The sequence below is a fragment of the Phaseolus vulgaris genome, chromosome 1 (assembly GCF_051622355.1).
Source record: "Phaseolus vulgaris cultivar YP4 chromosome 1, ASM5162235v1, whole genome shotgun sequence".
NCBI classification, from domain to species: Eukaryota; Viridiplantae; Streptophyta; class Magnoliopsida; order Fabales; family Fabaceae; genus Phaseolus; species Phaseolus vulgaris.
The window spans coordinates 12,772,450-12,844,538 of record NC_143498.1 but is presented as its reverse complement, the minus strand read 5'-3'; the positions used below and the strand labels follow the sequence as shown (position 1 = coordinate 12,844,538).

At 31.8% G+C, this 72,089-nt stretch overlaps 2 protein-coding genes and 1 non-coding gene across 4 annotated transcripts; 2 read left to right on the top strand and 1 right to left on the bottom strand.

The window, feature by feature from the left end:
- Window positions 1-11,982: 11,982 nt before the first annotated feature.
- On the bottom strand, window positions 11,983-13,441 carry LOC137815448 (transmembrane protein, putative (DUF677)). Of its 2 annotated transcripts, none has more exons than XM_068618576.2 (3): window positions 13,321-13,441; window positions 13,127-13,193; window positions 11,983-13,031 (listed from the first exon to the last, which is right to left on the bottom strand). In XM_068618576.2, exons 2-3 carry the CDS (start codon window positions 13,173-13,175, stop codon window positions 11,995-11,997), a joined length of 1,086 nt encoding a protein of 361 aa, XP_068474677.1. In that variant the 5' UTR covers window positions 13,176-13,193; window positions 13,321-13,441; the 3' UTR covers window positions 11,983-11,994. The 2 variants fall into 2 exon arrangements, with proteins under 2 accessions (XP_068474677.1, XP_068474678.1); XM_068618577.2 differs by having other exon boundaries at window positions 11,983-13,028; window positions 13,321-13,430.
- A 7,485-nt stretch (window positions 13,442-20,926) lies between these two features.
- Window positions 20,927-21,052, top strand: LOC137816759 (small nucleolar RNA snoR77). Its single transcript, XR_011081873.1, has one exon. It is a non-coding gene; the product is annotated as a small nucleolar RNA snoR77 (small nucleolar RNA).
- Window positions 21,053-46,326: 25,274 nt separating this feature from the next.
- LOC137815447 (protein SMALL AUXIN UP-REGULATED RNA 51) lies at window positions 46,327-47,046 on the top strand. Its single transcript, XM_068618575.2, has one exon. The coding sequence runs from the start codon at window positions 46,385-46,387 to the stop codon at window positions 46,904-46,906; it is 522 nt and encodes a 173-aa protein (XP_068474676.1). The 5' UTR covers window positions 46,327-46,384; the 3' UTR covers window positions 46,907-47,046.
- The last annotated feature ends 25,043 nt before the right edge of the window (window positions 47,047-72,089 follow it).

Below are 72,089 nucleotides of genomic sequence, written 5' to 3'. Positions count from 1 at the left end.
TATTTATTCACAGAAAAAACAAGTTTTTTTCACTAAGAAACAAAAGGTTTACATATCCAGATTATAACATTATTTTATGTTTAAAGCTATGCTATTAATAAGAATTATTTAGCAAAATATATTATTTAAATAATTTAATTTATTAGTACTGTACCTAAATTTGATATCTAATGAGATTTGAACTTTAGATAATATTACTATAGAATAAAAATTGTTGTTATTTGCATCATCAATGCAATCATTTATTAAAAGAGTTTAATTCTAAATAGTTAGGATATGGCAAAAAATAAGATGATGATGATATCGAAGAGATTTGGATTTGGATAGGATAGAGATGCGTGTGAAAAGTGAGTCCTTTGCGTCCAGAATTTGTTGAAATCATGAACCCATTGTTTGTTTGGTTTTATTCATAATTGTTTGTTTGGTTAGTTGGGAATAGTAGAAGAATGGGGATATAACTATTCTTTTATGCGAACGTGTGCTCACTATTGTGAATAAGACTATTCTGGTGGGGAAGTACATTAGGTAAAGGATCTGTACTCTTATGGATAAATCAATAAAAAAAGTTGTTCTGAAAAGGATTCGAAAGGTTTCTCAGACAGATTAAAGCCACCAAAGTTTTCTTTTTATGTTATAACACTCTTCTTTTACAGTTTTTTCTAAAAGGAATTGATCAATTCTTCCTCCACCTTACCAAATTGACATGAACTGATTACTTTTAAAATTTTTAAAATCACTTTTTATTTTAAATTTGTAAAATTTAGAATTCAAAAATTATATTTTCAAAGAACAAATATAAAGCAGATTATTGTGTTTTAAAAAGAAAATCTATAGTTAAATTTAAAAATATTTTGAAAAACAATTCAGAATAAAAAAATACGGAAAAATTCTAAAAAAAAAATTGAAAATATATTTAAAAAGTTCTGAAATTTAAAATATATTTCAAAAATTTAAATCCAAAAATGTGTTTCAGAAAGTAATTTTTTAAATTATTTTTCATTTATATTTCTTCTTTATTCAAGAATATTTTTATTATTTGACATGTAAATCGGAATTGAGATTCAAATTTAATCAACTATATATTTGATGTGCCTCCCAACCTTCCATTAGGCTTTGTTGAAAGAAAAGTCCAAAATTGTCGTTCTTAAGAGATAAAAGAAGTGATAGTATATTCGTGTTCCGGATTACAAAATGTAAAATAATTTTTTAATAAACCCTAAGATTTTTGGAATAGTGATGGCATTACGTGTTATATTTCGAAACGGAAATTTGGAATGCTGAACTGTTTAATATGTACTTTCTAAGGTAAAGTGCATTAGGGATATTGTTTATGGAATCTTGAGATATTGAAAGGACTTGACTGATAGCTTCACACTACATACAGTAAATACATCATGTTAACAAACAAATAAATTAATATTTTAACTATTTTAATCAAATTAAATAGTGGTCCACATTACTGTTTTGTGTTAGTGAAAATATGTGTTACTAATTTGTGGTCCAGATTGATTGTTCTGTAACATAAAGAGAATTAATTGATTTTATTTATAATTAGGATAATTAGTGGTGATTCTCAACCAAAAAGTATGGGTACGGGTGAGGCCAATTTTCTTTATATGGTGGAGTGCAATTGGGGCATCCAATGACATTAAAATGATAATGTCAAAAAAAAACTCACAAGAAAAAAAAAAACACAATGATATCTAATTATACATCTAATAGTTTTATTTTGCTTAAAAATTAAGGTATTTTTTCTTTTAACTTATTGAGACGTTTTTTAAAAAATAAAATCGTGATGGAACTCGAACTTCAAAGCAGACAATATCTCAGATGTGGTACTTGATCATAGTAATGTCATCTCAACAGACTTTAGGTTAAAACGTTGGTGTCTTTTATAAGAATCGAAAACTCGTTCTTTTAGCCCTCGACTAGGGGGCTTGTCTAGTACGCCCAAAATATTCTCATATCGTTTAGGAATCGAGGTCAATAATAATTTATATACATTTTTCTCTTTAACCCTCTAAGACGCATTTTAAGAACAAAATCATGACAAAGTTAATACCTCGGATCTCATGATTGATCTCAGTGATGTCACGTACTACCAAGTCCTATATTTAAGGAACAATTTTTACCCACTAACAAAGTTGATAAAAACCACCTGCAGTATGTAAATATAAGCATCCACTATGACTACAAAGGTCAGTACTGATTGAAAAATCGAAAACGGTTATTTATACTTAAAAAACTTACAAGTCTATAAATACAATAATCAGGGAGTACTTCTGACTCACTCAATACTTGATATTCATTTATTCCTCAGAGATTATTATGCTCTTACTAACTTGAGCATCGGAGAGTCTTCTGTGGGTGAAGTTCCACTCAGCATTTGGTGATAAAGCTCGACAATCCTCCAAGGAGAAGCTCGGTGATGAAGCCTAGAGAGATAGAGAACCCACTGAGCTAGTCCAACCTTCCAGAAGGATGACTAGGAGCATGACACAAGACACAGGGCTAGGTCAGGATCACTCCATAGCCATACCTCATAACCTATCAATCCTCAGGAGCATAGCCCACATGATGATGGGAGCTTAGCACCAGCTAATCTCTTTATTTTTAATTTCAGTAGATTAAGGTGTATATAACATAATATGGGGTGTACTTAGCATAAATTGGGCTCACTTTGGGGGTTCCAAATAGAAGAATAAACTATAGTAGGGTGTACTTAGTAAATTGGGTTTGTGTCAAGCCCACCTTTTATGACATGTGCACCTAGGTTTAGGATTTATTTGACCTACCTTCTAGAAGGTTTCTCACAAATGACACCTTACCCATCTCACTCTTGTTCCCCAAGTCACTCTCTCCTATATAAAGGGTGTTTTGCCTCATGTATTTACACATTGAAATTGAATAGAAAATAAACTTTGCTTGAGTGTTTAGTGAGCTTTGTTCTCCTAGAGTTCTTGGGTCTTATCTTGAGTGCACAACACCTCAAGTGGCGGTTCTTCACCACTTAACTTTCTCTTATCTCTTCATCTTTTCTTTTCTTCACCATGCACCATTTCCCTTCCTTTTTTATGATCATATGTTCTTCTTTTTCCCTTTTTGGTTTGTATATTGTTTGTCTTTCCATTTATGCTCTTTAATTTTCGCACCTCGTCATCATCGTCACTTTATATTGTGTTTTTCTTTTTACTCTCTAAAAGTGAACATTTACACTTACTTAACCACTTGGTTAAGTTCATGTCTAGTGGGAATCTTCTTTGGGTTTCTCACTATATTCTGCTTAAAATAAAAACTTATAAACAAAGTGTCACCATAAAACGTGCAATCCTAAAATCAACTCACACCACTCGTTCTTCACCAATGACTCGGATTCCACATCTCGAAAGGCCTAAAGTCAAATTTGGTAAGAACATTTGGCGTCCACCATGGGGCCTTGGTAAAAGTTTTCAGGACCACTCTTTCGCATGGCATTCACCAAAAGTAAAACAACAGCTAACACATCTTACTCCACAATGGACCTTCAATCCTAGAAGCACTCAAAGCTCACATTGATTCAGCCATGTAGAAGAATGAAGACACGGTATAGAAGGTCATCGATTTTACAACTCAAAAGAATGTAAATCCGGTTCCAGATGTTATCATTGAAATATGAAAAGAGATGGAGACAATGCAAGCCTTGCTTCAAACTAAGCTTTGGAATATCCAAGAACAACAGCTCGAGGAGATTCACATTATTTGGCACGAGATACAAACTCGGATTGTTCAAAGGTCCGAGCATTAACCAACCCCCGAGCTTGAGGGCTAGTCTCAACCAACTTAGCAGAATGAGCAGCAGCGGGGTTCACACACGCCTAGTCGCAGTCAATGATAGTCTTCTATAGCCACACATAGAGCTCGAACACCCTTCCAGGTTACTCTTCTGTGCCAACAAATTCCCTTTAAAGCTCTCCTTCCTCCACAAGGGTTTGTGAGTATACAAGCCTTAAACTCGTTTCTCTCGTTCACCGAGGAGATCATGCAAGTTTAACTCTCAGACTCCCTAAGGTGGCCAACCTTGGAGAAGTTTGATGACACCACTGATCTGAATGCTCACGTAAAAAGGCCTACTTCGCACAGGCCAACCTCCTCACCGATGATCAAAGAATACAATGCAGATTGTTTCCACATCCCTAAAATGAGCAACTTTGGAGTAGTATTACTCATTACCAATTAACTCCATTGACTCATTTGACACCTTTTATGACATGCTCACAACTTGATTTGTTGATAGACAATGCACACTATAAAAAGAGATATCTGAGTTAAAAGAAATGTTTTCCCAATTTTTACAAACCCAGGACAGTAAATATAGAAGATCTAGGAGTAGACAAGGTGAGAGGTCTAACCAAAGAAAGAGTCATTATTCTTACCATCCTTCTGATAAGTGTCATATTTCAGTAGTATTTCGTATTAAAAGATAGGAAATTACAAATTTTTAATGATAAAATAGCTAAAATTTAACCTCTAATTTATTAATTTAATTTTTTTTTACATATTTTGTGATTATAATATGAATAAGAACGAATTCTTCCAAAATTTGTGTTAATTTCATGATTCTATGGGAAAATGGAGATAAAAGAACTAAAAGAAAATAGACAAGATGAAAAGGGAAAGTTGGAACATTGGAAACTCGCTCAAAACTTTCTCAAACTATCCTGAGCAAGATCACTCCAGAGGAACTCGTCCAAAGCTCGCCTAGGCAAGTTCACTCCAGTGAAGTCGGGTTTTTTCTCGTCAAACTCGCCCAAGCAAGTAATAACTCGCTTAGGCTAGATGTCATTTAGCCCAAACCCAACTAGGTTAAATAGGAGGTGTGAGAAAAAAAACCCTAGACATCATTAGGAGAAAAAAAAAAAACCCTGATGCAGGTTTGACTGCAAGACGTTGGTATTGGAGGACGTCGGGAATCTCTAAACACATCTCATTTGCGTAGGGGTGTCTTGTAAAGGAAGGAAGCAAGATGGCATGAGCTCTATCTGTAATAGGGGAGGACTAATTCAGATGTTGTGGTGATGTTTTTTGAAAGGAACTCCGAAAGGAAAAGCCGAAGGAGTTGTAACAAAATGGCCCTCATGTAATCTGTTACAAGGCCTGGATCATAACTCAAAAGGGTTGTTAGGAAGTGTGAGGCAAGTCTTAAGTAATTGTAGGTTGGTTTCTTGTTTTGATGTAGATGCAGGGTTGCTGGTTTTTCTTTTTCTGTGAAGGTTTTCCCATCTTACAAGTTTTACATATCTAGGAAGCAACCTCTTTGTCATGAATATTATGTCTTAAGCTTCTCTATATAATTTATTCTTATCCAGTAAGTACGAGGGAAGAACGATGATTTTTGTATAAGGGTTGGATACCCCTGAAGTATCCCATTAATTTAATTCATTATTTGCTGATAAAAAAAATTAAGAGAATAGAAAGAGATAGAAAACCTTAGAGGAGACAGTTGTCAAGGAGAAACATCCTAGTCTTCAAGAAATTTTCAAGTTACCTACTAATAATTACCTACATATTTGGATCTCTAGATAAATAAGGACTTTCACACAAAGTTTACCTACAATTATTATCCATACGTAAAATCGAGTTACCTACAAATTTTTTCGTATATAACAATAAAGTAGTTTGATCGCAACAATCCGTACATAAAATTCGTATGTAACTTTGGATAGTTGGGGTGTGCAAATGTTATTCATGTTATTATTAACATTATTAATAATACTATTAATATTATTATTAATATCATTTATTAATATTATTATTCTTCTTCTTCTTATTATTATTAATATTAATATTATTATCAATAATAATATTATTAATATTATTATTTGTATTATTAATAATATTAATTATTATTAACATTATTATTAATTAATATTATTTATAATATTATTAATAATACTATTATTAATAATAATATTATTATTAATATTAATATTTTTATGAATATTGTTAATATTATTATTGTTATTGATATTACTATTACTATTAATTTTATTTTTATTTTTATTTATATTATCATTAACATTAATAGTAATAATATCAATAATACTAATATTAATAATATTATGTTAAATTATTAATATTATTATTAATAACATTATTAATATTATTTAATAATAATCATTATCATAATCATGATAACAAAATAATTATTATTAAATGATAATAAAATTTGTTAAAACTTTTATGTATACTTGAGAAACCTGAATTTAATTGCATCCGATTATGAAAATCAATAATAAAATAATAAAGAAAAAATATTCATGCAATTTTGGTAGGTTTTGGTACGTAGGAAACAAACACTAACATATGTCACCTTTAATTGTGTTGTCCTATGCTTATCTCGAATTTAACGAAGTCCATGATTTGAAATATATAAAAACCTAAAACATGGTTCGGATAAAGATCGATTACGTGTGACATCAGGTTGCAAAATTTGGATGAGGAGTTCCTTAAAAAAATATCCATCCTCAAAATCTCGTCTAAAAAAGAGAAAATATAAATACACAATTTTCTTTTCTGTTTAACGGAATAATAATGGAGAAAGAGGACTCATTCAACGTGAAATTACCAGAAATTTTTTAAACAAACAAACATTTAGGCTGTTAACATGAAAAATCCAGAAACAACCTTTGAGCCAGAACAAATTCGTGGAGACGATAAACTATTCATACACCTACATTATGATTAAACAAAATTAAGGCTACAACACCATACGGAATCAAAGACCAAATGCAACAATAAAGACGGAAAATGAGACATCATTAGTCAAGTAACTCATGGAAATTATGTGAGAACTTCGACGGGATAACACAGAAACTAGAAGACAAACTGAAGAGTTCTAAGTGGCACAAGAGCATATACGGAAGGAATCCAATGCAGCACAAGAACGAATGCGCCTAGAGTTACAAAAAGAGCATGAACACCGATAAAAGGAAGCTCATGAGGAACAAATGAAACTCAAGGATGATGTAGAAATGGCCCAAAAATTAATGGAGGACGTTGTTAAGATATAAAGGGAGAACAAACCTCTGAGAAAGATAGCTCATGATCAAGCAGGTAGGCGAGGAGGTGTAAACTTGCAATCAAACTAGGAAAATCCCTAACCATTCTCCAAGCAAATAATGGATGAACCATAACCCCCACATTTCATGGTACCTAAAATCGCACATTTAAAATCAAGCCACCAAGGATGGCATATTTATTTGATATAAAGCAAGACAAGGGGGACTACTTGACAACTATCTCAATCGCTTCTGCGAGGTGTCAGTGCGTATGCAATAGCCAAATGAGAAGATGGTCGTGGATACGTTCGCAAAGGGACTACAAACCATTCCCTTCAGTGAATCAATACTTAAGAATCGAGCAGAGTCAATGGCCAAAGTTTGAAAGCGCACCTCAACATACATTGAATTCGAATTAGCATTTTGAAGAGAAAGGGAAGAGAAGAAGCGAGCACGCTCAAATTTCAATGGACAAGAAAACAAAAAAGTAGCGGACACCTAGATAGGGAGGAAACCCGAATGGTGATATTCCCATATCTTGCCAAACGGGACAAGAAAAGAAGAGGAACCCCCAATGGGCACAATGAGTGTCCCTCATAATCAACTTTTAAGAGATCCTGAGGTCCCAAACAAGGTAAATTTCTTAAGCGAATGGATCAACAATTAAGTCATTGTCGAGAAGCATGATGTGAGTTTCATCGGACATATGGCCATGACACGAAGAATTGTTACGTTTTGACGGTTCAGCTTGCCTGGTTAGCTGGCAATGACACCCTACAAAGACTACAGGAGCTAGGTGAAAGGAAGCATGTGACACCAATGGGAGGCGTGACACCAGGGAGCTCGCGAACGAAACCCCAATTCTCAGAGAATACCATAGCCTGAGGATTCTCGAGAGGAAGCATTACTTCGTCTAGTCGAAAGAGATACGCCCGATCGATATTATCATTGGAAGCCTGGAGACCACCACAAGCCCTCCTTATATGTTTCTTAGTGACCGATTTGGACGATGTTGCACCTCGTGAATATGACCCAACTGTAATATTAGTAATCGCCATGGGTTGCAACGTCCCCCGAGTTCTGGTGGATCAGGGAAGTTCAACAAATATCATGTTTTGGGAGACAATGATGCAATGGTGCGAAATTGAAGAGAATAAGGCAAAGATAACCAACAATTTAAGAGACAAACATGAAAGTATAAAAAGTTTAGAATTGCACATTTTATTGGTTGCTCTTTGTTTATGATTTTTTATTTTTAGCAGTGTAAGGTGAGAACCCAAAAAAGATCCCCATTGGACACGAACTTAACCAAGTGGTTAAGTAAGTGTGAAGGTTCACTTCTAGAAAGCAAAGAGAAAAACACAATTATATGGTGACAATGATGCAATGGTGCGGAATTGAAGAGAATAAGGCAAAGATAACCAACAATTTAAGAGACAAACATGAAAGTATAAAAAGGAATGGAATGGAGGGCACAAAGAAAGATAAAAAGAGGAAGACATAAAGAGAGCTTATGGAAGAAAGAAAGATGTCACGTCACTCTTGGAGAAAAGAGGACTCCAAGATGAGTGGTGCAAAGAGTCGCCACTTGAGATGTTACCCACCCAAGATAAGACCTAAAAATGAGAGCTCACAAGTCTCACAAAATCACTCATACAGAGTTTCTTTACTATTCAAAATTCAATGTGACAATACGTGGATGAAGACACCCTTTATATAGGAAGGAGTGACTTGGAAGGCAAAATGAGTGAAGGGTAGAAAAGAAAAGGAGAGAGGGGCGTGATGTTTTAAAAAATGTAAAACCATGAAACCGCTCAGTAAGTGACACATGTCGAGAATACACTGGTGCAGAAACATAAAACAAGTGCGGCTATTTCGAATTTATAAATGCGGCTTTATAACCGCATTTGATCAACACGCACTTGTAAATCAAGAAATATAAATGCGGCTATATAGCCGCATTTATAAATACCATTTACAAGTGCGGCTATTTGCTTTAGCCGCACTTGTATATGCCAAATCATTAAAAAAAAATTAAAAATTTTAAAACATCGTCAATCTTGTGTGAAGGCAACGTTGATGATGAGTCACGGGAGCGCCAACAACGGTGGCGACAGCAGAAGCGACGACGGACAGGGAAGCAGCAATGGAGCAAACCAAAAAACCCACAAGAACCCACGAAGACAATGAAAGTGTACTGAGCAATGCAAGAAACCAAACAATGTAAGAAAAATGAATGTCAACCAACGAAACAGTGCTTCGAGACCACCAATGCAAGGAAAAAAACATATATAAGAAAAACGAAAACATCTATGCATATATTTGTGAAGTTGAAGAGGAAGAAAGAGAGCTCAAGAAACTTACATTGCACAAATGGAATGCAGATGTAGCAGAAGGAGACGAACTCAGAGTGCGAACGCGAAACGAAGGCAAAGACGAGAAAGAAAATATGAAATTGTGTGTGGCGCGCTTCAAAATTTAGGGTAAAAAAGGATTTACGAATGCGGCTAAAGGTAAAACCGCATTCGTAAATCAAAGAGTTTTGATTTACGAATGCGGCTATACAAATAGCCGCATTCGTAAATCAAGCGCTTTGATTTACAAGTGCGGCTATACAAATAGCCGCATTCGTAAATCAAGTGTTTTGATTTACAAGTGCGGCTATTGATGAGTATATATTTATTCACACTCACTAGCCTTATTCATAGATTATTGGACTATAATAATAAATAAATCCATTGTTTTAATTAATATTCTTATAATTGGGTTTATTTGGGCCTTAACTATTATTATTGTTAATTTTGTGTTTTTAGAGTAAATTATCCAGAGGAAGCATCTACCTTTGTGAATGAGCCAAATATGCAAAAGTCCAAGTTGCTTCTTGAACCAAAACAGAAAAAATATTCTGAGGAGAAGAAAGAGAAAATAAAAGCTACAAGATTCCAGAAACAGAATTGGAAGCAAATCTTCTGCAAAATAAAAAGAATTATGGAAAGTAAAATTGTTTACAAAATCTAAACTGCAATATTTTCCCAAGATCCTTGGAGCAGAAAAGCCTATAAAAGGACACAAGCATCAAGGAGAAAAGGGAGAGCTTCATAGGGTTTTCTTAGTTTATTTTCTTCTTTATAATTCTTTTGTTTTGCCTCCGCATGGAAGGCTAAACCTTTTTGGTTGATTCTTTTGTAATTCCCCATTGAGTTCTGAGGTTTTGTTCCAATAAAAGTTTCGATTTTTAATTCTCTATAGCAGTTGTTTTTATTGTCTAATCTCCTGGAAAACTGGTTTTTGTGAGAGGTTGTACTTGAACGCATGATTGAGAGTCTTCCTTATCTTAAACTTTGGTTTCTTAGTTAGTTCGCATTGTTCTAATTAATTTCTTGGGCGCATGATTCAAGGGAGAGGAGGTAAGCATTCCCATGGAGTATACGCATGGAACAAAGTGGGTATTGATTAAACTAGTAGACGCATGCTTTACTGGTGAGTTTCAGTTGAATCAGATCGGCGCATGTTCAATCTGGTTTAGCTCTGTTGGAGGATTGAGAAAAGATTAATCTTTAGAGAACCTGTGAAGAATTCAATGGTGGAAGAACTTGGGATCAACCGCTTTTTATTTGCTATTTTAATCTCTTTTATATTTTTCTGCACAACTATCTCAAACCCCCTTTTTATCTTTATTGTTATTGCTAACTTTTATTGTTTGCAGATAAATTCTAAACCCTGATTAACTGAATCACTATGGGATTCGTTGGGAGACGACTTGGGGTCATCTGGCCACAATTATACTATCATCTCTCTAGTGTTAGACAAGTCTACGCTAGAATCATATTAATATGACAGCAAAACGACAGCTATCAGCTATATAAATAGCCGCATTCGTAAATTCCAAATAATTTCAAAAATGCCACCGCGTTTTTTACGAAAGCGGGTAGCGCAAAAGCTGCACTAAATAAAGAGTATCATTTTCTTCTTTTTGCAATAGTGATAAAATAAAACCTCCATGCTTGTAAACCTTTTTGCTTCTTCGACTTGAGGTTGGGGGCTTGGTTGTCGTGGGCCTATCCAAAATTTTAAGAAGGACCATGACTTAAAATAAGTTATCTCGAGTAAAAATCTAAAGGCATGACTCAGATAAAGACTGATTACATGTGATATCAAGTTGTGAAATTTGGACAACCAGAAGATCCTTAAAACAAAAGAAATAATGTTTGTCCTCAAATCTCGCCTAAAAAGGAGAAAATACGAATAAACGATTTTGTTTTGTATTTAACATAATAATAATGAAGAAAGAGGACCAATTCAATGTGAAATTGCTAGAAAAATTTTAAACAAACAAACGTTCAGCCTATTAACATGAAAAATAAAGATTTTTTCGAGATATTTTTTTTCTAGAAATAATCTATAAAAAAAATTGAAGAGAAGAAGGGATTCAGAAATTAATTTGGTGTTTATTCAAGGAAAAAAGTTCAACCCCTGAAACCCAAAAACAACCTTTTGAACCATAACAATATTATTCATTATATGAAAGAGTTTTTACATAATATTTATTGTATGAAAGAATTTTACTATATTTTTAAAACATTTATATTCTGCCTTTTATCTTCTAATCACACTTATATATTCTTAAGAATTTCATTTAATTTGTAGTTGGAAATTTTATATATCATATTATCTATTTATATTTATACCACAATAACAAAGCATTTCAATCACATAACAAAACTAAGTCAAGATAAATTATCTTTTAATCATTAGAATTTGTATGACAAATTGTGCATAATAATTTTGACTTCTTATCATTCACTTAAGATCCCACACTTAAAAAATGCTCATACCAACATTACTCCGTAGCAAGTTATATTCTAAAAATACATTATCCAATTTTAAAACAATTAATTAACACAAATCACTACTTTTTTACACCATCAATATGTTAAAACTAAATATAAATAATTTATCACTTAATCATTATATGAGACTTTGAAGGATTAGTAATTTGACATAGCACAAGGTCTCTAGCCCTATTAATAGTCATGAAACACAAATACAAATGTTCTTCCAACTCATCCAATTGCTCACTAAAGCTACAATGGTTCTTCTTCAACAACCGCACAACTCCACCATCGGCTTCAACTTTATCCTCCTTCCTCTCAAGCCAAAACCTCACCGTTGTTCTCATGTACTCCAGCTCATCATTCAGCCGAGCCACAAGCCGAACCGTCGTCTCCAAGTCCTTATTCACTATATAACTTCCTTTCGCAGCGGCGTTCAGCTGAGCCGTCACCGCAACCAGCTTCCTTTCCGAACCCAAATTCACTGCAGCCATTCCGGGCATAGCCACAATCAATGCAAACCCATGAGACATAACAAGAACAACAAGCGAAGCCGTTACAGCCACAAGCAGACAAGCCGAACCGCATTTTATTTTAGCGGCTAACCGGAGCTTTGCTCGCGCCCTGTCGCGGCTGGACTCAAGGCGGTTTTGCAAGTCGGAGCATTGAGCGTGGGTGGGCCGAAGCAGACCCGACGCGGCAAACGGGTTGGAAAAGTTTGAAAATTCAGTTAGATGGGTTATTAGCATTGGTGAAGGGATTTGGTTAGATGGAAGAGAGTGAAGAATGGTTTTGAGTGATGTGTACTTGACACGCAGGCGATCAATGTCTCTTAATAGGTGGCTACAGAGAAGAGAAGCGCCGGCAGTGTGTGCAAAATAGTCTGAGAGTAGAGAGTGGACCTTGGGCCTGCATTGGGCCAGGGATAGGGCCCGGGTGACGGTGGGCTGATCGGGGTCCAAGAGATGCTCCGCGAACAAACGGTAAGAGGGGAGACGCGACGAGGTGGTGGAGCCTCTTGACAAAGAAGAAGATGATTCATTGTTGGAATAGGCAAGAACACGTGTCCAAAACTCAGTGTATGATTCCGTACGAAATGCGTTGGCATATTCCTCGTGCACGTCCCAACTGGTTTTGTGATTAGGAGAAGTGCTACATTCTGCTGCATGCCATTCTCTTCAATGCATCAGGATCACTAAATGCATGCAATGATTACCTGAATACACAAAGAGAGGGAAAAGAAGAACACGTGATTACCTGAATAGGATAGCAACTCTTTGATCCGGCGAACCAATTTGTTCTTCATTCCTGAACGTGATAGACGCTGCAAATCAGAGAGAAAAAATCAGATGGCATGCAATGAACTACAGTAATTGTCAGAAGGATCAGAAAAAGAGGAAATTAGGTGTAATACATGAAATCTTTCTATGGAAATTAAATTGGATGTTAACCTTTCTGAGAACCTAAATGAATGAGGCTTTGGCACTAGATTCTTGTTGTGAATGATTGTTATAAGGTGGTACTGTTCTTTCTGAGAGATGAAATTTTGCTTTCTTTTAATGATGCAAAAAACAGCCATTTTTATGGTCTTGCTTGTAAGAAAGACTTGTGAAAATAAGGCAATGTAAGGACATCTTGTAGTGTACGTGAAGGCTGCGTACTGATATCTGGATTTGGCGTGATGGAACGAAGGGAAATCTAGAACTATTTTCTGTCACTACAAAGCTAAGTAACTGCTTCTGAATAAAGTCAGAAATATTAGTTCTTTATTTTTATTTTTTTTTAAATAAAGGAAATATGAAGAAAAATAATTCCTTCCAATTTAAAAGTAATCTCTTTCATTTTATTTTATTTTTTTGGTTTATTTAAAAAATAGGCATTTTATAAAAACTAGAAAAATAATACATAAGAATTAATACATAGGCCTTGATGTAGTTAAGTTTAGTAATTTACTGCTAAAGTAAATGGTCAATTGAATTTACCTTTTTTTTAGAGATTAAATCCAATACAATCTACTTTAATTTAATTAAGTTAGATAATACGTTAAGTGATTAAAAAATATTTTATTTTTTTAAATGTTATAAAAATAATCATAAAATATTTTACAAAACAAATGTGTGTGTATTTTTATAAATATGTGAGGAATCAATGTTTAGGAGAATTTCTTAATATTACCATGTTATTCAAAATACAAAAGAGTAAGAAGGCTCAATCCGAATGGTATTTTTTCCAATTGAACCAACAAACTCTTTAGCTTGTTTTCTTTACAATTCTTGCCATCATTATAACAAACTTTTTATTTGTTGTCAATTTTAAATTTTAAAAGTTTTTTCTTATTACTAGTAAATCCTTGTGCTAACCCTTTATTTAGTTGTCTTATATGATATTAAGAGGTCAAATTCTCAAAGATCAATTATTATTTGAATCAGAGATGGAAGGGTAGTTAAAAAAAACAGGAAGACAAAGATAAAAGAGAGACAAGGAGACACTAGAGAAGAATCCTCAATCATTTCTTCCATTCCTATTAATATTTTTCTAGAGGAAAGCAACATGAAAGAAGAGCAAACACTAAAACCCTCGAGGATTATGCCATGCAGTAGGGGCAAGGCATTTTCTAGTATTTTCTAGTATTGCAATACCTGCTAACACTTACCCTCTTTCAATTATCAATGTCTCTTTCAATATTTGAATTAAAAAATAATTTTTTTAAAAAATATTTTGCCTCGACTACTCATTTACAGTATTTAATTAATTTTTATAATTTTTTTTAATTATTATTGTCAGTTGTGATTTATGAATTGGATCCTTGATTTTGTTAGAAAATGAAATATTTCTTAGAGTATTAAATGATAAGTTGGTAAGTTACCAAAATGTCATATTTATTCACTCCCTTCCAATTATTTAGTTATGTTTCAATATTTTAATTTTAAAAATAATAAATTCATTTTGAAATTTTTTGAATCAATTATCCTTTTACATTAATTAATATTTTGATTGTATTGTATTTTTTAAATATTATTATTGTTATTATTATTTTTAGTCTTTAACGAATCATTGGTTTTATTGGACTAAAAAGTTTCATGTAGTATTAAATGATAATTGATTAAGTTAAAATTTGTTCATCCTTTTTCAATCAATGAGAAATCAATGAGATATGTTCCAATATTTAAATTTATACAACAATAAATTTGTTTTTAAATATTTTGCATCAATTACTCTTTTATAATATTTACTTTTTTAGTATCATCTTTTAAATTATTGTTATTTATAAACTGTTTTTACAATATTTACCTTTTTTATCATGTTTTAAATTATTGTTATTTATAAACTGTGTATTTGGTTTTATTAAAATCTGACAAATTTCGTTAAATGAGAATTTATTAAGTTACCAAAAATGTTAAATTTGTTCACTCTTTTTCAATTATTTGTCTATTTCAATATTTGAATTTGAAAACAATAAATTCTTTTTTAAATTTTTTGCATCAATTACTCAGTATTTAATTATTTTATTGTATAATATTTTTTAATTATAATTGTGTGTTTGATTTATTAGAAATTGAAAATTTTGATATAATATTAAATGATAATTTGTTGAGTTATCAAAATGTCATATTTATTCATTCTCTTTCCATTATTGAGGTATGTTTCAATATTTGATTTTAAAATATTTGATTTATTTTTTAATATTTTTGCATCAATTATTCATTTAAAATATTTAGTTATTTTATTGTATCATATGTTTTTAATTTATGTTATTATTATTACTCATTTACGAATTATGTGCTCGGTATATGAGAAACGAAAAACTTTCTTGCAATATTAAATGATAATTTACTAAGTTACGGATAAGGTGAATTTTGTCCACTTAAATGATAATTTGTGTTCCAATATTTAAATTTTAAAAATTGTTTTTAAATATTTTGAATCATTTATCATTTTATAATAATTAATTGTTTTATTGTATCATGTTTCTTAACTATTATTATTATTAGTATTTTTATTACTCATTTATGAAATGTTTACTTTGGTTAGAAATTGTAAATTTTCCTGTGTTAAATAATAATTTATTGAGTTTCGAAAAGGTTAAATCTATTCTCTTTATTTCCATTATCGATATTTGTTTCAATCTTTTAATTTAAAAAGAAATTAAAATATTTTATATCAATTACACATTTACATTATTTAGTTATTTTATTGTATCATATTTTTTAATTATTATTATCATTATTTATTTACGAATTGAATGTTTGGTTTTGTTAGAAATTGAAAAGTTTTTTTTATAGTATTAAATAACAATAATTTGTTGAGTTACCAAAATATCATATCTATTTACTTCCTTCCAATTATAATTATTGAGGTATGTTACATTATTTGAATTTTAAAAAATAGTAACTCCCTTCAAACACAAGCATCTTCATATTAAGGTTATGAAGTTGTAAGGTCATATTACTCTATTTATAATTATATGAGTCATAAAAATAAATCAGATTGAAGAATATGACATCAGGAACAAATATATTGATTAATAAACAAGCATTTTTTCAGACAACAAAATCATTATGATATATGTTACTTTGTTTGAAATTTTGTTCTTGTAATTATTATTCCAAAATTATGTAATAGTAAATTTTCATATATATATATATATATTATGTTATATATATATATTATATTATATATTATAATATATTGTTATCGTTTTAAATATATATATTTTAAATATTATTTGTTATCGTTTTAAATCCTTTTATTTTTTGAAATTAAAATTATATTACAAATACATTATATTTTTAAATTAAATCTTGTGCGTTGCAACATGGTTTATACGTTTGTCGTGATCTATTTTGTAGGGGTGGCAAAACGGGCTAGCTCCGCCCGTTTGGACCCAACTCGCCATTAGCCCGTCAAAAGCGGGGCAGACAGGTTGGAAATAGTAACTCGTCCAGTCATAGGGCGAGTTGGTAGACTAGCTGACCTGCCACTTTTCAATCTTTTAACTTTTTTTCTTTTTTGTTTGTTTTAAATCTATTTACTTGGTTTTAATCATTGTTATCACATTTTGGACAATAAAAAATAATAGAATTAAATCAAATTTTAATATTTTATTGAAAGAATGTTTAATACTTAACAAAATAAAGTAAATACCAACAATACTTCAATGAATCAAATGATGTATAAAGAAATTCATGTAAATAAAGTTCTATATAAAATATTGACCACCACCAATTTTTATTCTAAAAGCATGAAATTCTTCTTTAAAAGTGTTAAAAAAAATGCATGTTGGCAGGCCAACCCGCCTTGCCTCGCCAGTGCCCCACCGAGTTGGTAGGTTAAGCGAGTAAAGCCAATATGGGGTGGCGGGTTCAAAAGGTTAACCCACCCTTCCAAGCTCGACCTGTTTTGCCATCCTTATCTATCCGTGATCTTTTACATATTTGAATTCTAGTTGTATCATTTCCAATTATCATTCTTACATCTAATTTTTACTTCCTCTAACTATTTTCCTTTCTTGTTGTTAACCATAGGACTGATATTGTACTTTACAAGGACAATTATGATTTAAAACAAAAACAATTATAATTATTTTTTTATTTTATTTTATTTCTTATAATTGTAATTCAATTTTTTTTTAAATAAATTGAGTGCATTGCATGGTAAAGTACTAGTATAACAACAAAGGAGGAGCATTGAGATACTGTGTTTAGAAGAAAGAAATCCTAATTGTGAAAACTTTTGGGTTCAATAGTGTCAAAGTTCAAGAGGGGGTGAATTGACATTTTAAAAGTTTCGCGCAGAATTAGATTTTATCACACTACACAGAAAATAAATCGATTTATTTGGCAATAAACAGATTTATTTTTACACGATTTATGTTTTAAAAGCGTTTATATCAGCCAAGAAACCGAGTGCAGGGATAAGGAGAAATGAACACACAACAGTTATATTAGTTATATTGGTTCACTCAATTGAGCTACATCCAGTCTCACCTAATCCAAGGTGAAATCCACTAAACAAAACGTACCAAAGACACTTACACAACCACTGTTCTTGAACCCTACACGAAACGGCTGAAAAACACTTTTACAAGAATTTGAAATATGAAACGAATACAACTGATAGAGGATGCAGAAATCTGCCTTAGACCAGTAGAACAGATTGCTCACATAGTAGCACCACCTCTAACCAAGCCTTAGAGCCAACCAAAACAAACACACTTTTGATTTGTAAAATCTTTCAAGAACACATGCTAATTCTCTGTAAATCCTTAATTCCTTGTTGTAAAACTTGTTTTCTCAATTGTATGATTCACTTTTAAACGCAGGAACAAGTTTTCTTTTTATAGAAAAACAACTTATAACAGATTTTAAAAAAATCAGTTAAAGTTGTTATAAAAAGAACATATTGAAAATAAAATGAACAGATTTATTTTCAAAAGCAGTTAGAGAATCTGTTATGTGAAGGAGACTCAGTCAACCACTCTGGTGCAAGGACAAAACGAAAAAACCTTTTAAGATAAACATGACACCAGACTAAAAAAGAATCTATTCATTTGCAAATGAACAGATTTATTTTTCAAAACGATAACAGAAAAGACTTAACTATTGAAACACACTCGTTTTGAAAGAGTGAAGACTTAGTCAAAATACTTTATGCACAAAACCTGATTTTCGAAAGACTTAGTCAATATCAATTTAAAAAAGAATCCATTCATTTAGAAAAGAACAAAATTATTTTTATGCAGTAAGGGTGTTTTTGCAAAACATGTGAAAAACAGTTTCAGAAAAATTTGTGCTTGCTCTTATCACATGATCAGGGATTAAGAGGTGAGTTACCTAGCAAAAAGCTTACTCTAAACAACCTCTAAACTATACCTAAGACATTCTTAAAGCAAATGTAAATACAAATGAAATTTACACAAAAGGCTTCATCAAACATATGTCTTGAAGGGGCAACAACCATCTTCAACAAAAACAAGACTAGTTAGGTAAATGATTACACTTCACTAATCATATGTTTAATACTTAGTTAACTTCTAATCTACATTAGAATATGAGATGGTTCCTTGATTTTAGGAAAGACACATGGCTAGTTCCTTGTTTTGAGGAGAAACACATGGAGGTAGTTACATGAGTCATATGGATGCCCTTCAAAAAGAAGGGAAGAAACATGTGAAGTAGTTACAACCTTCACATACACTTGAAAATGACATATGGAAGTTGGTGATAATTGTCATTTAGCAGCCAAATTAAAATCATTCCAGCGTAGACCTTATAATGCTAGAAGGATGATAGTATAATGGTGGTCAGATAATCCCAAGTCATCTCCCAACGAATCAAATAGTAAAATAAGTGTTCAAAATTGATATGTAAACAAGAAAAGTTAACAATAATAATAAAGATAAAAGGGGGTTGATGTAGTTGTGCAAAAAAATAAAGTAGAGATTAAAAACAATAAAGAATGTAGGTTGACTCCTAAGTTTCTCCACCAATGAATTCCTCACAAAGTTTAAGACAAGCAAAACTATCAATCACGCATTCAAGTACAACATTTCACAACAACCAATTACCTAGGAGATAAGAAGATTAAAACAATTGTTACATAGAATGGAAAAATAAAACTTTTATTGCTCAGAACCTCAAAACCCAATGGGAAATTACAATTGAATCAACCAAAAAAGGTCTTAGCCTTCCATGCGGAGACAAAACAAGAAAAAAATAAAACTAGGTCTAGAATGTGTTAGTAGATATGAAACGCGATCCGAAAGCTCTTCTTTCTCTCTCTCTCTGAAGTCTGTGTTATAATCTTCGTTTCCTTGCAAAAAATCGAATTAAAAATATGTCTTATGATATTTTTTTTACAATTATCATATGTTTTCTTTCTTGATTCAAACTATTAAACAAATATTTTCATTCCTAAACAAGTCTCAGATTTTATTCTTGATTCTCTTCCAAATATATTGTTTCCAATCTTGTTTCAAATTTCCGCATTGGTTGTAATTGATTTCAGCCCTACTATGAGATTTTCTTGAATAATATATTTAAGTATATTTTCTCTATTTTTGAAGGGTTTAGCATAGGAGTTTTAATTTCAAGATTTGAGAGAATATCCTGCAAAAAATTTGCTTTCAATTCTTTCTTTGTAGATTTAATTCTCTAATTCTTTATCTCAAAATTCATTTCTTGTTTTGATTCAAAAGAAACGTCTTGAGTTAAAATATATGTTAGAATTCAATTACCTATAGATGTTCATTCTTAAAAAAAAAACTGAAATTGTGGAAAGTTTAGTGTTTTTAAAATTATTTAGTGTATAAGTTTTATGTAAACTATTAAAATAAATTAATTAATAATTAATACATATTTTTATCATTAATAATTCATGAATTTATGTGTGCACTTTATATATATATATATATATATATTTAATTTTTCTTAATTTGAATTTATGAGTTTTTTTTATGATTTCAATGAATAATATTTAGGGTTTAGGTTCAATGATATTTATGATTTCAATAATATTTACGTTTTTAATGATAATATTTTGGCAACTGGGCTACATTTGAAAGAGTCCAATACAATGTGGCCCAAAATCCGTAACAGTTACACTGCATTCTCAATCCCTTGATGCCTATATATACTCTCACCAATCCCTCTCTCAAACTCGTACCTAGGGTTTACGAGCGGCTCACTGTACTTCAACAGTTGCGAGAGGATAGAACTGCTACCTCTGTGTCTGTTCTCAATTCTGTTTTAAGGTTTTTCCATCTGTTGATGATTTTCTTCTATCTTAGGTTTATGTTTTTTGTCACTCGAGGGTCTGGAGTTTGGCTCTTTGGCTTTTAACCCGTGCCTTAGAGATGAATGCAGCACCCAATACTGAGTCTTTCAACCTTTTCACTAATTTCGCTACCACGTTTGTTTAATCAGTATGCGAATCTTTTCACTGAGGTTGATACATTTTTTTGTGATCATTTTTATTCAAAATTCTTGCCGTTTTTTGTTATTATTAAGGAATATGTGAAGGTTTAGATCCGAAAATGTGGCTATCGAGTAGTTATTCAGGCAGCCTTCTTGCCACGATTTCTTAATGGCATGAAAGGTGTTAAACTGCTCGTACATAAAATTCTTTTGCTCTTCAGACTTGCAGAAATTAATTTGAAGCTGGTCTAGTAAGCTCAAGTACATTCTTTATCATTATCATTAAAGGATTCTTCACCTTATTTTTGTTTTCTTTTGATTTAATGAAGTTCATATTTTTTTTGAATGGGTGAGGATTTAGGTTTTTATTCTTTAATATTTGATTTCCATTGTTGTAACATACGAAGCTCGCATTCTCATATTAAATAGCTTGTCGGTCTTATATTAAATAGCTTGTACGATATGTATCAAAATATTTATTATATGGTTTTAACATAATTTTTGTTTAAAAAATATATTCTTATTGGGATTATAAGAAATAGAAGTAAATTTGAGTATTATGAGAAATATTTTTCTGTTTAAGAAATAGAAGAGATTCAATCAACAAACAAACTGAAAATGTTCTCTAATTAGGAAAACGCGAGTTTTCTTGTACAAAAATGGTGAAGTATATAATGGTAAAATGGTTTTTTTAATAAAGAAAAAAATAGTTTTCTACTATATTCTTGAAAATAATTTTCCCAGTAACAGTTTTAAAACATGGTTTCAAATGTTATATTTTTATAAAAGTAGACCAAACATAAAACAAAATAATGTTAATTTTATACTTTAAAAAACACAGAATATTTTACCACTAAGCTTATCTGTAACGTCAGGCCCAGGCCCATTAACTAATTTTGAAGAATGCTAATAATCTTTTGGCAATTACTTCTTGCACCATATCACTGTACCCAGTTTTAAATCAAAAGACAAAAATACCCTTAAATAAATAGGGTTATACATTATGGATTTTTTTTATACCGAACGAGATTTTGAATTTTGAATTATGGATATAGTTTTTGAAATGTATTATTTTTAGTTCTGGATCTATTGTGAAGGGCATTTTTGGAAGAAGTTGCCATAATCTTTCTGTCATCTTTCATTCTTTTCGGAACGAAATTTTCATAATGTAAAAATATATTCGAAAAATTTTATTCCAAAATGAATTTTGTGAAGTTATAAAATATAAAAAGTCCATATATTTTTCGAAGTTCCAGATGAAGAATTTTTCTACTTTTGGTCACACTCTTCAATTTCTGTTCAAGTATTAATTAGACTCTATTTTTAGTTAATTTGGTCATATTAAAGATGATAATACAATTCTTTAATTTATGATTAAGAATGCGGAGAAAAAAAAAAGCTAGACAATAATTTTAGATGACAAGCTAAAAAGATAAAACAAGATGACTAAACCAAAAGAATAATAGTCTCGTGTAGATCATAAATCAATTTTTTTGAACTTTTCTTGCTTGATTTTTCTTGAATAAGGTAAGGCTTAATTTCAATTTGTCCTAGGTCTTTTAATTGTGTTTCCTTCACAAGTTGGGTAGACATTGGTCTATGGGTCCCTAATGTAAAGATTGGTTTTGCTTTTGTAATTCTTTGTCATGAATATCAATTTTTCCAAGGTCCTTGCAAGATTATCACACTTGTAAGCATAGTCTTGAGAAATCAATCATAACAACATTTGGTACATATACTAATAAAAGAATAATTAATTAGCTAAAGTAACTTGACTCCAAAGAAAGAAACTTCAAATAAACATTGGATTCAGAATGTAAGGTAGGACAACAATTAACTCGAGAAACGCTTTAATTGATTCAAGGTTAAAAAACCCAAAAACCACTAAGAGAAGATATTAGAGACCGAATAGCTATGAATATAATGTCCAATAAAGAACCAAAAACAGTAACCAAATTATGGAACAATGATGAAATTAGAGTAAGATTCTGATTAGCGACAAATTTGCAAAAATTGGTTCTTTTTGGCACCTTTGAACTTTGGAGGTAGAAAAAGCTTAAAGTGACTCTAAGCTTTTGTACCACTTCATACAAACTTTTTTTGAGAAGGTTTAAAAGGGTCCATTTTTTCCACTCAAAGCTTCACACTCAAAGGCAACGTTAGAAGAAAAGAACAACTCCTAAAGGTTAGACTTGCTTAGTTGATGTTTTTGAAGGTTGGAAGGTATAGAATTTTGAAAAGGACTAAAATTTTTGATTGAACCTTGAAGCATTCTTAAAAAGTTTCTTATAGAAAACTTAGTAGAAGTTATACAAAAGGCGATGATGGATCTTTAACTAATGCCATGACTAGAATATTGGAGGAGGAAGAACACCTTCATAAGACTATCCTTTTATTAAGAATAATGTATTGACTTCCTTGTCCAATTTTCTTAGACTTGTAAATATGTGTAGAAGTACATAAAATATAGCAGAAAAATGTATAGGATTTAAGATTTTTGTTATGTAAAAAAAATTGAACATAGAAGGTCTCACTTTGGGCTTGTATATGCCTTGACTTGGAATGTCAAAGGCCCAATTGGAAGTCAAGGTGCAACACTCTCCATTAGGGAAGTCAATGCCCTAATTGTAGAGGCCAAAAGGGAGTTAACACTCACACCAAACCACATGATCATGGCAAACATTTGAAGAGCTTAGAAGCTTATAAACTCTTCAAAAATTAAGAAACCAAGCAATGTGACTCTTCATAAGCTAGGCGTGGAAAAATGTGTTCAGCTACACCATTCCATATTTTGTCCAACATCCCCTAGAGTATTGAGTGGGTAGACCGTCTCCATCTATAAATAAGAGGCCATCTGATGGAAGAGGTCCAAGCACAAGCCCACATGCAAGCCCACCAAAGGGTAGATTTGGGCCAACCATAGAGTTATGACCAAGAGGATCCAAGAAGACGTTCTTTTACATGTTCAAATGCCATAAACTCTAGTGTAGAGTAGACTTTAATTTCTTGTCAAAATTAGCATAGGAACTTTGTTTGTAATTTTCTTAGAATTAATTTTGGCACCTAAAACACCAACCTAGGTAAACTTAGAGTTTCTAAAAAAACCTCTAAATTTACCAAGGCCGGTCTAGAAAGCCCATGGAGGGGGTGAGCATAAAAACTAGACACACCCCTCCCCATGTGCTCATTTGTGCACCCATGTGCCATGTGCACCCATGTGCTTCACATTTACATTTCATTTGGCTAGCATTAGGGTTGCATTATGGTCCTCCTTAGCCTATAAAAGGAGGATCCTAGACCTTGTATTTTCAAGTTTATTGTGAGTAAAGTTATGCTGCCATTTTGTGCCAAGCTTTGCTTCTCCCTAGAATTCTAGGCTCTAAACTTCATCTCCTTCACCTCTCCTTGGGTTGGCCGAACCTCCCTAGCTTCATACACAACATGCACCTTCAAGATCAACACCACTCTTAGGAGGATCTTGCTCACACACCTTCATAGCTTCCACACCACTTTTTCTCACATGATTCAAGAAGAGCTTCATGAAATGCCATCACCATCTCCACGCCTTTGTAATCAACTTTTGCTTTAATTGAGAATTGAACTTGCCTAGAGCATGTCTTGTTAATTTGAAAGTCTTAAAAATGAGAGTATTCTTCTCATAGGTTCTCATACCAAAGGATCTTCCTTGGGAGAGATCTTTTTGAGTTTCATTCTTGAAACTTGAGATAAAGTTGAATAGTTTTTGTTAAGTCTTCCGCTAGTGCTAAGAGGGATGCTTCCATCATTTGGAATCATGAGCTAGGTCAAGTGGAGGCTTCAGGAGCTAAGCTTCTCCCCTTCATTTTAATTTTTCCATCTTATATGTTTTCTATGTCTTGTTTTTGCTTGCATCTTAGGATAGCTTAATTTGTGCCATATGCCATGTATTTTTGTTGATACAACTTTCTAATTCTAGTCTTGAATCAATGTTGTGTCAGACTTCCTATTGCATGTATCTTCATGTCAATTTTTTGTTACATTGTATAATTTCATTACTTAGCTTTAAATTTTTAAACCGTTCATGTATGCTTAGAAGTATTGTTTAGTCCATTTTCCATGTCATAACTTCATTATAAGTAGTTCTATTTTTTTTACACAAACATGTCATGTCTATTATGTGTTTACCAAATTGTTTAGTTTAGTATTTTCTTGAATTGAATCACTTTTTCCTGTTCATTAGCAAAAAATCAAAAATCAATTTCCTAAATTTCTTAGTATTGGATGAGAGCTTCCTAGGCCTTTTCCTTTTGAAAATTTACTTGAATTAAATCTTGGATGATCATAATTCACATGTTAGTTTATTTGTGCAATTTTTGGTGAGTTGCTCTTTGAATGTAAAACGTTCTAAACTATTTGATTGAATAGTTGAGAGTTGGAAAACATATTTTTTTTTAAAAGAACAAGTGAATGGAAAAATTCTAATTACATCTATATAAAAGGCAAGAAACGAGAGCAACTTCATCTATAAACACGCTTTGGTGAATTTTGTACGCTAATTTGAGTAGATAGTGAATTTTGGCATCTTTTTTTGGAATTTCTTAAACTTGTGCTGAGACATATATGCAATAATTGGTTCAATCTGAGTCTTATAATTTTATTGTTTTTGAAATCTTACTATAGCACCATTCATTAGGTTTCAATTTGATTACGTACTTGTAAAATTATGCATATTATTACTTGTCTTTTTCTTCAATCTCCTCTGAGTATTGTCATTGATTCTATCAATTGATGTTTAACTTTCTAAATTAAGCCTTTATTGTTTTTAATTTGCATTGCACTCCTTTTGAAGTAATTGGATTTAACATTGTGCTTTTCCTTAGGTTTTGGCTTGAACTCACCTTTTCCTAAAGTGGCATATTAGGTGTGTTGGTGACGAACTAGTTGAAGAACATTCTCTTGTCTAAGAATTTGGAAGAAAAGGAAAATTGGAGTGCAAACACGCGAGGAAAAGAGGGGCTGGACTAAATTAGCACAAAAAGAAGAAAAGGAAAAGGCAACAAAAAGCAAAAACAAAGAAGAATAACAATTTTTGATGTAGTTAGCTCACGACATTTGTATTGTAACATTGTCATAGTGTTTTTTGAGTTTTTTATTTGTGTCTTTCTTTGCTTAAGTGTTTGGGAAAATTCCTCTAGAGTAATCTCACTAAAAACATTTTAATAGTACACACATCTATTCGTGAAAGTGTATTAAGGGGTGATGAACATAATTTTATTCACACTTAATAACTTTAATCATAAAGTCTTTGACTATAATCATGCACAAACCCACTGTTTGAATTAAGATTAATATTGTAAGGACTGAGAAAAATAGTCTTAGAGTAGAAATAGTACAATTAAAATGACACCTGAATATTTTATTATTAAAGTGAAAAAACTATATAAATAATAAATTAGTTATTCAAGTTTCTTTTTAAAAGAACCATCATCTCTCTAAAAACTCCTTTTCCTTTTCTATACCTTCTCTCTAAAATTTTGACCTCCTCGCTCATTAGATCAACGATTGGAGTCCGCCATTGGACTCCTGACAGTGAACTCTACAAGATTGACCGATCAAAATCTTAGATAGAGTAAGTTCATTCCTGACTCCTTTTCCTTTGAGTTAGTTTTGATATGGTTAGGTTGCCTTTTAGTTTAAGTTTGCATGTGAGGTTTTTATCTTAAGAATTAGTCTCTGTTAGCTCAGGGTCCTAATGATATAGTTAGATTTGTGATCAGGACTCTCTGGTGCAGGTTAGGGTATCCTCAAGCTTTTGGTGGATTTGGAGCTCTTAGTGAGCATCTGCTAAAGTCCAGGTAAAGGAAGCTAGTTTAAAATTTTCAATAGAACCCTAGGTTAGAAGATTTGAATGTGAGTGTGACGTGGTCACCAATTCCAAATTTTGTTGCAAGATTTCTTGTTTTGAGTAGATTGTAGTTTGATTGAAATTGAAAGTGTTGTGATTGAGAATTGGTTGTTGATTTAAATGGTTTTGGAATTAGAAATATATAAATATATGTATATATATATATATGTATAGATGGACATAATAGCTCAATGATTCAATGAGAGTGATTGTATCATGCTGAACAGGAACTGTCAATGTAATGTGTAAATTTATAAATTTATGAATTGAATGAGATGTTGATTTATAATCTAATAGGTATATTAAGTTATGCACAATTTTTCTGCATATTTTGCTCAAGCCAGCAAGTTCTAGCTCAAGCTAAAATTCTGGATGCTCTCGCATGGAGTTTAGCTAAAGTTAGCAAATTCTAGCTCAAGCTAAAACTCTGGATGCTCTCGGGTTGAGTTTAGCTCAAGCTAGCAAATTCTAGCTCAATCTAGCAAATTTTAGCTCAAGCTAAAATTCTGGGTGCTCTCTGGTTGAGTTTAGCTCAAGCTAGCAAATTCTAGCTCAAGCTAAAATTCTGGGTGCTCTCAGGTTGAGTTTAGCTCAAGCTAGAAAGTTCTGGCTCAAGCTAAAATTCTGGGTGCTCTTGGGTTGATTTTAGCTCAAGCTAACAAATTCTAGCTCAAGCTAGACTCTTTAAAAATAAACAAAATAAATATGAAATTTGTTTCCTGTATATATTTGTTTTTAAAAGGTTGGTTTATTTCTTTCTGTATAGTTATAAATTATATAGACTTTTATTTCATGTATATTAACTTGAAAATCTCTTTAATTAGACATTTATATGATTAGTAGATGAATTATAGTATGTTTTGGAAATTCTAAAATTTTGTATGATTTGATTCTTGATGTTGGATTTTTGTGAGGTTCAAAGTATGAATTTTAATCAAGACATAGTATTTTCAGGAAAGAAAATACCGTGTTAAGATTGTTTAGGATGTGCATTGACTAGGGATTCGTCTAAAAGGAGATATACTGACTCTACTGAGATAATGGAATCATATAGATAAAGTTATTCAGGTGGTGAGAGTCGAAGGAGGTTCATATGAATGTGTTAGTTGTTTGAAAGATAACTAACTTGACCTGTTATATGAGTTAGCCCTGTCATACTAGGAGAGAGATGACATTGTGATTATTTATGCGCATAACTGTGTGGATTTCACAGTGATGTAGTATGACAGGTGCAAATCTCTAAGTTTAAGTCAATGCACGAGTCTTCCAGAAGTAGTGTCAAGTGTCTATGTGTTATGAGTCAGTAGAAGTCTGACATGAGAAAGATGAATATTGAAATTTTGATAGACACTTGATGGTTGTGTGGAATGCATGAGAAATGATGAATTTATGTGGATGTTTAAAGTTATATTTATGTTATAAGTTTTAAAAAATACCTAACTTACCCCTTGTTTTGTTTTGTGGTTGTTTTTCTTTGATTTGTGATGATCGTGTATTTTATACGGGAGCATATGAGGTTACATGTGATAAAGTTTCTTGGTGAGAAGATGGATGATGGAAAATGTTTATTTTCTTTTGAAATTTTCTTTTTAATTTTATGTAAATGTTTCAAGTCTTATGAAGAGAGAGATAATTTGAAACATTATATGAAAGAATTGTAGATATATTTGTATTATGTTTATATATTTATTTTAATATTTCATAGAAATTATGGTTATTAGATATGAGAATAAATAGGGATGTTACATTTGGAATCAGAGGAGTTCATCCTTAGGATGAATCGAGGGTAGTGGGTTCATTGTGTTTCTTCTGCTTATAAATAATTATTGGAGTCTTAATTAAAACTATAGTGAAAGGTTTTCAAATGTTTTTTTTAAAAAGGTTTTTGAAATCTTGTTTGTGCTCTAGTAAATGTATGCTTTAAATAAAAAATTTAGTATTAAGAATGAAAGTGATGGAAGAGGCCCAAGCACAAGCCCACATGCAAGCCCACCAAAGGGTAGATTTGGGCCAACCATAGAGTTATGACCAAGAGGATCCAAGAAGACGTTCTTTTACATGTTCAAATGCCATAAACTCTAGTGTAGAGTAGACTTTAATTTCTTGTCAAAATTAGCATAGGAACTTTGTTTGTAATTTTCTTAGAATTAATTTTGGCACCTAAAACACCAACCTAGGTAAACTTAGAGTTTCTAAAAAAACCTCTAAATTTACCAAGGCCGGTCTAGAAAGCCCATGGAGGGGGTGAGCATAAAAACTAGACACACCCCTCCCCATGTGCTCATTTGTGCACCCATGTGCCATGTGCACCCATGTGCTTCACATTTACATTTCATTTGGCTAGCATTAGGGTTGCATTATGGTCCTCCTTAGCCTATAAAAGGAGGAGCCTACACCTTGGATTTTCAAGTTTATTGTGAGTAAAGTTATGCTGCCATTTTGTGCCAAGCTTTGCTTCTCCCTAGAATTCTAGGCTCTAAACTTCATCTCCTTCACCTCTCCTTGGGTTGGCCGAACCTCCCTAGCTTCATACACAACATGCACCTTCAAGATCAACACCACTCTTAGGAGGATCTTGCTCACACACCTTCATAGCTTCCGCACCACTTTTTCTTACATGATTCAAGAAGACCTTCATGAAATGCCATCATTTGGTATCCAGAGCTATGGTTCTTCAAGATGAGTTGCTTTTGGTCTTTCATTTTTAGTTCTTCTTTACTTTCATGTTGTTCATCTTATTTTCCATAATTGTCTTGCTGTTTTTTACATTTTAATTTGTTTTGGTGTGCTTTGTGGAAGATCCAACCGAAGCACTTTTGTTCAATTGATCTTGAACAAGTTCTTGTGCAAATTGTGATAGGATTCCATACACCTTTGAGTTGCTATTTTTCTTTTAGGCTTTTGAGTCTTTATTGCTTTCTTATTTGGTTCATATTATGCTTTTGAGTCTTTAATTTCTGAATCTTATATGTTTTGTCAAGTCATGTTCATCCACAATGTCAACAATTCTTAGTAGTCCTTTATTTGGCTTGATTGTTTCTTGATTTTGGGTATCTTTAATTGCTTTGAAAAATCTGCTGTTCTTTGATCTTTTGATGCCTTTTTAATTTTAGTTTGAGTTCATATTGTGTTTAGATTCTACACAATTCTATTTCAAAAATTTCCATTGTGTTTAAATTTTGGTATCTTGCTGTTTTTGTTTCCAGTTTCCAGAATCCCCTGTTCCAAATTTTCTGTGCTGGCTGTTTTGATCCAGAAAAATATTTTCACTCATAGGAAAATTTTGATTCTCTGGAATATGCAAGTTTGAAGTGTTATAGAAAGGAAAAAAAAGAATTAGTCCAAAAGAATAAACAGAAAAAAATGATAAATATTTTAAAATCAGTGTGCAAATCTGAGGCGCTACAGCTGGCGTAACTGAACACCAAAATTGCAAAATTTATTAAAACAAATTGGTGCATGCGTTTTGAGTGATTCCAAAGCCAGATTTTAGCTAAGATCTTGAATATCTTGCATATCAAATTTCAGAATCATATCTTAAAAACACAGCTCAGCATAAATTGGGGAAAAACACGTTTCTGGCCCACAACATTTTTCAGTGGTGCTGTTTTTTTTATTTGGTCATCTAATTCTAGTGCTATTCTTAGGATTCTTTTGTGTGCCTACCTTTATTTTGGTACCTTTTATTTGCTTGCTTAATATTTCTTGGACCTCTTTCTAGTTGTCATAATCTAACTCCTTTTGGTGGTACTGTTTTATTCAATTAAATTGTTTCTTGCTCTTGTTCTTTGACCTCTAATTTGGTGCTGGAATTTATTTCTCCTTTGGTGCTTAATTGAATGGAAACTTGACTTGAGTAAGGTCTAGTCTTTTGATAGGTGCTGGAATTGGAGAATTAAAACCTTCATTCTAAGGGGAAACAAAGCCAAGGCCGAAACAAGCTTTCTTGAAAAACACTACAAACACTTGGAGGGCCAACAAGCAAAGACAACAAGGAAGTGCATTTAGCAAAAGAGGATCAACAAAGGGAGTTTTTCTTAATTTCCTTGCAACTTAATTTGTGTTAATTACCTCTTAATTACGATTTAGACGGTGAGTGTGTCTTCAAGGGCTCAAAGTGTCCAAGAAGCCTCACCTAGGGCTGACTAGTATAGAATTCTTAATTAGCAATTGTTAATTGTTTGTAATTGCCTTTTCTTTTGCTTAGTTAGTGACGCTTTGCATGGTTATTTTGTTAAGTTTGTGTTAAACCGACTAGCTTTGTTGATTAGTAGCTTGCATTGTTTTCTTTCATTGAAAATTTGATTTCTCAACTTAATTGTGTTCTAAGTGGTTTACTAAGAGAAAGTTTTGTGTGAAGACATTGAGGGATAGTTTTTGGCTAAGGCAAAGGCTTGGTATTTAAGTAGTCCTTTGTGGCTCACCTCCCTTACCTGGAAAACTACCTTCTTTGACTTTCCTAAGTTTTCTCAAGGTAAAATACTTGTATACACAAAGCTTTAGCCATGTCTTCTTCTTCTCATTCTACAAAGTCTATTGGAAGTGAATTAAAATATTTAAAAACTCTTTTGAAAGAAGTTTCACAAACTGTGCAATCAATTGCTTATAGACAATTGGAGAGTGAGACTAAACTTAATGTTTTGACTAAAGCAAAGAATGAGAAGTCTCAATTTTCAAAAAAATTACATTCTCATGCATCTAGCTCTAAACATCATGATTATCTTGGGGAAGAAAGTCTTAGGAAAAATGAATATCATCAACAATTCCCTAGGAGAGCTAGGAAAGAGAGACAAGAAAACCTAACCAAGCATATCTCTCACATTCAAGCTAGAGAAATTCCATGTTTAGAATACCTTGGCAACGATCAATTAGCATCTCAATGTTTCAATGAAAGATCTATGATCTTAAGGGACAAAGATGAGAATAGTAGCCAAGAAAAAGAAGCTAGTGAGAGTGAAGAAAATGTAAAAATAGAAAAGCAAGAGAAAACCCTTGGGAAACAAAAGGCGTGGGAGAAGAGTGTTCCTTCCCACAAGGTCCTTCAACAAGAAGGAAAAGTTGAAAATACAGTTGAAAATATACCTCTTGTTGAACAACCTAGCCTTATCTTTTGTAAAGGAACACTTGCAAGCCTAGAAAAAAAAGAAGAATCCTTAAAAAAGGCTTGCATAGATAAAAATATAGTAGATTATTTTACATACATGCCAAGATATCACCAAGTGAAGGTCAAGTCATCTATAGGCATCTACAAAGACAATTTTTTATGTGAAGTAGTGCCTAAAGAAACTTGTCATGTCTTATTGAGACAACCTTTGCAACGAATTGAAATTTCCATGAACAAAGGTTGTATCAACGAGACTACCTTCACACATAAAAGAGAAATTCTTCATGAAGGAGAACTCATGGGTCAAATTAGAGTTGATAAAACTCTAGAGCTTTTAAAAGGAAAATTATTGTCACCCATGAGAAAAGATGTTCAAAGACATTACCCTAGATACATTCTGTGTTTTAAAAATACATCTAAGGCGATGTCTCATGAACTCTATACTCCTTCACCTTTTGCAAATGATCCTTGGGAAGACATAAGCCTAAATTTCATATTAGATCTTCCTAGGACAACAAAAGGTTTTGATTCCATTTTCATGGACATGGATAAACTCTTCCTTAAAGAAGTGACAAGTCTTCATGATTTCTCTTCAAACTTAGTGTTGGATAGAGCTCCAAAATTTGAAAACCATCATTTGAGGATTCTCTTGGAAAAACTTGCAACTAAGTTGTCCGTTTCAAATTCTTATCATCCTCAAAAGAATGGTCAAAATAAAATTGAAAACATAGCTCTTGTTACTATGCCTAGAGAAATCATGAAAGACAACCACAATTCTTGGGATGAGTATCCTTTTTCTATTGAGCATGCATACAATAGAGTAGTCCACAAGACTACTAATATTTCTACATTTGAAGTTGTATGTGAACATAACCCTCTTTCTCTTTTTGCGTTGTTACCACTTCCTAAAGGAATTATGCCTAAGGAACAAGTAACCACTATTGAAAATTTTACAAAGCATGAGAGGATTAGAGAACACATGCAACCATCAAAAGAGAAATATTGTAAAAAGTTGCCAAAAACAAAAGAAAAACAAAAATGGCAACTTCATAAAATTGATTTGTATATAACTGCTTCAACTAACTCATTTGCTTTATTTGATAATTCCCCTAGGTGGACGTTTGATCCGGGAGGGCAAGCATAGTTGAAGAAGCAAGAGGCTGCTATTCGAGATCAAATCTCTAGATCTGAGGATAGATCTTCTCAAGGAGAAGGAGATGATGGACACCATCCAGCCACATCCATTCCCCTAGCCATGAAGAAGAAGAAGCAATGGATTTGAGGACAAATCCTTTTCAAGAGGGAGGGGATGATGGAAGAGGCCCAAGCACAAGCCCACGTGCAAGCCCACCAAAGGGTAGATTTGGGCCAACCATAGAGTTATGACCAAGAGGATCCAAGAAGACGTTCTTTTACATGTTCAAATGCCATAAACTCTAGTGTAGAGTAGACTTTAATTTCTTGTCAAAATTAGCATAGGAACTTTGTTTGTAATTTTCTTAGAATTAATTTTGGCACCTAAAACACCAACCTAGGTAAACTTAGAGTTTCTAAAAAAACCTCTAAATTTACCAAGGCCGGTCTAGAAAGCCCATGGAGGGGGTGAGCATAAAAACTAGACACACCCCTCCCCATGTGCTCATTTGTGCACCCATGTGCCATGTGCATCCATGTGCTTCACATTTACATTTCATTTGGCTAGCATTAGGGTTGCATTATGGTCCTCCTTAGCCTATAAAAGGAGGATCCTAGACCTTGTATTTTCAAGTTTATTGTGAGTAAAGTTATGCTGCCATTTTGTGCCAAGCTTTGCTTCTCCCTAGAATTCTAGGCTCTAAACTTCATCTCCTTCACCTCTCCTTGGGTTGGCTGAACCTCCCTAGCTTCATACACAACATGCACCTTCAAGATCAACACCACTCTTAGGAGGATCTTGCTCACACACCTTCATAGCTTCCGCACCACTTTTTCTTACATGATTCAAGAAGACCTTCATGAAATTCCATTAGAAAGGATCTTGATAAAGTAGTGAGGGTGCACACTCATAACTAAATCAAGATGATTCTTTATCTTAATTCTAAAAGTTTGATATTTAGCATATATTAAATTTTTGTGTGATTTATTTATTTTATTAAGTGTTTTTGTATTTGATTGAAAGTTGTCTTTTAGATTAACAATTTTACATCAATAATTATTTTGGTATGATACTTTATATTATAAGTATTATGATTTTGAGACCCTTGCCTTTGTAAGATCTAGATGTTGTCTTCTAGATGAATTGATTCTCTATCAATTTCATTTTATAGGAATAGGAATAGAAAACAATAGTTTCAAAATCTCTAGAAAGTAAAAATGGATAGTTACCTTATAAGTGTAAAGCAAGTGCAAGTTAGGTTTAATTGTGCCAAGGTTTAGTTTTGGATACATATAAGTTATGAAGAGTAAATAAGTAGTATGTTGAAGGTTTAAAGATTTAAACACGTGTTTCCATGGGAAGTACCAGAGTTAAGTTCCAAGATGACAGTATGAATTTTCTTTGATCTGAGGCTCGAAAGATGTTAGTGTCGATAACACAACATAAGATGGCTCTAGCTGAACAACAAAGCTTACAAGAAAATTTGAGATTTTGTGGAAAAAGAAGTTTACAAGTTGATTATATCATCTTGAGAAGTATCAATGATATTGAGAAAGAAGAAAGATGAGATATCTTAATTGTGTTTAGGTTACAGTTAGACAAAGAAAATTGTTGAAAAGTAGCAGATAGAGAAATTACTTGGATAAAAAAAAATTAATGCAGAATGGATGTTGTTTAGTTGATCTGGATTTGAAAGCACTGTGTGATTTGAAATTGACACACTAGCTTATGTCAAATATGTAGCAGATGAATTGGATGTTATTCTAGGAATGGATTGGCTATCTGCCAATCACATTTTCAAAGGTTGTGCTCAACAAAAGATAGTGTTTCCTAATTCCAATGAGTTAGAATCTATATCTACTCAACAAGTGTGGTATGAACTGAAGAAAAGATCAAGTTGTTTTATAATTTTAGCTTAGATGGGAGTTAAGAATGAAGATGAGATGAGTAGTATACATGTGGTGAAGGAATTCATGGAATTATTTCCAAAAAGGAATACCTGGATTAACTCTAAAGAGAGAAGTAGAATGTTACATTGACCTAGTACCTGGAGTTGGACCAATGTCAATAGGAGCTTACAGAATGACTACAGTTGAGTTGAATAAATTTAAGAAACAAGTAGAAGAGTTGTTAGAGAAGTGGTTAATTCGTCTCGGTATATTTTCATGGGGTTTCTAGTGTTGTTAGTTAAAAAGAAAGATGGAGGGTCTCGGTTGTGTGTGAACTACAAACAATTGAATAAGTTAACCATCAAGGACAAATATCCTCTACCCATAATTGATGATTTGATGTTTCAGTTACATGGGGCCACAATTCTCAAAGTTTGATTTGGGATCTGGATAACACAAGATTTTGGTAAAGGCTGAAGATGTGCAGAAGACAACCTTTAGGGCTCGATATGAACTTTATGAGTATGTATTATCAGTTCAGGGGTCTCAGTGGATCTAGCCAAGATGTGAGCAGAGTTTCATAAAGCTGAAGAAAAGGTTGACAAGTGCTCCAGTGTTGGTGATTTCTGATACAGGAAAAACCTTTTGAGGTTTAGTATGATGCTTCATATCAGAGATTGAATTGTGTCTTAATACAAGAGAAGATAAGAGTTGCATATGTTTCAATGCAACTCAAAGTTCATGAGAGAAATTATTCTACTTATGACTTAGAGTTGGCAGTGGTGGTGTTTGCTTTGAAGACTTGAAGACATTATTTATATGAAGCTCAATTTCAGATATTTAGTGAATACTTGTTTGATTAGAAAGAGTTGAACATGAGGTAGAGAAAGTGGGTGGAGTTTATGAAAGATTATGATTTCCAGCTGATGTACTATCCAGGGAAGGCTAATGTAGTTGCAGATGCTCTTAGTATAAAGTTAGCACAAGTGTCAGCCATGATGATTGAAGAGCAGAAGTTGATTGAGCAGTTCAGAAATCTAAATTTGGGAGTACAATTCCATGTTAATCATATTAGTTGTAGTATATATCAAACTAAGGACTTTGTGATGGGAGAAGATGAGATCTTGAGATTCAAAGGCAGAGTTTGCATATCTACCAATGAAGAACTGAAGAGAATGATTCTAGAAGAGGGTTATAAGGGTTATATAATTTACGTTGCAGTATGAATAAGATGTACCAATATTTGAATGAGTCCTTTTGATGGTCAAGCATGAGAAAAGAAATAGCTTAGTATGTTGCGACAAGTTTGACATGTCAGAAGGCAAAGGTAGAACATTAGAGACCTAGAGGTTGTTGCAGAAGTTGGATATTCTCGAGTAGAAATGGGATAGCATTGTTATGGATTTTATTACCTATTTGCCAAGAATAGTAAGAGATCATGTTGCAGTCTGGGTGATAGATGATCGACTAACAAAGAACGCTCATTTTCTTCCAGTTAATTTGAGAATAATATGGCCAAGTTGGCACAGTTGTACATCAGAGGGATTGTGAGATTGCATGAAGTGCCTTCGAATATTGTTTATGATAGAGATCTTAGATTTACTTCATAGTTTTGGTAGATTCTACAATATTCTTTGGGATCTAGATGGAGAATGAGCTCTGCATATCATCCTCAAACAAATGAGCAGTCCGAGTCCTTAAAAGATTTGTTGAGGACATATGTATTGGATCATCTGGGAAGTTGGAATGAGACGTTGTCTTCGGTGGAGTTTGTATGGGAGGAAGTGAAAAACTCTTTTATGTTGGTATTAGAATGGTGAGACAATCTTGGTTGGGCCAAAGTTAATTCAACAGATCACTGAGAAGCTGGAACAGATACAAGACAAAATGAAAATTTATCATAATAGGCAGAAATCATATGCAAACCAGAGGAAGAAACCTTTGGAGGCCATGTGTTTCTGAGAGTATCACTTACCAAGAGTGTAAGGACGAGCTATCAAGAAGAAGTTATTCCTGAAGTTTGTTGGACCTTATCAAATCCTAAACCTGCATAATGTCTTTCATATGTCTCAACTAAGCAAAGTATATCTAAGAATCTAGTCACGCATTGGAAATGCATAATGTGCAAATCAAGGATAACATGTCTTTTAAAGTAAAATTAGTTTACATTGAAGACCATCAATATGGTGAAGGTAGTGTGGGCTGATAGGTTTGGTGATTCATCTTAAGAAATAGAACAAACCATGAGAGAAACCTATCCATGTCCCTTTTATAGCAACTTAGTTTTCGAGGACGAAAATTTTTCTTGTTGGGGAGAATGTAAGGACCGAGAAAAATAGTCTTAGAGTAGAAATAGTACAATTAAAATGGCACCTGAACATTTTATTATTCAAGTGAAAAGGCTATATAAATAGAAATTTAGTTATTCAGGTTTCATTTTTAAAGAACCATCATCTCTCTAAAATCTCCTCTCCCATTTCTATGCCTTCTCTCTAAAATTCTGACCTCCTCGCTCATCAGATCAACGATCGGAGTCCGCCATTAGACTCCTGGCAGTGAACTCTACAAGATTGACCGATCAAAATCTTAGATAGAGTAAGTTCATTCCTGACTCCTTTTCCTTTGAGTTAGTTTTGATCTGGTTAGGTTGCCTTTTAGTTTAAGTTTGCATGTGAGGTTTTTATCTTAAGAATTAGTCTCTATTAGCTCAGGGTCCTAATGATATAGTTAGATTTATGATCAGGACTCTCTGGTGCAGGTTAGGGTATCCTTAAGCTTTTGGTGGATTTGAAGCTCTTAGTGAGCATCTGCTAAAGTCCAGGTAAGGGAAGCTAGTTTAAAATTTTCAATAGAACCCTAGGTTAGAAGATTTGAATGTGAGTATGACGTGGTCACCAATTACAAATTTTGTTGCAAGATTTCTTGTTTTAAGTAGATTGTAGTCTGATTGAAATTGAAAGTGTTGTGATTGAGAATTGGTTGTTTGATTTAAATGGTTTTGGAATTAGAAATATATATGTATAAATGGACATAATAGCTCAATGATTCAATGAGAGTGATTATATCATGCTGAACAGGAACTGTTAATGTAATGTGTAGATTTATCAATTTATGAATTGAATGAAATGTTGATTTATAATCTAATAGGTATATTAAGTTATGCAGATTTTTTCTACATATTTTGCTCAATCTAGCAAGTTTTAGCTCAAGCTAAAATTCTGGATGCTCTTGGGTTGAGTTTAGCTAAAGCTAGCAAATTCTAGCTCAAGCTAAAACTCTGGGTGCTCTCAGGTTGAGTTTAGCTCAAGCTAGCAAATTCTAGCCCAAGCTAAAATTCTGGGTGCTCTCGGTTTGAGTTTAGCTCAAGCTAGCAAATTCTAGCTCAAGCTAAAATTCTGGGTGCTCTCGGGTTGAGTTTAGCTCAAGCTAGCAAATTCTGGCTCAAGCTAAAATTCTGGGTGCTCTCGGTTTGATTTTAGCTCAAGCTAACAAATTCTAGCTCAAGCTCTCTAACAAACTCTCTAAAAAAAACAGAATAATCTGGAATTTGTTTTCTGTATATATTTGTTTTTAAAAGGTTGGTTTATTTCTTTCTGTATAGTTATAAATTATATAGACTTTTATTTCATGTATATTTACTTGAAAATCTCTTTAATTAGACATTTATATGATTAATAGATGAATTGTGGTATGTTTTGGAAATTCTAAAATTTTGTATGATTTGATTCTTGATGTTGGATTTTTGTGAGGTTCAAAGTATGAATTTTAATCAAGACATAGTATTTTCAGGAAAGAAAATACCGTGTTAAGATTATTTTGGATGTGCATTGACTAGTGATTCGTCTAAAAGGAGATATATTGACTCTTCTGAGATAATGAAATTATATAGATGAAGTTATTCAGGTGGTGAGAGTCAAAGGAGGTTCATATGAATGGGTATGTTGTTTGAAAGATAACTAACTTGACCTGTTATATGAGTTAACCCTGTCATACTAGGAGAGAGATGATATTGAGATTATTTATGCGCATAACTATGTGGATTTCACAGTGATGTAGTATGACAGGTGCAAATCTCTAAGTTTAAGTCAACACACGAGTCTTCCAGAAGTAGTGTCAAGTGTCTATGTGTTATGAGTTAGTAGAAGTCTGACATGAGAAAGATGAATATTGAAATTTTGATAGACACTTGATGGTTATGTGGAATGCATGAGAAATGATGAATTTATGTGGATGTTTAAAGTTATATTTATGTTATAAGTTTTAAAAAATACCTAACTTAACCCTTGTTTTGTTTTGTGGTTGTTTTTCTTTGATATGTGATGATCGTGTATTTTATACAGGAGCATATGAGGTTACAGGTGATAAAGTTTCTCGGTGAGAAGATTGATGATGGAAAATGTTTATTTTCTTTTGAAATTTTCTTTTTAATTTTATGTAAATGGTTCAAGTCTTATGAAGAGAGAGATAATTTGAAACATTATATGAAAGAATTGTAAATATATTTGTATTATGTTTATATTATTTTAATATTTCATACAGAGTATGATTATTAGATATGGGAAAATATAGGGATGTTACAAATATAATTGAATTTATTTGGGCCTTAACCATTATTTTTGTTAATTATATTTTTTAAGGTAGAGGGTATAATATTTCTTAGGATAAAGAGTCTGAAAGAAGCGGTTACCACTATGAATGTGCCTAATATGTGAAAGTACAAGTTGCCTCCTTAAATCAAAATAGAAAACGAGATAAGAGGAGAAGAATAAGAGAAAAAATCTACAATATTTCATAAACAGATTTGGAGGCAAATAATTTGCATATATGCAAAGATACGAAGAACAAAGTTGCGGTTAAAGTTGGAAACATAATCCAAAATTTTTGGAAAGTTTAAAATTGAGAAACTGTGAATTAAGTTTGAAGCATAATATTTTCTTAAAATCCTTGCATCAAAGAATTCTATAAAACGACATAAGTTTCAAGAGTTAAATCAAATTTTCAAACTAAGGTTCGTAAAGCAAAGCATAACAAAGTATTAAAGTTTTCTTAGTTTTCTTTATTTTCTTCATTGTAATCCTTTCATTTGGCCTCCACATGAAAGACTAAACTCCTTTGGGTTGATTCTCTTGTAATTTCACATTGAATTTTGTGCAATAAATTTTATTCATGAATTTTTTTGTAACAACTTTGTGTTTCTATTGTGGATCTTTTTTAAACTTAATTTTTGTAAAATGAATTATTTTTTAACGCTTGTTGAGAATTCAATTGTTTTTCTTTGATTATAATTCTTTGTTAATTTTTTTAGTCTTAATCAATCTCTTGTATGCTTAGTCAAGAGGTAAAAGATAAACACCTCACTGAGTAGACGCTTAGAACGAAGTAAGATAGTAAAAAAAGTCCTTAGACACTTATTTTACTGATGAGATTTTGTTAAATATAATTAACGTTTGTTTGATTAAGTTCAACTATGTGAGAAAATTAAAGAATAATAATCTTAAGAAAACCAATGAAGAATTCATTATTGAATGAACTTAGAGTCAACCTGCCTCTTTTACTATTTTTCAATTGTCTACTTTATTTTTATGAACAACAATCAGACGCAATATAGGTTAAAAAGCCATTAACAAGTTGTTTGCCATACAAAACTATCTTGAGTAAACATCATCAAACAATATTTATGAAAAGTTATAAAAAGTTATTAAAACACAATTCGACCTCCCATTCTTGTGTTTTTCTTGTTTTCTACACCTTCAAGGACATTATCCTCAAATGCCATAAGTACACTTCTTCCAAGAGAATCATAATACTAAGATCAAAGACCACCATTTTATTAACTTTCATTTCCAAAACTAGAATCCCTACAAACATTATTGATTGATACCAAATATTGTGTTGTTGAAACATCTCATGAAAAAATATTCCTCCCATTATTCAATGGACAAAACAATAATATTTGCACGATCATAAAAAAATCCTTATTATTATGTTTTTCCCTTCCTTTTTGTTGACCACTTCTTTTTTGTTTTTTCTCTTTTTCTCTTTTCTTCTATACCTTTTTTTTCTTGAATTTCCTTTTTCCTTAACTTCTTCTGTTTTACTTTTCCTTCTCTTAACTCCTTATCTTTTATTTCCTTTTCTCTCAACTCCTTTTTCTATTTTATTTTTTCTCCATCTCTCTCATCACAATTACAACATGTCTTTTCCAATACTTATAAAATATTCTCTCTTTATCTCCATACATTTTCTCTTTATTTTCTTTCCTTCTTATCTCCTTTGAATTCACCTTCAATTTTCGTTCTATTTGTGAAACAGAGTCATCAATAAAAAATTTGTGATATTCATTAAGTTGAGGAGTAACTTTAGCACTAATACTTGCCACAATTCCCTAAAAAATTGGAGGTTAAAAAAATCTCATTGAATGTCAAGAGTCAAAGCTCGGATACCAACTAATGAGAATATAGAAGAGGACAATTCTTATATATAGTTTGGGAAAGGATATTGATGTCACATTAAAGAAATATGAGAATATGAGCGATAAGTCACAGGGTTGATCACCACAGGTACCTTGAGATCAAATTTGAGATTTTATAACTCAGAACTCCATAAAGTTCTCACAAAGAGAAACTCATTTTTCTTCCAGAATTTATATGTTTTCCTGATTACATTTCAAGTACATCCTTTTATAGGCCACATTATGTAGGGTCCTCTAAATTCCAAATTAATATTCACTAGTAACATTTAATGTCCACTAGTAACTAACTCCCATTAGTGTTGTTTCTAATTCCCACTATATGCATCATTATTTCTCACCATGAGAACATGAATGATTCACCTTCTTGTGGTTTTTTTATCTTCCCATGTGGCTATTCTGTTAGAAATGATGGCTTAAACTAGAGGGGGGGGGGTGAATTGTTTCATGAAAGGTTTTCACAAATGATAACTAAGAATGAACTTCTTTGATCAATTATAGAAAGAAGAATCAGAGAGGCCAAAAGAAATAAGTTAATAAAACTGTTATTAGGAAAACAATTGATTAAAACTTCGATATAACCGATTGTTTATATTATAGAGACAAAAGCAAGTATAAGCAGTTTGTAAAGCAGAAATATCAATCGGTTGAAATATGAAATAACCGGTTGATTATGACAACAAAACAAATATCAAACAGATTATAATAGAGAGAGATAGAGAGATTCACACAATCAGATTATACTGGTTCACTCAATCACTAAGCTACATCCAGTCCTCAGTCAAACCACTGAGTATTCCACTATGTAACCAATCACAGATTACAAAAACCTCACCATAAAGAGGTGACTTTGAATCCCACAAAGCCTACTCACCCTCTTTGCACCAGCACACACCTCAAGCCAGAATCACACTAACTTTACAGGATTTTACATACACTTTTACAATATTAGAATTCAATTACAAGAAACTAAGTAAGGGTATAAAACACCTGGATTACAAAAACCTAGAAGCCTTATGACTAGTTCTTGAACCACAACAAAACTTAAAAGCAATCTTGTTAAACTTGGAAAACTTCTTTCACAAACAGTTTGTAATCTCTTTTTTTTTTTTTTTTTTTTTTTTTTATCTCAAATTAGAGTGTAAAAACTTGTGTCTCAAACATTTGAAAGAAGGCTATATTTATAGCATTTGAAATCTAGCCATTTAAGGCAACATAACAGAGTCAAATCAGTTTTGATCTCATTTTAAACAGTTGAAACAGGTTTTCAAAAAACTGTTAGCACAACACTCATTTAACCGGTTGAAACCATGATTTAACCGGTTGAATGAGTCAAGTAGTTATAAAATCAATTCAGAAACTAGTTTCAAAACCTCATTGTCAGCTAAGTGACAAACAACCGATTGTTTTCCCTTTGCATGGAAAAACACTTTGTTTCTTTTAAAACTGATTGATCAAGCTTTGTATAGGAATTATAACTGATCTTAACACAGATTCTAAACAACCTAATCTAAACCCAAACCCAGGAAGCAGCACAACTTCAGGCTTCATGTGGATTTGATACATCAAAGCTCCCATCTTCAACATATTCAACTACTTAATTAAAAATAGTAAAAATTACAAAAAGAACCCAAAATTATTTTGACCCCCTGAAGATCATATCATGTAGCTTCTGTCAGATGGAGCACATGCATCTGACAATTATTTGGAAAACTTAAGTCTTACATATAAAGCATATTCATAATTATATTTTGTTGTTAAACAACACTTAATCAAAAGTATCAATGGTATGTTGGACTTTAACCTTTTTTTTTTTTTGATCAGCATGTTGGACTTTAACCTAACAAGTGTTCATAGTTTATATCCTTTTTTTCAAATAATTTACCAAGTATCATTTAAACAACTATTTTTGTGATAAGCGCAAACTTGAAGTATAGAGTATTTGGGAAAGTAAGAAAATGCTTAACGTTAAAAAAATAGGCGGCTTCCTACAGGTCAACATATTCAGCATAAAGGCTTGCATACATGTTCTATGTGTACGCTTTGTGAAAAACACAAAAAATCTATTCAACATTTATATTTTGAATGTTCAAATGCTTTGCATATTTGGAGTTGAGTTCGACAAATTTTTCTTACTTTTCATTTCTCTAATAAGGATGATCTTTTTTATTTTATTAAGAGTGATGATAGTCCTTTGGTTAAGTTGATTAAGCTTGTCGTGATAACTTTTTCTATTTTGGATGATATAGCGTATGAGGAATTATGCTAGATTTCAAGATAAGATTGATGTTTCTAGGGTTATTTTGGTAATTAAAGATTTAACTTGTCTAGTGAGAAATTCGTCTAAAGCTTCAATGAATAATGATATGTTGGATTTCAACATGATCAAGGTTTTTGGTATTAATACTCGTATTGGTAAAATTCTTCGTCCTTTTCCTATTAGATGGGAGTTCCCTTCACTAGGCTAGGTTAAAATTAACATTGATGAGACTACTAAGGGATATCCTGGTCTTGCTACTTGTGGAGGTATTTTCCGTGGGAGTATGGGAGAGTTTATTGGTGGTTCCTCTGTGTTTCTTGACATTCAGACTACTATGGTTGTTGAGTTTTATGGAGTTATACATACTACTAGGACTAATGTTCCGTGGATGCTTCGTAATCGATGGAATAATTGTCTTAATTATTGTGGAAAAATCAGGTTTAGGGTTACTCATATTTTCCATGAAGGGAATGTGTGTGCTGATAAGTTGGATAATTTAGGATTTATTCATAGAGAATCATTTCATTGGTTAATAGGCTTCCATCTAGTCTGTTCTTAGAATTCTGTATGAATAGGTATAATCTACTTGTATATCGTTTTTGTTAACATATGAGTTTTGGTCTAGTTCCCTCATATTTTTGTGTGTGTATTTTCTTTTTTTATTGTTTTTCTTTTAATAATACTTTTTTTTCGTGTGATGACAGATGATTGTTGTTACTTGAGGTGTCAGCCTAGTTGAGATGTCAAGTTGCATAGTGATGCCTAACATGAAGACTTTTATATATAAAAAAATACTTGTTCCTTATCTCAAAGGAGAGATAAAAGGGATAATTAAGAGTTTTTTTATGTGCTTGGTTTAAGTCAAAAGTGACAAAAATAATATTTGTAATCATATTTTGATTAGTGAAATATTTTACACATTATAAAGAAGAACTTGTTGCAACCTAGTATTAAGGTGTGAATGTGAAAATCTTTTCAAAATACTTTCTTTTTAATGGTAACATTGTTAGATCCTAATTAATTAATCTTATCTAAGTTCCTTAAGAGTTATTTAAGTTTTGGTGATGATAATTATATATGTAAATAAATAATAAAACAAAAATGGCCTTCAAAGCACAACAAATCTAACCATGTCATGTAATAAATCTAAATGGTGCATAAAAGGTTATGTTTACATTTACATATTAACATCAAAAGTTCTCTCTCAAGAAATAAAGATTGTCACATGATAAATCTAGGATCAAGAATTTCATATATAACATGTAATAAACTTAAATATTTGATATAAAAGAGTTGTTTATTGCTATATTGTTGAAGTCAATTAGTGTACCAACCAACAAAGTCATAATTTCATGAAAAAATGCTTAATGAAAATTTGAAAATGCCTTTGATGAAGAAAAGAAAATGACATGAATCAGGAAGCAAACAAGATACAAAACGTCAAACATCCGATTTGATATAAAACATATTGATTAAAGCAAATTTTCTTATTTTCAATAAACAAAGTGTCTATCACAACTATTATAATTTCCAATTTATTATATGAAGCATTTTAAAGAAGAACAAAAACATTCAAGTGAAACGAAAATCTCCTCTGCATCATCAATTATCTGTCTTGTACATCTAATAGTTTGAGCGAAAGTGTCTAACTTGAGATTTTTTTTTCTTAACAAATTTATCAAGTTTTCTTCTTAAAAGCTACTTGTTTATTGAATGAAAATAATATAGTATTAAAAGATACTTGAGTTTTTAATTTCGGGTTGAGATTATGAATTCTAAAAAATCACAGTTTAAATGAATATTTTATAAACTTATAACTTTTAGAAAAGAATTTTAAAATTTATTTTAATTTTCTTTTTATCAGCAATAAGGATTGAATAACAGGAACCACTTAAGGGTGATTCAACCCTTATACATACCTATTATTTAAATTTTTATATCTATACTAAAACGATTGATTATATGTTTTATTCATTTGATATATCATTAAGTATAAATAAAGGAAACAAAGATATAAAAAATAACAAAAATTAAAATAAATCTTTTAATAAAAATAAAAACTGAAGTATTTTTGTTTTGTGAACAAATTTAGTATTATATATATATATATATATATATATATATATATATATATATATATATATATATATCATCGGTATACCAATAGTTGAGTATCTACAGGTGACATGATCAAATATTTTTCCAATTATAAGATTAGATATCTCACTGATAGGTAATTATCCTCATCAAAGGTATACAATTTTATTTTAATAACAATCAATATTAACTTTGTGACCTGTCCTAATATAAATCCAGAATCGAAAGCCTTTTAGCCCTATAAATATGCAATACACCCAAATCCTATATTATTTTTATCTATCTTATACTAAATTTTAATAAATATCAGAGTGATTTTGTTGGTATCCGTTCTAAGCATTCAAGACCAAATCCAATTAAAAAAAAAAGGAAGAAACCTTTTCACCTATACAATAACAATATATATAATAATGTAGTTTTATTTTTTTACGCGTGTGTGAAGTATTTTTCCTTATTTTCAATCCAATTTTTTAGGTGATATACAGTAAAATTGGCTCTCTTTAACTCATCTTAACATGGAAAACTTCTTTTGATTTTGTTGATTTTGTTATGCATGTTAGACAAAATTGAAGTAGCCCCATTATTATATTCTATATGTACAAATGAAAAGAAAGAAAACTTCTCATCATTGGGAAACGAGAATTAATTTCCATGCTCTCAAGCTCTATAAATAGGACGCATGCCGCTCCAATATAGCCAAACCAAGTAAACCAGCAAAGAGCCCGAAAATACGATACCACAGAAGAGAAAAAAAAAGTCACCATGTCTGTGGATCTAAAGAAATCTAACAAGATCAGAGAAATTGTTAGACTTCAACAGATCCTCAAGAAATGGAGAAGGCTAGCTAATTCTTCAAAAACCACTGGTACCACCAATGTGGGCACTTCCACAACCACCAGCAAGAGTATAAAGTTTCTGAAGAGAACCCTTTCCCTATCAGAACGTGAGGGAGGTTCAAGCAATGTTGTTCCAAAAGGGTACCTAGCTGTTTGTGTTGGTGAAGAGCTTAAGAGGTTCACTATACCAACTGAGTACTTGGGTCACCAAGCCTTTCAGATTCTTCTGAGAGAAGCAGAAGAAGAATTTGGATTTCAACAAACAGGTGTTCTCAGGATTCCTTGTGAAGTGGCTGTTTTTCAGAGTATCTTGAAGATGGTGGAAAGGAAAGGGGACATGTCTCCCTCCCAAGATTGTAGACTCAGCATTGAAGAGATGTTGATGGGGTACTGCTCAGAAAACCAGCTTGCATATTCTCACCATCCTCAAAGTCCATTGTGCAGATAATACTGCGCAGTTTTTATCCTTTTTTTTTCTCCTTTTGTTTCTTTGTACCTTACAAAACCAATTCAATGTATGAGAGAAAGAGTGTGAGGATTGATATTACTGGGTCAAGGTTGTGTGATTCATGTAATCTAACTTTATTCTTTGGCACTATTTTTATGTCAGAAAGTTTTTGCTCATTGCAGTTTATTCCAATTAACAAGAACACAATCAAACCATAGGACCAAACAAATCCTCATGCACGTTTTCATCCATGTAGCAAACAAGTGATGATTCAGTTATCTTCAAAATGACTTCATATATAAAAGTTTTGAATCAGGAAAAAGCATTCCCAATTGGAACCTGTAATAGTAGACATGGGTCAAACACTATGAACAGGTGCTGTTTCAATTTCCTAAGTAGAAAGGATTCAAAATACTAGTTTTCCTTGAAGATATAACATTTTGTGTGGTAAATAGTTACTTACTTTTCAATACCTATATGGAGAGTACTATGGTCATTGACTATAGCTGTTTAAAAACATCATACACCAACAACCTTGCCATAAATATATTAATTATTATATAAAAATATAATTCCAAAAGGCTATTGAAAAATTTCTAGAGGATATATTTCATGTCCTTTGATTAATTACTTACCTTTTAAAGAAAACATGACAAGAATTTAAGGCAAAAGATTGATAATGGAAATATATCTTCAAGGTTTTTATAATAATTTTTTTAATTACACTTGAATATTTTTTATTAATTGATACTGGGAAAAACACTAATCATTTGGCAAAATTAAATTCGTGTGTCAGGCAAGTTGTGATAAAAACCACCTTCAAATTGGTATACTTAAGAAGGTAATTCAAAGTCAAAGGTGCATAAGAGTCTAATAATCCCCTTGCAGCAGATGCTTAATAATTGCTAACATTATCTCTCTGACAAGATTCAAATCACTTATTCAGTCGTTGATTTTTAAATTGATAAATTAATAATTTAGAAACAGATAGCTTGTAGGGGGATTAAAGTGGTCCACCTTAATTATAGCCTAGTGAATGATTGATGTAACTCTAAACATCACGGGTCAGGTAAATTAAATTTTTTAGAATATTATTCAAGAAATTAATGATTAATTTTAATAAAAAGTTGTGCTAAAATACATTAAGTTATAATAAATATATTAATAAGAAAATAAAAGAAATATTTTAATTTCTTAGATAAAATAATAACATTATCTTGGTAAGAGTGAAAATTAAGGCTGATGGAAAAACATGAAAAGAAATTCCAATAAAAAATTAAATAGAACTTATTTACTAAAAAATAAATAAATATTTTGTAATCATAATGTGAATTTGATTATAATAAATAAAATGATAATTTTTTTTAAAGATTTTTTAACAAGAGTGCTAGAAAAGTACTATATATCTAACATATTTTTTTTGAATAACTCTATTAATGATTAAAATTATTCAAAAATTAAAAAAAAAGGCAAACGAATAAAAATAACAATCGAGTCTTACATTTTTATTGTTGGGATTTATACAAAATTCAATTAATAAGGAAAATGCATCTCCCATTAAAAGAAGATTTTTTTTTGTGTAATATCTTAAAAAGTGTATTTCTACATATTTAAGAATTCTAAAATAAAAAACAAATTGATTACTTTAAAATTCTCTGTGTATACAAATTTGCCCTAGTTAATATTTGCGTATCATCATATATTTTTTTGCCCAAGTTCTCCTTTGTTGTTTTGAAGGTTAAACTCATGTGGGGTTGGTTTATTTAATTGAGGGAGTGAGATTCTACATGTCCATAATAAATTTATTAAACAGATTTAGCTAAATTAAAGTGTGTGATAGGTTCTGAGTGCAAACCGCCCTAAAAGTCAGGGTACCCTCGTACATTACAATTGTACTGTTGTTACCTCATGGCTTAATTATTTTATTGCTATGTTTTTTATTTTAAGCTAGTTTATGGTCTGAAAACTGAGTCATTTTTGGGTTTTCAAGAGAAGCATGTGACATGGCATTAATAACACAGAAAGGGTGGCAGAATTTACCGGTTTCTAGATTTTAATTTCCCAAGTCCATGTTCAACTTTGACCTAAATAAATGGGAAACTATTTGCACAAGTTTGATACTGTAAGCTCATTGCCATGTGCTCATGTGGAAGAGCAGCTGAGGACAAGGATCACGTAGTTAAGCATGTAGTTGAGGATGAAACAAAATAAAAAAAATAAGAAGAAACAAAATAAATAAACAAACGAGTACAAAAGAAAATAAACAAATAAATGAGTAAATTTTATAGTTTTTCTATTAGTGGATTGTTTTACGTGAGTGACAAATGATGGTTGAAGTATGAAATGCCACTCTAACTGAGAAAGTGAATTTATAAAAAAAAATTATAATTTATGAATCTTAAAAATAAGGAAGGGATTAAGAAAAGAAAAAGTAAAGAATATCTCAACTCATTTGATTAAATATAAAAGAAGAACATATTTGCCTTTAGTTTTTTTAGTTATATGATAGAAGAAATGCATAGATAAATAAAATGGTTATGCCAGTTATTCTTGCAAAAGTTAAAGATTTTTTTTTTGCGGTCAGTCACTTTAATTTTGAAAAATAAATAGTCGGGTTTCTGAAAATTTTAAACTTTTAAAAAGAGTTTCTGAAAGTATGATTTTTTTAGTTGATGCTAGGTAACTTTTGGTTTGCATGACAAACTTATTATCATTTTGGATACGAAATTACGCCACTTAATTTTATTTTATTTTTTGGAAGTTACTATATTTTTGTCATTGTAATTTTCAAATTTAATTATTCATTTTCATTTTAATTTTTAAACTCAATCATTTATTATATGTTAGCTTTAGGAAAATTAAAATTTTAAAATAGCTTTCAAAGATTAAATATACTAAGCGGTGTAGTTTAAGGACTAAAACGATGAATGCATATATTGTAATGATTTTTTTTTAAATAAATAACAATTTTTGTTTGTAGTTATAGTACAATACACACCACTCTATTTCTATACCCACTCACTCTTCTATTAGTCTAAATACAAGTTCGAAAATTAAACCAAAGTCCAATACATGACTCAAATAAAATCTAGAACTAATTTATACAATTATTTAAATTAAAGTCTGACCCAAAAAGATATTGACATGGTCTTGCTGAAACCAACTGAGTTCCACTTTTCTTGTAGTCCTTTGATCAAGACTCTAATATTCTTTCATGGTGTGGAAGTCTTCTCTGATATGCTTTGAAAATTTCTTCCTCCAAGAATTGTTCTCGTTATTGAACCTACAAAAGATAAACAAAAGCTCAATTAGACCTATTTATGCTAATAAGTCTATGTACAAAGCTTTAGATATTTATCCTCCTTATTTTTTGGATGTTGTGGTTGGACGGTTTCCATCACCCTCCCCTTTAGAGAAAGATTTGTCCTCAAACTTTTGTTATTGTTAGAATGGATGGCTTTAAACTAGACGGAGGGGGGGTGAATGGTTTAAAGAGGGATTTCGAAAACTTTTAAGTCAAGAATGAAATTATCTCAAGAAACAATTGATAAGGAATTCAGTTTGTCAAAACAATAAGCAAAAACAACAGCACTAGAAAAACAATCGGTTGTTTCGCAGAAACAATCGGTTGTTTATACCAGTTTACAAAAACAAAACTGAATTTAAAGAATTAGGGATAAAGAGAATGCACACAAATGTTTATACTGGTTCACTCTAAACCCAGAGCTACATCCAATCTTCTCAGAAACCACTGAGGAATTCCACTAAGCAATCAAACCTAGATCACTTACAACACAACCAAGAAAGTGACCTTGATCCCCTCAAGACACACACTTCTCTTGGCCAACACACCAACACTAAGAATGCTGATCTTGATCCCCTCAAGAACACACAACACTTATCAGCAAACACATAGAAGAAACTTGTTCAACAGATACAAGGATTACACTTGTTACAGAAGTAAATCTGAAATCAATACAAGCAGAAATCCTATCTCACACTCTTTGATCAATCTCAATCTCTAAGCAATCTCAACTCTTTGAAAATCAAAATCTTGTTGTTCTCAAAAGATTGTTATTTCTCAAATCTGTTTTTCTGAATTTATTCAAAGATGTTTGTTATCAAATCTTAACAAACTTATTCATTGTATTTAAATATTGGTCAAAGCATTAAAGACTGGAGCGTAAACAATTAAAACATTTAAAGCTCAGTCAAAGCTAAAATAGTTTTTCTGTTATAGTACCAAAACAAACAATCGGTTGTTTCCTCGAATCAATCGGTTGTTTTGGTTTTAACAGTTCAACCATTTGAAAAATAGTTTTCAATCTTTTCTAAAAACATCTAAGTATAAAACAATCGGTTGTTTCGACAAAACAATCGGTTGTTTTTCACTTAGTTTGAAAAACACTTTTCTTTTAAAAGATTGAGAATGCCTATGCTTTGGATTCAATCTAGAGTGGATTACAAAACTCAAACTACCCCAGATCCTAACTAAGACAGCTCAGCAACAACAAGCACAACCAAGCCTTCAACATCCTTCAAAGGGTTTGAATTCTTCAAAGCTTGAACACCACTTGGTTCAACAATGATGTAGCGAGATAATGGAAAAAAATCTTTGTAATTTTTTCCCTACATCCTTCCAGTTAGTGAAGCTTTGATTTGGATATGAATTGAGCCATTCTTTAGCTTTTCTTGCCAATGAGAAAGGAAACAAACACAAATAAATAGTTTCAATATCACCTTATTGAAAGACCATTGTTCCCACTAATTCATAAAATGTAGACAAATGTGTATATGGATCCTCATGGTCCATTGCTGTAAATTGATGGGTACATATCTAAGGCCCTGGTGGTAGAAGGTATTGCAATATTAGAAAAGTGCATTGACCCCTGCTACATGCATAATCTCTAAGTGTTCTCCTAGGAGGTGATGCTTGCTCTTTAGTCATGTTGTTTTATTTCTGAAAAATATTAATCGGAAGGGAAGAAGTGGTTAAGGATTCCTATCTAGTGTCTCATTGTTTTTCTTTTCTCTTTGTCTCCCTATTTATTCTAGCTACCTTTTCAATCTTTGATTCAAATAATAATTGGTCTCTGGAACTTGACCTCTTAATATCATATAAGACAACTCACGTATATCAAACCCACAAGGAATAATTGAATTTTCAAGTATAAGATTCACTAAATAGAAAACAATAAGTAAAAGTTTGTTGGAAGTTTGTTGTGTATGATTGCAAGAATGTAAATAAAGCAAAGTAAAGAGTTGTTGATTCAATTGGGAAAATTGGGATTGGGGTTCATCCTTCTTACTCTTTTGTATTTTGAAAAGCATAATAATATTCTATCGTGGATGGATATTAATGCCCATATAAAATTCATTCATATTGATTCCTTGCATATAAAATTATTAAGATAGTGTCCTAAATATCGATTCCCCGCATATTTATAACTTCTTATCATTATGATTAGATGTTGATAGCAATTAACATTTCAAATCTATTCCTAGCATTTAAATATGTTAAACATCCCTTTAGGTTAGAAACTTAGAGGTAATTTTGAGTCAAACCTAAGAAACAAATTCATGATAAAACAAACATTAAGAATAAAATGACAATACCAATCATCAATCAAGAACGAAATATTATATCTAAATATCACCTTAATACATAAGAATTTGAGCAAATTACTCTTAATTCCAAAGGGTAGAATTAGTCACTCATGTTGTCCATTACAAGCATGGAAAGCAAGAAAAGAAGATACAAGATGTTTCTCGTTGATGACTGCCTCCTCTAGGGTTTAAAATCACCTTCTATTCTCCCAATGATGTCCAAGGTTGTGCCTTACGCCTCATATTTAACCTACTTTGACTTGGGCTAAGTGACCTCTTGCTTGGGTGTGATTGGGCTCGCCTGGTCGAGTTAGACAAGAAAAAGCCCAACTTCTCTGGAGTGATCTCACCTAGGCAAGATTGGGCTGGCTTGGGTGAGTTCCTCTGGAGTACTTTTGGCTTAGGCGAGTTGAATTAACGTTCCAGCCTTCCCTTTTCATCTTGTCTATTACTCTTTAGCCATTTCATCTCTATTTCTCCCTAGAATCCTGAAATTAACATAAATTTGGGAATAAATCATTCTTATTCATATTATAATCACAAAATATTTAAAAAGGTTTAAATTCATAAATTAGGGGTTAAATTATATATTAATTTTATCAATAAATATACATAAGTATATGTATTTTAATATGAAATATTACTGAAATATGACACTTACAAGAGGTCTCATGGGCCATTTTGAAGTTGATAAAACTCTATGTTTTCTTAAAGAAAAGTTCTTTTAGCCCCATGTGAGATGAGATGAGATGTCCAAATGAACTTTCATATATGCATTTCATGTCTTCAATCTACGTCTAAGACGATGCGTTATGGACTCTACACTCCTTGGCCTATTACTTGTACCCCCTTGGAAGATATTAGTATGGATTTTGTCCTTGGTCTTCCTAAAACCCAAAAAGGCTTTGATTCCATCTTTGTGGTAGTGGTTATATTTAGCAAGATGACTCATTTTATTCCTTTCTACAAAGTGGATGACGCAAGAAATATGCATTTTTCTTCTTTTGCATTCTTTTGATGTTTGCTATTTTTTAATCCATTCTTTTCACTAATAAGTGAAATCAACAAATTAAAAAGTAGTTTTAATCCATTAAAATAGACATGAAATATTCTATAAAACTCTCTTGTGTTCATCTCATTAACACGAATTTGAAAATTTGAGTTTCATATCTTTTCCAAATCTGAGAGAGTTTGTACTGATCAAAGACATTTTCTTAGAGTATTCTTGAGGTGTTTTCGAGATCAATCCTCTTGGCTGAGTGTGTTCACCTGGAATTTTGTCTTTCTCCTATATTGGTGTTGCGTCAAGAGATATTGTTTCAACTGTAATCCTTTTATACCTTGTAAGGTTGTTGTTTCAAAATAGGGTTTTCATAATCAACTCACAAAAATAGTGTTATTGGTGTAGTCTTTCTTTTGTAGGGTTTATGAGAGGGGGTTCTTGGTGTTTTCTTATATTTTTTTATTATTGTAAACAATTTTTTTTAGTGAAAGCTTGATTGATCTAGTCAAGTAACTAAATGTAGCTTTTGTATAAGATTGAACCAATACAAAATTGTTGTGCATGTCTTCTTTTCTCTCTTGTTAACTTTTTAGAGTTGTGATTTGTTCTTTAATTCTTGTTCTGAACTTTAACACGATAAAAAAAACCTAACCAAATTCTAAAATTGATTCTCTCATCAAAGATTCATTTTAAAATGTTTTTTTTAATTCTTGATAGTTCAATTCACCCTTTCCCCACCCTCTTGAACTCAACAATTAATTCTAACATAAACAAGAGCAAGACTTTCTATATCAAATCAACGAATGCATAAAAGATTACAAGTTGATGATAAAAATCAAGTAAAAATCAAATATCAACAAAAGAATTGTTAAAAGGGTCATATGAAGAAGCCTATATATAGGAATCAAGATGAAGAATACACACAAACTACATACAAATTTTCCTATCTTCTAATGCTCAAACAATGTTCTTTGTGGATGTACGAAACCTTGTAATTATTCACACAATGAAGTTAAACCAAATAGATAAGATTGTTTTATCTTTAAGAGTTTGTTCTTATTTTGTTTTGTGAGGTCTTAGTCTTAGGGGAAGATTAAGACAATATAACCAAGAAGGTGTACTCGGGATAACTATAAGTGGTTTGCGCACTCAATTTAACTAGGAGTTGTTGGTGTACTCATTGTAATCAATTTATTTGGTTAGTGGAACCTCTTCAAAAGTTTTCTTGGACATATCACGTGTGTTTGCGTGAATCAGTATAAAATTGTCTTGTGTTGTTTGCGTTGCTTATCAGCTGGACAAACTAGTATAGTTATCCATGAAAAGAGATTAAGACTTTATTCAACCTCCTTTCTAAAGCCAATTGTTTTGACATAAATTTGGTATTTCTAGTTGCATTTGTTATTCTGCTTGTTGTTTGCATTTTGTCTTGTATGACTGTTGTTTATTTCTTTGATTGTTTTCTCTGCAGTTATGTTTTACTATTTTGTATTGTCTTATTCTTTTTATGAACACTCTAATAATGCTATTTTGTGTTTCCCATTTTGATAAGTTGTTTGATAAAGTTAAAGAGGGAGATAACTTGTATTGTGTTATTATAATCTATCTCTTTTAAGTTTTGCAGGCTATTTGTTTTAGTGCAGGGAAATGTTATAAATCAACACTTGTGCATATTGAATTTTATTAGATAATTGTCTTCATCGAATAAAGGGAATTTGTTGAATCTGTGGTTCAAGTATTTGATGAATCCAACTATTTTCTTAGGATTCCTTTAGGCTCTCTTTAAAGATTTTGAAGATATGCAATGATCTATCAAGACTTAGAAGTATTTTAGGTTGATTTGTGTTGATTAGGATACCTTTGTAATTTTTCTCTTGCTTTGGTCCTGCATAGCAAATAAAAAGTTCTCCAAATGTATTGGAGCTCTTCTTGGAGATAGGTAAATTTTTAATTGATAATTTTTTTTAATATGTTAAAATGTTTCTAATTGCTTTGGAATGACTACAAGAAGAATTTTAATCAATTAGAATCTTTTAAAACTATGAGTAGTTATGAACTCTCTATTTTAATATGTTAAATAAATTTTTTAATAGATTAAAATCACTTAAGCTTAATTGTGTATTGAATGATTCTGTTTAATTTAATTAAATGACGAGTTGATCTATTAATTTTACTTATAAGTGGTATTTACATATCAAAACATAGTTTTAACCTATTAAAAATCTTATTGTTTTTTTTTAAAGGAGAGTCTAAATTGAGCTAAACAAATTTTCTTTGAGCAAATTTGTGATCAACATCTTGGTTTGAATAGAAAACATAGATTCTCACCTAGTTTTTTTTTTTTTTTTGATTAATCTATTCTAGGTGATATTGTCCTTGTTTCTAATTCATTTTTCAATGCCTCTATTGGATATGACTAGGGTTTCTAGGTTTATTGTAACAAGGTGTTACTAGGTATTGAATCAAGTTTTATTGGGTTCAAGATTTTGATTCTTACGAAGTTTGATTTCACTAGTGAAGTTGTGTGTTTGTAAAAATTTGATATTATGGTGTGAGTTTGGCTTATGTGTTTGAGCAACTAGGTGTAGCTTGTGCTATAAAATGAACCAATATAAAAATTGCTCTATTGATCACTCTCTCTTTTTATATCTCTTGGTTTCTTGGAATTTATGTATTTTTTCATTGAGTGCATTGCCTATTGTAAATCAGATTCTACAATTTAAAGATTTAATAAGCTTTTTATTCTAAAGATTTGAGAAAGTTGTTTTTAGTTCATTTTACCCTCTTTTGAACTCAACCCTCAAAACTAACAGTTGTTGCCATTTCCATCACCTTCCACCACCACTACCACCTTTGCTTTAAAATCGAAGACCCAATTTTTACTTTAAATTTTTAACTTTTTTGGAATACTTTGCTTTATTATATTGTTTTTTCTTGAGTTATAATTTTTTTTTAATTATTTTCTTGTGATATTGTTGATTTGGTTTGTTATGCAACAAGTGTCATGGTTGTTTAATTGAGGCATACATTAGATAAAAAATAAAATAAAATAAAATAAAATAGCATACAATAATGGTTGTTAATGAAAATCATTATCGTATGTGTATGATGAACATAATTTTACTCACACTTTAAAGCTCTTATCATAAACTCTTGGATTGAAATCAAATAAATTCATACTTTTAATTGAGATTTATCTAATTGGATTAATTTTGGTTGTAACTGTTATTTAATTGAGATTTATCTAATTGGATTTATCTTATGTGTTTTAAGATGTAACAAACGATCTAGTATTTCACAGAGTAAATGATCTAGTAATTTGAAAATTTGACCAGACGATCAAATGAGAGCATATGCTAGACAATCTTCATGAAGCACCTATGATGGGTGCCCTATTATGGAAAAAGAAGATATTGATTTGGTGATTGAATTACATTTTCAGGAAGAATGAATTACATTTTGAGGAAGAAAGAATTAAAATCAATTCAATCATATGCAATGAGACTATCTCAAAATCTTGCAATTAAGACTCCTCTACAAAATGCGTAAAAAATAAAGGAAATATCCTTTGAAGGTATTATTCAAGAAATCTTCTGCAATATCTCTCACAACAATGTTGAAATCAATTACAACCAATGTGCAAATCGGAAGCAAATTTGGAAATAATATATCTAGAAGAGAAACAAGAATAAAATTTGAGACTAGTTGAAAATGCATATATCTCCTTAATAATTTGAAAAAGATAAAGGTAATATTTAATAATTGCAAAACAATGAGGTAGATTTCAAATCCTATTTTGTGCAAGAAAAAAAAAAGATTAGAAAAGAGACTTCAGAGGAAGAATGAAATGAGCTTTTTGATCACTTCTCATAGCAACAAACACATTCTAGACCTAGTTTTATTTTCTTTTTGTATTTTTCTCGTTTTTTCCTCTACATGGAAGGCTAAAACCTGTTTGGTTGATTCCCTTGTGATTTCCCATTGGATTCTAAGGTTCTGTTCAATAAAGCTTTGTTGTTCAATTTCTATAGTAGATTATGCTTTATTTTTTTATCATTTTGAAATCAAGGTTCTATCAAAGGAATGTTTTTGAACGCTTGTTGAGAATTCAAATATTTTCTTTAATTAAATTTCTTGGTTAGTTCGCTTAGTTATAATCAATCTTTTTTTCGCTTAGTTTGAGAGGTAGAAGATAAACATCTCACGAGTATACGCTTAGAACTAGTGAGATATTGAATACATCAATAGACCCTTGCTTTGCTAATAAGATTATGCTGAATTTGATTGACACCTGATTATGTTTGACATCTGTATTAGAAGTAAAGGATTATAATCTTAGGAAACCAATGAAGAATTCATAGTGAATAAACTTGGGAGTCAACCTACATTTTTATTGTTTTTAATCTTCTTTTATATTTTCCTATTGAACAATCACAGACCCCCTTTAATTTGTTGTTATTGCTAATTTTTATTTCCCGCAAATAGGTTCTTAACACTATTTCATTAGATTCTCTATTGGATTCATTGAAAGACAACTTGGAGTCATCTGACCATAATTATAGTATCATCTTTCTAGCGTTAGATGATTTATCACTACATTAGACATAATACACTCAAATAATTTTAATTTGATTCGACATCTATTAGTATACTTGCAATAATGATTATTAATGAGAACAATCGTGATAGTTTTACACAAAACTATCATTGTATGTGATAAACATGACAACAATTTTAATTATCAGAAAAAAATTTATTTTTAATGACAACTTAATTAGTGACAATTTTAAATCGGTTGTTAGAATACATTAAAAACCATGGTTACATTTTTTTTATTCAATAATGGTGATATTAGTATGAATTATCAATTGTAAAAGTTTTTGACTAACACGGGGAGATACATAAAATGATTTATTTTTCTAAGTAATTCATTTTATATCCAAATTATCATCACTAACATTTGAATTTTAGACCATTTAATGAAAAGATATAGGTCCCCATATAAGAGTTATATCTTTTATATGAAAATTTTCCATTGATTTTTTTTTTCATATTTAATTAACTAATTCTTTTAATGAATTATCCGACTACATATATATAATTGGAGTCGGCTTCATTAGATTTTTTCTACTACTAGCTTTTCTTTTACGACTAACATTATTGGTTTTGTCAATTCTGAAGATAGTCCTCTTGTTAAGCTTATCTATCTGGTTGTTGTCATTGTTGCTATTAAGGATTCTACGAGGACTATAAGTAATATTTCTAACAAAAATATGAGAAATTATATTCATGATTTTACTGTGCTAAAATTCTTTGATATTAACACTAGAAGTAGCAAAGCTTAAAATTCCATTCAAGTTGTTTGGGATTTTTCTTATCCTGGTTGGTGCAAAGTTAACAACCAATGGTGCTTGAAGGGGATTTGCTAGCACTGGTACATGCGTCGGGACTTATAGAGACAATATGGGTGAGTATATTGGTGGCTCTTCTACATATCTTGATGTCCAGTCTCCTTTATATGTTGAGTTCATGGGTGTCATTCTTTCTCTAGAAGAGGCTAGTAAAAGTATCAGAAATTAGGGCTTGAGAGTGACTTTGTTCTGGTTCGCAATGCTTTTAAAGATTGTAAGTTGGTGCCTTGGTTTCTCAAAAATAGATGGAGAAAGTGTCTTTGATTTTGTCAGCAAATAAATTTTAAATTTTCTTATATCTCCAGACAAGGTAATCAATGTGTTGAAAAGTTAGCTAGCTTAGGTTTTATTCATCAGTTGGAGTGGGTGTGACATAATACCTCCTAACATTTTTTGGAACTTTTTCATAATAGGTGTAAATCTCTTATTTCTCGTTTGATGTAATTTGATTTTTTTTTCACAAGTATGAGTTTTGGCCTAATCCCTCGTACTAGTTTGTATTCTCTTTATTTTTTTTAATAATACTTTCTTCATACGATGACATATGATAGTTGAAATCTAGGATGTCGGTCTAGCTAGGATGTTAGTTTTCATAATGATGCTTAACATCAATTTTTTTTTTATAAAAAAACTACAATTAATCTTATTTAATAATATGATTTTAAAAAAATTGTTCTATTTTCAGCAATTATTTATTTATCTTTCATATTAGGTTCTAATAGTTTAAAAATTAGTTTAAATGAAGATTAATAAAACTAAATTATATTAACTAATATTTTTAATTAATACAACAATCAATTAGTTAATTTATATTTAAGCTGAAATGACCTAATTTAAATAATTTAATTTAAGGAAACGAAGATGATAATATAACCTGGAAGATAAATTAATAGGTGTTTAAATTGAAATCAGAAGGAAATATCTTTGGAAGTGGAGGTTCTTGTTTTGTTTTGTCTTGTCTGATTAGGTGGTGCATAAAAAAACAAAAACATCTAACCTTAATCTATATATTATTGGTGAATGATTTGAACATCATTAGAGGTGGTGCTCCTAACATGATCCGCACTCCATTGCACTGTTTGAGAACAGTTGACAATGAAAAATGATAACGAAATGGTACACAACTATATTCATTGGGGAGTGTGATCAATTAATATTCAAGTTAATTATATACTAATTTTATGGAAGATGTTCCTTAATCCATACATAGTCAAATCATTGGAAGAAGAAAACTAAATTTGGTTTCGTGATGGGTGGGGTATTCTCCTCGTATGCTCTTCAAACTTCATCAAATAATATTCTTACTAGTACTTATTTATTACTCACTAAAAAATCTAAGTATTTTTAATTTATATAGAGTATTCCAACTTAACTAAAAGTCTAAAAGAATATCTATAGATTTTATTTATTTATTAAATTTACAGTACAACTTTATTTAGATCTGAGCTTTTAACTTATCTTCTTAAGTTAATAATTTAGAATGCATAAAGAAAATGTAATTTAGTATTGGTCAAATCTCAATGCTCATTATCTAAAGTTGATGCTAATAATTATGTTGGTATTATTGAGCATTAATGAACATTTAATCACGTATAAATGAATTGGTTCAATAAAATTTTAGAGAAAATTAAAAAGTAGAATATATCAAAGTAGATCAAATACGAAGAAAACATCATAACAAAAATTATTCATAACTTGAACAAGATTCATTTATTTGAATTAATAATTGAAATATAAGAATTAAAAGTCTTGGTATTAATTTTTTACACTTCAACTTGTTCTTGTTCAAAAAAATGATAAACATTAATATGTTTGGTTCACTGATAATAAAATTCATCATTCATCAATAAAATTGTACTAACTATCACAAAGTATAATAGTATTTTTCTTGGAAAAATCCATATCAATCATGAGACCCTTCAACCGAATTCCCTCTTTTGACACTTGTGCAAGACCCATGTATTTTTATTTAGTAGCAGACAATGTTAGTATTGACAAGAATTGTTTTCCAACTAACCAACAAGCTCCCAATTGTGAAAGGATATCCATTTATAGGTTTTCTTACACCTATATCATTAACATAGTTCAATTTTGTATATCAAGCAAGAGTACACAGTTTTCACCCTTTAGATGAGGCCATATTAGACTTACCTTAAGGTACTTGAGAATATGATTCACCACTAGTCAATGCTCATTTCTAGGACAAATAATGTATCTACTCATGACATTGAATATTTGGGAAATGTTGGATCTAGTGCACACCATCACATACATTAGACTTTTCATTGCACTAGCATAAGGAATACAAGACATGTAATCCTTCTCAAATTCTGAAAGGTAAGTACCAATTACGTATAGATGAATAGATAATGTCTGAGGAGTACCTATCAATTTTGCACCACACCGGCCAAAATAGTCCAAGACCTTCTAAATGTACTTTTATTAACCTATAAAGAGCTTCTTCTAAGCATGGCCATACCCCATATCCAAGCATAGAATTTTACCAATAACTCTTAAGCCATTTATCTCAAATTCACTTATTAACAACGACTTTAGCTTCTGAATGTACCCCTTATGCATAAACGTTATAATTTATATACATCAAAAGATAAACTTGTGAGTTGTCCTTTACATTCTTGTAATACACACAAAGATCATAAGGATTTATGTTGTAACCATGAGAGACAATGAACTCATTGAATTTCTTGTACCGCTACCTTAGAGATTGCTCTAAATATACAATGCCTTCCTAGTTCAAAAATCCAATTCTCTTTCCTAGATTATTGAAAATCTTCATGTTTAGACATCAAAATGTCACTCATTGTTTCCATGGAGGAAGGGAGCTTTCACGTCGTGCTTTTCCAGCTCCATATCTAGGGATGTAATAAGTGCAAGCAAAACTCTCATAGGCACGTGTCTAACTACAACTAATAAAATCTATTTAAGGAAAAATTCCAACACCCCAAGATTTTAATTAGTTCTTCAAAACAACTAATTGCAAAACATGATTACACTTTGTTTGTAAGATGATAGTATTATAAAAATAACAAAGAATGTAAGACACATGTGTTTAATTTGATAGATGATACAATACTATATAATCTTGTCTCAAAGTCTGATGAGATACAGGTAAGAACAGATGAAACACAACATAGACTAAGCAAACCTTGTACTTAAATTAAATATTCATGCACTTACTCCATGTTTGTAGATAATTTCCCTCTGCAAAAGAGATTCGTTCAAATTATATTTGAAAGATCTCTCAAATCACGATCTTCATCAACTTTCTTTCTTCATCAAATTCTTAACACATAAAGATTGTCAACTCTGACCCAACTATCTGCCCTATACAGAATGCACGTTAATCATGATTTTGTGCAAAAAGCTAACCTAGGGAGATAAGCATTGTCAACTATCAAAGATGTTTTGAAGAAAAAGGAACAAAGATCAAGTCTACAAAAAACATGATAAAGCTCGTCAGGTGCATAATGGACACACATAAAATGCTTAATGGCTATAACGATCACCTAACGACTACCTTCTTCAAAGAGTTTATAGAAAAGAATTTATCAAGAAGAAGAATGACGTGACATAGTCATATACAAAATAATAGATGGAATGCCAAAAAGGCTAGTCAAACAAAGAGCACTCCTCCAAGAAAATATAGCAAAGGTTGAAATATACAAATATGTTGATCAAATGATAGAGCACACGACATACATTCATAGAGGGATTCTCAAGCTGAAAGAAGATAAAAATATTTGGATAAAGAAAACCTTAAGGGAAACACTTTGAATGTTTATCTAACTGTTTGGGAGAGTGAACCAAATCCTTATACACACCGATAAATACTACCCTCCCTAGAGAGTAAGATAATCTAAACTAGGAGAGAAAAACCTAAACATTGTATTTATCATCAGGCACAATCCTCCATAGTCATTAGATCCAATGATTAGTACATAATTAAACACCAAAACCATCATATCTTATCCAAGAATGGTTTGAGTAAAGAATACTCCGTAACGACTCAACCAAGAGTGTCTTGAAGAAAAAAATACTCAAGGGATTACCCAAAAGTGGTTGAGAGCCCAAATAATACTCAATTCAGCAAAGAATGGCTATGAATCAAAATAATACTTAGTTAAGCTAGGAGTGACTTGTGTTAAGAATACTCAAGGACTAGGGGTGGATATGAGTTGATTTTAGAGTTGTCCATTTTAATGGTAACACTTTGTTTATGATTTGAATTTTAGAAATTATGAAGTGAGACCCAAAGAAGATTCCCATTGGACACGGACTTAATCAAGTGGTTAAGTAAGTGTGAAGTTTCACTTATAAATGCAAAAGGAAAAACACAAGATATGGTGAAGATGACGATGTTGCGGAAAATGAAAGAACACAATAAATGAAGCAAGAAGCAAGGATGACCAAATTGAAAATGGAAGGAAAGCAAGAACATAAACACAACATAAATGGCATAATGGAAAATGAAAGAAGAGGTGAAGGATAGGAAAGCTTAGAGATAAGGGAATGTAAGAACACACCACTTGGAGTGTGTGGGATCTCCAAGATAAGTGATGAGGGCCGCCACTTGAAGAGCTCTCACTCGCACAAGATAAGACCAAAGAGAGAACACAAGTTTCACTCACAATTTGTGTAGAGTTTCCTTTCTATTTCAAAATTCAATTTGAAAATACATGAGGCAAGACACCCTATTTATAGGAAGGGGTGCCTTGGTGGGCAAGATTGGTGAAGGGTAGAAATGGCAAGGGAGAGGGGCTACCTAGGGTGTTGACCATGGTCAAAACCGAACCTTTAGGCATAACTTCTACAAGGTAGGTTAAAACCCCTAATTCTAGGCACCTTGTCTTGAAAAAGTGGGCTTGGTACAAGCCCATTTTGCTAAGCCTTATGGACTATCAATGATCGTTCCTCACCATTGAGCATTAAGCACACTACCAGACCCAAGTAATTTGAATATAAAAGAGAAACATGCATTTATAAACAATAATAAATCCAAAAATATCACATAGTCATTCGATCCTAAGAATATAGATTTAGCAATTAATGATAAGATCTTATAGTAACAGTTCAAGATGAGAAGCTAAACACAACAAAAATGGATCCTTGAGTGTTGTTACCATCTTGGCTTCAAATTTTCCTTCTCAAGAGATTGGCCTTCATTTCTTTTGAGGTTTTGGCCTTGTAGCGTGATTGATTCTTAAGTTTAGACTCTCTAAGTCTAATCCGATAAAACCTCTCTATATAAACTTCTTTCCGAATCTCACTTGATCCTCTTAACCTCCGTGTTTCTCTATCTTTTTATATCTCTTTATGCCTATTGATTCCTCTTGGTGCCTTTCGATGCTTAGAGTGTTGCCCCAAGGTCCTTATTTATAGATTTTATGAATAAGATTCAAAGGGATTCAAGGGGATTCATTATCTGCTTAGTGCAAGTTAATCCACTTAGTGGATTTGCTTTCTTAATCTTTCAACAATCTTTTTCGACCTCAATCCTCTATCCTTGGGCTTATTGATATTCTAGAGTTAGAAATTTATCATTGATTTTCTCCAAATCCATTTTGGCCTTGAGATTTCTTAATCATGAAGCAATATTGGCTTGGCTTTGACTCCAAGTGAAATCTCTTTTTTCCCAAACATGGTGCATATTGGCCTGAGCCCTTTCTGAGTGAAATTGGGTTTCTTTATGTTTAAGTTTTCTAATTCGCTCAACCCTTTGGTTTTCGCTTAGCCCTATTGTCTCTAGAGTCTATTGATGTATTGGCCTCAATTTGCTCAGTGTATGTAGATGCGCACAAGGTTTTGAGTGTTTTGAAAGGAGCTTGGTCTTTAGACTTAATCCGATAAGCCATTCTACATGTTCTTAGTGGATTGACTTTGTTGCTTCATCCTTATTTGTTTGCTTTTTTGCACTTTTATACAATAATCTCTTCACTTTCCTTCTTTTATTATTTGTATTCATTTGTAGCCGTGGTTGGAGGTTTCTGGCATGATTCTTGCTAATATTTGTACATATTTTACTTAATTTACAAACCCTTTCATCTATAAAAATTACTACAATTAAGCACTTATCAGTTGTTTATAAAGATCATACATTTTGTTGGAATAAAAATTTAGGAACTTCAAAAAAAAAATGAAAATAATGGAGAATGGAACTCCTTCACCCTACCTAAGATCCAAATATCAAATGAAATAGAATTTATTCTTGGAGAGCTTCCCAAACATGTCTATGATGTTGGTGTTTCATCTACTTAGAAGCAAACACAAGCTTCCACCTCCCAATGAAGTTTATCCAAGACTTTGATATGAGAAGGATCCCAGTCAGTCTACCTCTCACATGGAAAGTCCAACACAGCAGCGGAGTTTCTCGCTCAAGCGAGCTCATTCTCACTTGAGCGAGAATGATCTAGTGAAGTTTTCAGAAATCAACGCCTTTCTCGCTTGGGCAAGAATGTGTCAGACAAATTGGGTCATTTTATCTTTTATCATAAAGCCCATCAACGTGACACATGAAGTCACCTAACCCTAGTAAATTAGGTTAAATAGGGGGTTAAAGGCTCAACCCTAGTATGCAAGATTGAGAGAAAAACACCATTGAGTAACTTGTAACGCAATTGGGAGAATATAAGGTGTTAGAAGATGTGTGGCTAATTCTACCCTGTGGATTTGGGAGTAATCTGTTCAAACTCTTATGTATTAAGGTGATTTGTGAACATAATATTTTGTTCTTGGTTGATTATTGGTATTGTTCTTTTGTTTCTAACTCTTGATATAGAATCTTAAATCTAATTGGAAAGTATTTTTATGGTTCTGACCTAAACAATAATACTTAACATATTTGAGTGCTAGAAATATAATTGAAATGTTAATTGCTATTAACGTCTGAGCTTGATTATAAGTTTTTTTTATAAATATGCGAGGAATCAATATTTAGGAAACATGCTTAATAATTTTATATGTGAGGAATCGATATAAATGATTTTTATATGGGCATCAATACGAATCAAATGACATAATAATATCACGCTAATCTAAATACAAAAGAGTGAGAAAGATGAAACTCAATCCCTATTTTTCCAATTGAAGCAACAATTCTTTGCTTTGTTTTCTTGTTAATCATTGTCATCCCAACAAACTATAACAAACTTTTATTATTTTGTTTTATATTTAGTGAATCTTTTACTTGAATATTCAACTGTTCTTTGTGGGTTCAATATTCATCCTTAGGGACACATTATTACTTTTGACAACGTGGTGCACTTGCCGTAAAAAGTCATCAATCCCACATTAGACAAAGAATATTTGATGGTCTTCAAGGCATTGATTGAGTAAAAAACATAAGTGGCTAGCTCATAGCTTGAGGACAACATTGACAAAATACAATTAGAAGCAACCATCACGTTGAGTTTAGCAGATGATGACTTGCAACAATGCTACATTAAAGGTTTGACCACAAAGATACCTGTGTCTAAAGAAACAAAGCAAAGGGACAACATTGTACATGTGGGTGAATTCACTACTTCTAAAATCCTTAATCAATTAAGGACAAAATTTACTACACGATGCTCTCAACTTTCGATGAATGAAATTTCATTCCCCTATGAATCCACCATTGTTCCTTTTGGTAGTTGTGGAAACAAAATTTACAAGGGTTGGTATCCAATGTCTGGATTGGCCAACTCCTTCAAGGTTCTTTCTATTTTTATTTCCATTTCTTTAGTCTCAGAATGCTCAGTTTCACAACAAGATGAAGTTTTATCAAGGATTGTATGATTATCTTCAATCCATTTTGTTGAATCAAGTGTGTTCAAGCTTTGAAGAATCCAAATCCTAGCGTTTGATGGAAAGCTGGAGTTGCTTGATGCTGCTGATGTTCTTTAGAATAGGATCTGGGGTAGAATATCTTTGTAATCCACTCTTTGTTGAATCTAAAGCTTAATTATTTTCAAATCTTTTAAGTTTAAAGTGTTTTTCAAACTAAGTGAAAAACAACCTGTTGTTTTGTCGAAACAACCGATTGTTTTATACTTAGGTGTTTTTTAAAAAGTTTGAAAAATGTTTTGGATGGTTGACTTGCTGTCAAACCAAAACAATCGATTGATTCGCTATTTCAACCGATTGTTTGTTTGAAATCCTAACAGAAACAGTTTTGTTAGTTAAATGAGCTTTAATTGATTTCATAACCGAATACGCTCCTGCTTTAAATGCTTTGGCCAAGATTTGAATACTATAAATAGTTTGTTAATGTTTTATAACAAACAACAAGAAAGAAAAATAGATTTGAGTTTTTCAAAGAGCTTTCAAGCATTTCAGTTTTCACTTTGAGCTTTGGTTATTCAAGAGAGAAGTGGAATAAGATTACTCTGTATTGATTTCAGTTGATTTTGTAACAGTGTAATTCATTCTAAAGATTTGTGTACATTCTGGTGTTGTAAAGCCAAGAAGGGTTGTGTGCTCTTCAGGTTGTCAAGATCAACATTCTTGGTGTGTGTGTGTGCTGAGCCAAAGGAAGTGTGTTTCTTGAGGGGATCAAGGTCACTTCTTTGGTGGTGTGTGTATGTAATCTGGATTTGATTACCTAGTGGATTCCCTAGTGGTTTCTAGGAAATTGGATGTAGCTCTTGGTTTAAGAGTGAACCAGTATAAATTGTTTGTGCATCTCTCTCTTCCTTAAACTCTTTAATTTCAGTTGTTATTTTATTTACTGGTATAAACAACAGATTGTTTCTGCGAAACAACTTATTGTTTTTCTGGTGCTTTACTGTTTTGAGCTTTGTTCTTGGAAAGAATTCCTAATCTGGTTTCTTGCAAAGAATTTCATTCTATCTTAAAAAATTTGCGAAAACCTCTTTAAACCATTCACCCCTCCTCTAGTTTAAAGCCATACATTCTAACATATTTTTGTAGTCTCTTGTATGTTCTTTCCATCACGAGGTCCATAGGAAAAAATACACCTGGTTTGTTCTTGCTCATACACCTCTTAGGACCGTCTGATCAATACGGGTTTAAAAATCCTGGAATAAATAGTGTACCTTGATAGGCTCCTTCTTCTTGAACATTTGTAGATTTCATATTTGGATGAAGTATGGAGGATTATGAGTGCGGAACCAATAGGATAGCATATGTTCATATTCGGTGTTTAAAGTGGAATAGGTGAAGATGTAAGGTGAGAGGTGAGGCTAACTCACTACGAAAGAGTCGAAGGTTAGTGATGCAATCTAAGATGATGGATTGTGGAAGTGGAATGGAGTGGCAGTGAAATGAGGATGATCTTGCATCTTGAATGAGAGGTTTTGGGGAGGATTTGGAGTAGTTTGGTGCTTAGGAATAGAAAGAGGTTTGGCCAACTTTCTATAGATTTCACTAGGCCTTAGTGGCTCTCTGGCAAAGGGAGATTTGGGAGAGAATGAGTCTCAAATTTAGAATTCTTCATTCAATATTTACAAATTTGAAGACAATGTGTGAGTTTAACATATTTATAGATGAAGAGGATAGAGGTAACTTACTCCTTGATCTACCATAACCTTAGTTAAGCAAGCTAAACCATTGTGAGCTTTAGTAGCTTAAGGAGGTCTTGCGCAGGTCCTCTTAAGATGCTCTAGAGACCCTTTCTTATATAAAAAGTGAGGATTTCTAAAGTGTTTTTGATTTATTTACAAACTACTCTTAAACTAGTTCAAAATACAAGTCCTAAACATCATTATTCTATTATTTATATAGACAATTCTTTTGCCTTTATTCTTGTATATGGTAGCTTGGATGGTCCTCCATCAAGCTCCCTCCCTGATACATCCTAAATAGCCAAGCAGATGACCAAGGACACAAAAGACACTTCACATTTTGATCAGTCATCTCAGCATCCAAGACAAGGCCCCACCAAATGTTGGTAGGACCTTAGCAGAAGAAGAACTGGCATAAACCAGAGCATCAAATGTTCTTACTTATGGTCTTCTTACAAGACAAAAATGTTAGTAAATAAATTGGGCTCACTTTGGGGTCCAAATAGTAGAATAAAATAAAGTAGGGTTTGTTTAGTAATTTGGGCTTGTGATAAACCCACCTTTCATGAGAAGTGCTTCTAGGTTTAGGGTTTCTTTGACCTACCTTTTATAAGGTTTCTAAAAACTGACACCCCTACCCTTCTATCTTGTTCTCCAACACACTCTCTCCTATAAATATAGTGCCTTACCTCATGTAGGACACATTGAAATTGAATTAAGTAAAGAAACTCTGCGTGAGTGTTTTGTGAGTCTGGGTACTCCATTTTATTTGGGTCTTTTCTTAAGTATAGTGCACTTCAAGTGGCGGCTCTGCACCACTCATCTTGGAACCTCCCACCCTCCAAGTGGCATGATACCATCTCCATCTTCATAAGATTTCTTATCTCTTCATCTTTTACTTTCTTCCCTTATGCCTTTTCCTTTTCTCTTTTGTTTGGTGTTCCTTATCTCTTCCTTTAATTCGGTTTCCATATTATCCTATTCCTCTTTGTTCATGTCAAATTCTGCACCTTCATCATCATAATCACCATACTTTTGTTTTTCTCTTTACCCTCTAGAAGTGCACCTTCACACTTACTTAACCACTTGGTTAACTTTGTGTCCAGTGAGAACCTTCTTTGGGTTCTCACCTTAAATTGTTAATCTCCAAAATCATAAACAAAATTGAAACCTCTAAAATGTGCAATCATAAAATCAACTCACATCACTCCATTCAAAAGGTTTTTTAGAGGAACATATGATCTTTTCTGGTTCAGCCCAAGACAAAGATTTGTAAAAAGTGAATTGTGTCTGTAGTTGGTTTTCCACTTCTTGTGAGGGTATGGAAAAACTAGACACAGTTATTTCCTCTCTAAGTGAAAGTAATTTTATTAAAATAACCACAGTAAACAAATGTAGTGTGAAAATATGTAGGTTGTTATAATAAAATATCACATCTTTCAACAGGCACAATCTGAGTAAAAATATTTTTAACAAGTCTCTTGAAGAGGGTTGGACTTTTAATTGTTAACTTACATTCTCCTTTTGAAGTTGTCTATGGGTTTAATCCCCTCACACCTCTTGATCTTCTTCCTATTCCTATACTTGATGATGTGTTATGCAAAGATGGTGCTGAAAAGGCTTCTTTTATAAAAGATTTGCATAATGACATCAAGTTACGAATTGAGAAGAAAGTTGGCAAGTATGCTGAACTTGCCAACAAAAGGAGAAAAGCATTATTGTTTGATGTTGGTGATTGGGTTTGGCTTCGCTTGAGGAAGGATCATTTTCCTACTCAAAGGAAGTCCAAACTTATGCCTCGTGGGGATGGACCTTTTCAAGTCCTAAAGAGAAAGAAGCCGAAGATGAAGATGCTAAGAGGATTATTAGCTCATCATCCTTTTTACCTCAAATGATTACAAGAAGCAAATTTAAAGAATTAGGAAGTAGTGGTCAAATGTTTTCTCTTTTTATAGTATCTTTTGTATAAAATTTAAAAATGCTTAAGATAGTGTTTAGGTAAGTGCTAAGAGGGAAACCTAAAGATACCTCTTGTGTAAAGCATCTTTAGATATTAGCTTTAGAAGAATCTGGAAAGGTATCCCTTCCTCCTTCACTTTAGGCACTAGAAGTGGAAGAGTTGCAAGGTAACCTTAGTTAGCTTCTTTTGTAAGCTACTTGTACATTCATGACCGGTCCTTCTCCTATAAAAGGAGGGCTTGAGTCTTTCTAATACAGATTTGATATTTTGAGTTTAGAAATTCTCCCAAATTGTTGAGTGATTGAGAGACTTGTGTCTTCTCTTATTCTAGTCTTATCTTGAGAGCACTCTTGGAACCTCAAGTGGCGGCATCTACACTTATCTTGAAGCTTTGCATCCTTCAAGTGGCGTGTTCCTCTCCAAGGACTCCAACCAAATAAGTTCTCTTCTCCTTTCCATCTTATTCATCCATTTTCATTCCCAAATAAACTCTAAAACATGTCTTAGGCTTTTCTAGTCATTGTAATTGGTTCATTTGCATCCTTTCTTACTTTTGCTCGGTTCATTTGATTTCTAGACTGTTTCAATCGGTTCACTAGTTTCCTATCATGTTTTTGTTCAGTTCATTTGATTTCTAGGTAGTTATAATCGGTTCATTTCTTTTCTTGTTCATTTTAATCGGTTCATTTGACAAAAGATGGGTTTCCATATGAGTTTTGGCTTGGTTACTTATTATTTGGTGAGTTCTTGAATGAAAGAACATTGATCCAATTCTAGAAAAGTGCCTATTCATATTCCAACTCAAGTTGAATCCATAACATGTCCTTGAAATATCTCTATCATGTTATTGGAATCATATCATGTGGTATCATGAGTCTTAGGTTTGTTCTTGTTTGTGTTTGAGTTGTTTTGGCACTCTTAATTCAAGAACTTTACATTCTTGTTGTTACCTTTCTGTTTTAGGTTTATTTTTGGGTATTTCTTGCTTTTTTCTTGTTGTTATTACATTGTATTTGTGTCATTTTGATTTTTGAATCCTTATAAGTTTTGTCAAAGTCATGTTTCTCCAAAAATGTTATCAATTCTATGTAGTCCTTTTGTTGATAATTTTTGTTTCTTGATTTTGTGTTAAGTACAGTTTTATGTGATTGTCTCTTGATCCTTTGGTGCATTTTATTTTTAGTTTTGAGTTCATACTTGTGTAATAGACCTATACAAGTTCTTAAACATCATTTCTATTATGTCTTTGCTAGTTCTTAATTATGTTTTTCATTCCTGTTAGGTTTCCTCTGTTTTTCTTGAAAACGTTCTGATTGTTTCGATTTATTGCAATTTATTTGCTTACTGGAAATTTCTGAAATTCTAGATTTGAGTTCTTCAAAGTGTTATAAAAAAGTAGAAAAAAGAAGTACATCAAAATTCCAAGTACCAAAAAAATGATAAATGAAATACGTTCAGTGTGTAATTCTGCCGAAAAAAATATGGTAATCTGGCAGTAATTTTGCAAAATTTATCGCAATTAATTGGCTTACTGTTTTTGTGTAATTCCAGTTCCATTATTGAGATAAGGTCTTGAACTTTCTGTGGTTACAATTTCATAATCCAGTTCGCTTTATACAATTCCAGATAAATCTGTGAAGTCACGCACAGTTGGCACAAAAATATTTTTTCCAGTAGTTCT

Excerpts from the sequence above, each read along its gene's own strand:
- LOC137815448 (XM_068618576.2), bottom strand. The coding sequence starts at position 13,175 with ATGAAGAACAAATTGGTTCGCCGGATCAAAGAGTTGCTATCCTATTCA. Across the intron at positions 13,032-13,126 it reads AGAGTTGCTATCCTATTCAG|CAGAATGTAGCACTTCTCCT; the intron begins GTAATCACGTGT and ends AATGGCATGCAG.
- LOC137815447 (XM_068618575.2), top strand. The coding sequence starts at position 46,385 with ATGTCTGTGGATCTAAAGAAATCTAACAAGATCAGAGAAATTGTTAGA.